Source organism: Cajanus cajan, chromosome 7 (genome assembly GCF_000230855.2).
Source record: "Cajanus cajan strain Asha chromosome 7, NIPB_CcT2T_4, whole genome shotgun sequence".
NCBI lineage: Eukaryota > Viridiplantae > Streptophyta > Magnoliopsida > Fabales > Fabaceae > Cajanus > Cajanus cajan.
The window spans coordinates 2,867,075-2,939,163 of NC_138523.1; the positions used below are offsets into that span (position 1 = coordinate 2,867,075).

General features: G+C 32.9%; 3 protein-coding genes across 3 annotated transcripts; 1 reads left to right on the forward strand and 2 right to left on the reverse strand.

Annotated features, from left to right (window-relative positions):
• Positions 1-20,526: 20,526 nt before the first annotated feature.
• Positions 20,527-21,930, reverse strand: LOC145949605 (uncharacterized). Its single transcript, XM_083060065.1, has one exon. It carries the CDS (start codon positions 21,928-21,930, stop codon positions 20,527-20,529), a length of 1,404 nt encoding a protein of 467 aa, XP_082916191.1.
• Positions 21,931-38,408: 16,478 nt separating this feature from the next.
• Positions 38,409-43,874, forward strand: LOC109810847 (uncharacterized). Its single transcript, XM_083061108.1, has 2 exons — positions 38,409-40,792; positions 41,429-43,874. The coding sequence occupies exons 1-2, from the start codon at positions 38,865-38,867 to the stop codon at positions 42,120-42,122; spliced, it is 2,622 nt and encodes an 873-aa protein (XP_082917234.1). The 5' UTR covers positions 38,409-38,864; the 3' UTR covers positions 42,123-43,874.
• Positions 43,875-52,859: 8,985 nt separating this feature from the next.
• Positions 52,860-56,357, reverse strand: LOC109810840 (uncharacterized). The gene has a single exon (XM_020374416.3). It carries the CDS (start codon positions 56,082-56,084, stop codon positions 53,073-53,075), a length of 3,012 nt encoding a protein of 1,003 aa, XP_020230005.1. The 5' UTR covers positions 56,085-56,357; the 3' UTR covers positions 52,860-53,072.
• Between the last annotated feature and the right edge of the window lie 15,732 nt (positions 56,358-72,089).

Here is a 72,089-nt window from a genome sequence, read left to right on the forward strand (position 1 = left end):
TGACACTAGCTAGCTTGGAGTGAGTCCTAAAGAAGAAGAGGTCTTAGTGGCCACTCTTAGATGAATGGGGATTGCTCACCTTTTTTTGTTTGTAAAGAAGGTGAAAGAAGAGCTAGTGGAGGAAGCTCCAATTCTAGCTCCTATCTTAGCATGAATTGCCAGATGCACCAATAAGAGTGCTCTACTTCAACAGCAGCCTAAGCCCAAACCAAAACCCACTATATCTTAAGCTCTTTGCATTCATATCTCTTTGTTCGAGTTAGATGAAGAGCCTCTGATTTGGAGAAGCACAAGAGCTCAAGCCAAAATCCCAACACCACCAAAGCCATAACCTCAACCACCACCATAATCTCTACCAACACCACCACTTCAACCCACTCCAATTTCTATTACACCTCCAGTCACTACAAGAAAAATGCTGATTTTCGACGGAAATTTCCGACGGAAATAGGTAAATCTCCGACGGATTTTGCTTTTTCCGACGGATTGAAATCCGTCGGAAAAAGTGGCGTCGGAAAAAATAATCCGTCAGAAATAATTTTTCTGACGGAATTTTCTGACAGAAAATTCCGTCGGAAATTTTCGACGGAAAAATCCGTCGGAAATTGCTGTCAAATTTTCCGACAAAAAAATCCGTCGAAAATTATAATTTTTTTTAATTTTAATAAATTTATTAATGTAACAACTCTCATATTTGGCCTCAAGGGTTCTATTTCACAATATTTCACTGTTTAGCGTGTTTTATTCTTACTTGTGCAATTTCTGGGAGACTTCCTAGAAGGTCACCCATCCCAGTACTACTCCAGGTCAAGCACGCTTAACTGTAAAGTTCTGATGAGTAAGCTACCGAAATGTCTATGTAAGTTGTCAGTATAACTTGTACAAATTAATTCATTTAAGTCATCCTCAAATATACAATCTTATATTTGTACTATAATAATAATATATAATAATTTTATATTACAAATAATAATAATAATAATAATAATATATTTAATTATTCTTTTATTTATATGTACTTACTTTTATAATTAACATCTACTTATTTTTATTTAAAATTATAATTTAAATTATTTAATTTTATAATTTATAATGATAATATAATTTATAAAATTATAAATATTTATTTATTACATACTAATAAATTAAAATTTAATATTTTAAATAAATTATTAATTAATTTAATATATTTATTTACCTTAAATCAAACATATAAAATTTAAAAAATGTATTTATCCTTATTTTTTTTTTCTAATTATCAACTATTAATAAAATACTAACTTAAAATCTTATCTAATTATATATAATATTTTCATATCAAATTTAAAACCAGATATTAGTTATACAAAAATATTAAGATCATATAGTAAATTGTCAATAAGATTTTAGTTAAATAATTTAAAATAATTAATATTTCAATTATATTGTTAATTAGCAAATAATTTATTCCAAAACTAATTAATTTTTTATATTAATTATTAGTAAAATTTAATAACTTTTAATTTAACAATTAATTGGATCGATGAAATTCAACACACCATGAGTTATTGAGCGGAATAACTTTACCAAGAGTTATTTTGTAAGTTATCTTAAATCAAACATATAAAATTCAAATAATGTATTTATCCATGTTTTATTTTTTAATTATCAACCATTAATAAAATACTAACTTAAAATCTTATCTAATTATATCATAATATTTTCATATCAAATTTAAAACCAGTTCTTACATTTTCGACAAATATAAATTTGTCTGAAATATTCTATCAATAATATAACTTTTCTTACAAAAATTTTCTCATCAAAAATATAAATTTTTCGACAGATTTAATTTTGTTTTATAAAAAATCATCTTCGATTAATATAACATTTTGTATATATGATTTAAGAGTAAAAGATTTTCAATTTAACGGTTGAATTTACAAAATTCACATTTAATATAAAGTTATTGAGCGGTGTAACACTTAGTAAAATTTATACCATTGTAATTATAGCTCCCCTCATGTTTATATATATATATATATATATATGTGTGTGTGTGTGTGTGTGTGTGTGTGTGTGTGTCTATATATATATATATGATTTAAGAGTAAAAAATTTTCAATTTAACGGTTGAATTTAAAAAATTCACATTTAATATAAAGTTATTGAGCGGTGTAACACTTAGTAAAATTTATACCATTGTAATTATAACCCCCTCATATATATATATATATATATATATATATATATATATATATATATATATATATATATATTAAATGCGACTTTTACAATGTATTACACCGCTCAATAACTTTATATTAAATGTGAATTTGGTAAATCCAACTGTTAGATTGAAAGTTCATATCTCTTATAGATTATATATACAAAACTTTATATTAATCCAAGATGATTTGATACTTCATTTTTATAAAACGAAATTGATGTAATATATTCATTTCAAAATACACTAAAATATGAACACTTGGATTATCTTCCAGTTGTTGTTCAATTTTAACAAAATTTGATATACACGTATAAAGTGATATGAACTTTCAATTTAACGGTTGGATTTACAAAATTCACATTTAATATAAAGTTATAGAGCAGCATAATACTTAGTAAAAGTTACACTGGTATAATTATAACCCCTTATATTATATATATATATATATATATATATATATATATATATATATATATATATATATATATATATATACACACACATACATATATATACAGCGACAGCTGCACGTTTGGAATTGTGAGGCACTTGCCCTCACTACTATTTGACATATACATAATTTTTTATCTAAAAAAATAATATATTTTAAAAAATAAAAATTATATTCTAATAAAATAAATATATAGATTCAGAAAAAATGTTTATTTATTTGATATCTGTCAAATTTTTGAAGGAAATTAATTCTCATGTGATAAAAAAAATTTCTTAATAATAAATTAATTTTTAAAAAAAGTTTAATTATAATATATATATGTATATATATATATATATGTCTTAATATTCACATATATAATGTAATATATTATAACAAATAATTTTTTGATAAAATAAAATTTGTAGCATGCATGTTTTTCTTTTGTGTTTTTTATTTATTGTATACGTTGATTGAAAAAATCAAAATAGTAAAATTGTATACATTGATTAAAAAAATCAAAATAAGAAAAATCATAAGATTTATATTCCATTTAGAATTGTTATTATAAGATATATTTTAAAATAAATTATCATCTAAAAATATATATTAGATATTAAAAACATTTATATCATAAATAAATTAAACTTTATTTTTATAAATTTAACATATAGATTTTTATATTTTTAATAGTGTTAAATTATTATAAAATAAGTCTATATGATTGTAGTTCTACCCAAATATTTAAAAATTATCTATGATAGATAAATAAGTCCACTTAAAATATATATTTTTAAAGAAAGTTAGGTTCAAACCAAGTAAATTATAATAAAATATAGTATAACCTAATTTATTTTCATCTTTAATACTAATCGTAGATATAAAAAACTTGTAATAAATAATTATAATATATATTTATACCTTTAAAAGATATATAAAATTTTTAATACTACAAATATATATAAGAAATTAAAAATAAGAAATTAAAAATATAAATTAAAAATAAGATTTCTGCCGAAAAATTTCCGACGGATTTATTTTTCCGTCGGTTTTCTGTCGGAAAGTTTCTGTCGGAAATTTCTGTCGGAAATTTCTGACGGATTTATATTTCCGTCAGAAATTTCCGACGGAAAATTTCTGACAGAAAATTCAGACGGAAAATTTCTGACAGAAAATTTTGTCAGAAATTTCCGACAGAAATATAAATCTGTCAGAAATTTCCGACGGATCCATATCCGTCGGAAATTTTCCGTCAGAAATTTACATTTTTCTTGTAGTGAGTGTTTGTCCTTATACAAAAGTAGACTCGGCAAAAAAGAAAGAAGATATTGGTGAAGGAACCAAAAATAGCTTAGCTAAATGATGATGAAGAACGAGTTGTTAATAAGAGAGCAAATGCTCTCTTTACTGAAGAGGCAAAAAGAAAAGACGAAGAAGACACTACCATTATTGCTCTATAGCATCAACAATTGGAAGCTACTATTAGTCTATCTATGTCATAGACTCAGCAAACGTAAGAGCTTCAACAGGTACCAGAGATTGTAACTGTGTCTGGCCCACAAATCCAAACTATTGAAGATCAAGTGATGCAAGAGGCATCCTTAACCACAAACGCAAAGGAATTGCATGTTGTTCCTCAAGGGGAGGCTTAGTTTGACCAAGCTTTACCAACCCCTATAATTGAGGCAATGCAAATTGAAGCCTCATCTGTTGCCATGTCTAAAAATCCATCTAATTATGTTTCTTCAGATGATGAGGAAGGGATAAAGAAAATGGATGTTGAAGCCCTTGTGGTTTGTATTTCACCGGCCTATGAAGTTGATGTTGAGGCCATGAAAATTGATGAGCCCACCTTGGCTCCTTCTGATGGTTCTATATAAGATGCTCTATCTGCTACACTTATTGATGTTGCTCCTACTACAAAGACTGCTACTGTTGAACAAGCTATTTCATTTGTTGTCCAATCTGAAAAACTTGAACAGACAACCTTTGCTCCCACTCTGATTGCCACTCCCTTGTAGTGTGCTCCCACCTTTCCAACACTTATGGAGCCTACTCGTCCAAAGACCAACCAAGAGTTTTCTAATAAAGTAGTGATTAATGCAACTCCAATTAGTGTTGACTGCTCCCTAGTAGAACCAAATGATAGGGAACCAGAAGCTTATGCTTCATCTGTCCCTCTATCTAAATAGGTGGAAACTGAAAGCACATACTCTAAAGATAGAAGGGAGATGTAATGTTTGCAAAAGGAGATGTCGTCTGAAGAAGAAGTTGATTGGCAACCTACCATCCTTGATTCTCTACATCACTCACCATACATGAACTTTGATCAATATTAGAGTATGCGTCTTGTAGAGAATCCTGACATTGAAATCAATCCTCTCTTCGTCAAGGAAGAAGTTCACAGAGAGATTAGTTTGACCAACCCACCTAAGTTGGACACTCAAACGATGAGGATAGTTTGGCAGCTTTAAGTAGAAATGGAAGATGTCTTTACTTCATCAAGAGCTACTTTGGAACTTAGTTTGGAAGTGATGGCATCCTAACTAGCATTGATGGATTGGTTGATCAATGTGAGGATACCTTGACTCCTTGGATCAAGTTCTTCAAAGGTGGCGTCTTGTTTAGAGAAGGAATATGGTGGAATGGATAAAAATGGAGAGTGTGGGTGAAGTGTTTGATGAAAGGTTTGAGAGGGGTACTCTAGGGTTGGCTCACTTCATGATGATGAAGGCCACTTCTAGGGTTGTTTCTCTCAAGGTGAAGATGGGAGGGAGGTGGCCGAATTAGCCAAGGGTGACTAAGGAAGGATATAAAGGCACAAAAGGCTCTCTTTATATTCAATATCCAAAGTATTTACATGATGCATAGCCTAGGGTATTTATAGGAAGGGAGGCATCTAGGGTTGCATTTGGAGTAGGCAAATGCATTCCAAATGAAATGCAAATGAACCCTAGACGCAACTTGGTGGCCAAGGATGGAATCTTTGGGTTTAGATTGGCTATATCTAGGTGCATGATAAGACCATGCAACCTTTGCCCTCCACTTGGGCCTAAGCCTTTCTAACACCAAAAATAGACCCAAAAAGCACAAAAAATGCGTCACCCCTAATTAACACCCTAGCCCAAAATTAAAAACCCTAATAATCTAGAGCACCCCATAATACAAGGGTAAAATGGGAAATACAAAAGAAAATAAATTCTAAGTCCTAAACACCCCAAAATACAAGGGTAAAATTGGAAATACAAGTAAAATAAATTCTATGACTAAAATACCCCAAAGTACAAGGGTAAAATAGGAATAAAAATAAATGCTATGCTAATAAGAACTTAGGGGCTAAGGTCCAAAAGTGGCCTCACTAACCCATTCCTCTTGCCTCCTTTAGTATATCACCTCTTGGTCTTCTCGGCCTTAGTGTTATTCCATCATCCCCTCCCTCTTGAAAAGGATTTGACCTCAAATCAAGAGGTTCTTCATGGTGGACGTCATGACCAACAAAAACATAAAAGTAAGCATGAGAGGTAATAGTATATGATATAGATGGAAAGTGCATCCTAAGAGGAGTGCCACTAAAAATGCTAAAAAGATTTTCTAAACTAAAAAGACTAGACTCCCTAATGCTAAGGATAGGATCCTCCCCATGATGAAGTCTAGGTGTATAACTAAAACCTAAAAAGTTAAAAAGACTAAAACTATAGCACACTAAAGCACTAGTCCTAAAAACTAAAATATCTTGTTGGAAGTGCCCAATGTAATGACCTAGGTATGTATTGGAAAATAAAGAAAACTTAACTAAAAAATTACCTAAACAACTTTGTATTGCATAATTTGTTAGATACATATGAGAAAAAGGTGTTAAGGGGAGTTTAGAAAACTCATATAATCTAAGTTTGTCTTGTAGGGAAGTGTCCAAGTTAAGTTCAAATAAGTTTGAACTTCCCTCAAAATCAAAAATAGAAAATAGGACACCATGAGATGTATCCAACAAATCATACCTATCTAAAGTTGGGTGCTTTATGAAGGGAACTAAAGTAGAAAGAGTCTTAAAGAAAGAAGGCTTATCTTCCTTGGGCACCACCAAGGAAGTAGCACAAGAAGTGGTACTAGGTGAAGTCCACTTCTTCTTCACTAAATCTTGAAGTTGAGATTCTTTTTCTTTAAAAAGGATTTGCTTTTGAATCTCCACTTCATGACTAGTGGCAATGTGAGAGAAAGAATTAAGGTCTTGATGAATAAAGAGAGTTTCTTTTAAATCATTTTCAATGGGAAAGTGACTCTCTTTAAGCATAAGCCCTTTGGAGGAAACATTATCCTCCTTACTCTTCTCCAATAGTGTTGGTTGTGTCTCATTTTCTAACCACTCTTGAACTTTCTCTATACTTTTCTTTATTTTTTCTTTCCTTTTAAGTTCTTCCTCTCTTTTTGTATTTTCTTCCTCATGCATACTCCTAGGAATTCTAGCTTCTTTCTCCTTTGGAGATCTAGATGGAACAATCCTAGGGTGGGATCCACGAGTTTCTACCAACTTTGCAAGTAAATTTCTTATTTCCTTATTATTCTTTTCAAAATCTTTTTCTTTTCTTCTCAACTCTTCCTCTCTTTTTAAATTTTCCTCTTCTTTTTTTCTTAGGTACTTCTTTAGTTGCCTAAGTTCATCCCTAACACTAGACTTAGAACTACAAGAATTATGACCATGGACACGAGAATGATCACTCATCTTTGATCAAGGAAGAGGTTTTCACAAATGTTTGTTTTCAAAAAGGTTTGAAAAAGGTTTTCACAAAGAGTGAGTGATAAAAGGTTTTCACAAAAAGTTTTCAAAGTGCAAGATAGGTAGGAAAAGGCTTAAGTGTACAAAATGAACTTTCAAAGGGAGGTGGACTACAAAGAATCACTTAATAACCAAGCCTTTTTCAAGTAAAAATCACAAAGCCCTTTCCACTTTTCTTACAAAAACAAGTTGGCAAAATCAATAAGGTGAGTGTGTGCACGTTACCCCTAGTAGGCAAAAGCCTTCTAAACGAAATTGGAGCAAAGATAAAAAAACCCTAACAATTATACTACCAAAAACTATAAAGCATGCAAAAGAAAAGCACTTAAAACATATTCTAGTCGAGGTCCTAGGTGAAGGTTTTCAAATCACCTTCAACTACACGAACTAAAACCAAGTTGAAGAGGTTTAAAAATGGCCAATTACAAACCAAAAATGAATGAAACCAAGGCCAAAAACACAAGAGGCCGAAATTTAACAAGAAAGAAATAAGTAGAAAAAAAAAGGAAGTCTCCAAGTCTTCAATTCTCCACCCCTTCACAATGAACACCCAAGGTTAGCCTTTTAATGGTGTTTGCACTCTTTAATTTGGTGTGATCCTCTAAAGCTCCTTGAACTCAAATCGGACAGCCCCTCCACTCAATCCACCAAGAAAGTGTGTGGTGTATAGAAGCTTTCCTCACCTAGGTCAAGAAGAAACCAAAACCCAAGAGTACAAGAGGCCAAGAAAGAAAAACTAAAAAGGCACAATTAAAAAGGCTAAACTCAAGTGGATTTGTTGAGACAAACTTAAGAGTAGAAAGAAAGACTCAAAAACTAAAATTAAGGCACATGAACAAAAGGCAAGCACACAAAAGAGTAATTCCTAGAATGGCACTAGAATAGAATTTATCAAATAGGCTTAAAAGAAAGTAATGCACTTAATGTGTTTGATTAAATGTCTCATAAAGTCAATAAGCATTGTCCAAAAGTCCAAGAATAACTCCAAGTGCCAAGGTATGAAAATTTGGTCCAAAACTCCACAAGTCTAGCAAAGGTTCCCTTTTTCTTTTGTCTTTGATTCTTTTGATTTTGTTCCTTTTTATACTTGGCTAAGGTGCGGTTTTATTGTCCCAAAAGTCCAGCCACTCTTTTTTTTTTCTTTTTTTTTTGAATGTTTATACCTTTCCTTTGCTTGGGTTTTACACTTGTGTTTGTTGGTTTGGTTAGCAAATATTTGGAGTATCCTTTTTAGTGACTTATGATGGCTTAATGAGACAAGTTTTGAGTGTTTTCTTAAGGTTTAATGTGCAATGTCCAGCAGCAAAAATATGCACATAAAAGTTATTTTCATACTCAAAACATCAAACAAAACATAGGCATATCAAGTGCACCAAGGATTACACAAAGTGGCCAAAAATTTTAAAGCAAGTATGTGCAAAGAAATTAATCACACATGATATTTTAGGAATGTAGAACATGCTAGAACTAATTAGCATGCATGATTGACTCTCTAAAGCACATCAAGGACGCACGGCCATTTCATCAAACAAGTGGCATGCATGTCATTTTTTGTTCATTTCAAAGGCTAAGCATAAAAGAACTTGGAATTTCTTTCAAGGTAGTTCAAAGAGACAAGCTTATGACAAAACCGGATGGATTAAAAAAGTAAAAAACATTAATATAGCATGCAGCCCAAAATTTCCAGCAACTCAAAAATTTAAAGAAAAAGGCAAGAACCTAAATAAGAAAGCCTAAAATGCCAAGATGATTCACAAGGAAGATATGGTATGAATCAACACAAGAAAGGAGATTTATGGATCATCAAAATATGGCAATTATGATGATTCATTTAAGCACACTTACAAGACATTCAAGGAAGACATGACATGACCGAAAATATTTAGAGACAAAGAAAGTGTTACCCTTGAAGAACCAAGGCTTTGATACCACTTGATGGCATCCTAACTAGCATTGATGGATTGGTTGATCAATGTGAGGACACCTTGACTCCTTGGATCAAGTTCTTCAAAGGTGGCGTCTTGTTTAGAGAAGGAATATGGTGGAATGGATAAAAATGGAGAGTGTGGGTGAAGTGTTTGATGAAAGGTTTGAGAGGGGTACTCTAGGGTTGGCTCACTTCATGATGATGAAGGCCACTTCTAGGGTTGTTTCTCTCAAGGTGAAGATGGGAGGGAGGTGGCCGAATTAGCCAAGGGTGACTAAGGAAGGATATAAAGGCACAAAAGGCTCTCTTTATATTCAATATCCAAAGTATTTACATGATGCATAGCCTAGGGTATTTATAGGAGGGGAGGCATCTAGGGTTGCATTTGGAGTAGGCAAATGCATTCCAAATGAAATGCAAATGAACCCTAGATGCAACTTGGTGGCCAAGGATGGAATCTTTGGGTTTAGATTGGCTATATCTAGGTGCATGATAAGACCATGCAACCTTTGCCCTCCACTTGGGCCTAAGCCTTTCTAACACCAAAAATAGACCCAAAAAGCACAAAAAATGCGTCACCCCTAATTAACACCCTAGCCCAAAATTAAAAACCCTAATAATCTAGAGCACCCCATAATACAAGGGTAAAATGGGAAATACAAAAGAAAATAAATTCTAAGTCCTAAACATCCCAAAATACAAGGGTAAAATTGGAAATACAAGTAAAATAAATTCTATGACTAAAATACCCCAAAGTACAAGGGTAAAATAGGAATAAAAATAAATGCTATGCTAATAAGAACTTAGGGGCTAAGGTCCAAAAGTGGCCTCACTAACCCATTCCTCTTGCCTCCTTTAGTATATCACCTCTTGGTCTTCTCGGCCTTAGTGTTATTCCATCAGGAAGGGTCATCCATGAACCTTCCTACTATGATTGGAGAGATTTACAAATGTAACAACCCAATTTTTACTAGGCCAAGAGCCCAATTGAGGTCATTTAGTAGCTCGGAACGGGCCGTTCCAAAATTGGAACGGGCCGTTCCAAATTACTAAATAAACCTACATTTGGTAGCCCGGAACGGGCCATTCCAAAATTGGAACGGGCCGTTCCAAACTATTAAATTTGGCTATGATTCTTAGTTGGGAACGGGCCGTTCCCAACAGGAACGGGCCGTTCCGAATTTCAAAAATGGTCTTTAAACCTTATTGAGAACGTGCCGTTCTGGTTTCAGAACGGGCCGTTCCAAATTATAACCGTTGAGAGTTTTTAATACAAACCCAGAACGGACCGTTCTGGTTTGAGAACGGGCCGTTCCGAATTTGGAACGGGCCATTCCGGAGACACCTGATGCCTATATATAGAGCACTCTAGCACTCCCAAAAGGCACACTTTTCACTTTTCTCCTCTTTTCTTCTTTGCTCTCTTCTTCTCCTTCTACACTCTCTGAAGATCGAGGGACACTCAGAGGAGGAGACCAAGGAGATCTCTATTTTAGTTTCAACTATTGTTCATTCAGGTATGGGAGAAAAGGGGATTATTTATATGTAGAGTTACATGAGAGAATTGGGTAGAAGAAAAGCCCTTAGGATTATGAGAAATTTTATAATTATTTCTGTTTGGAAAATTATTGGTCTCATGTGATTCTGTATATATTTAGGACTATGAATATATGATTTATTTGTAAAAATGATGCTCTGGGAGAGAGAACGAAATTATAGAAAAGTGCCTGTAAGTTAGGTTTTGGAAAAATTAGATTATTTCTATTTGAGGAATTAATGATACCTTTAAATTCTGTATCTGTTGAGGATTAGAAATATATATTTAATTTGTAAGAATGACGATTTGGGAGAGAGAACAAAATTGTAGAAAAGTGCCTGTGAGCTAGGTTTTAGAATAATTGGGGGTTTTACCGTTTATGTTAAAATTATATTAAATTGATAATTCTATTGATTATTATATCAATTTGTGAATGTTATTGTTATATTACTTGATAAGAATTGATGATCTAGATGTGAATTGCTTGAGGGATGTGTAAACCCTTATTTTGTTGGACTTATCTGTTGTGTATGAGATATGAAATTGTGTATGTAATATGGAATTGAGCTATGAGATGAGATGTTGTATGTATATGATTATGATTGTGATTGTGGTTCCTCACACTAATGACTAGGGATGAGACGAACCTTGAGTAGTGATGTTTCAAGGACGAGCGTGCCCCTGACATAGTGTGGGATGAGTGAGGCAATTAACACGCATCACTTATGTCAAATATGGCAGCCCTGACATAGGGTTAATTGCAAGACTTGTGTGGATTGTGATGTGACTGTGGTTCCTCACACTAATGAGCAGGGATGAGATGAACCTTGGGTAAGTGATACTACGAGGACGAGCGTGCCCCTGGCATGGTGTGAGATGAGTAAGGCAATTAACCCGTATCACTTGTGTTCGATGTGACGTGGCCTTGGCATAGTGTTAATTGTAAGATTTGTGTGGATTGTGATGGATTGGTGTAATTGTGAATTGAGATGTGAAGATGAATGATTGATAGAATGATGATATATCTATAGAAATGCTTGTAAATAACATTCCAAGTTATGATGAGATGATGTTGTGTGGATTTCCTTGTGTGCTTTATATATAAATGTTTTCTTTTCTCACCGTACAATTTGTGGATGTTTTAGGTGAAGAAGATCCGGCTTTGAGTGGCATCTAGAATGTCAACTGTTGAGTTGAGGGTGTGCTCTGATATTGTGACATCGGGGCAGAGAATTCTAGGATAATTTTTTATATGTATTTAGAGTTATAACTTCTCTTTTGAAAGCAATTTGTAAACTCTCAAGTTTTACTTTCTAAATTTCATTTTTAATTATTTTGGTTATTTATGAAGGTTTTATGTGAACCCTTTTACGAACGTTGAATATTTTATTCTTTAGTTTATTTACAAGATTTATTTATATATGTGTTGGGGGTAGTAAGGGTGTTACATTTAGTGGTATCAGAGCAGGTCGATCTAATCGGCCGTGAGTTATGAGTCTACTATGCTTATTTGGTAGATGAATGATAGAATGAATTGATTGTAGAATTTATTGATATGTTAGTATGATGATTGATTTTGTTTGTTGTTATTTAATTGTGTGTACTCTAACAATGTTTTGCATTATGATGATGATAATGATGGTGATGTTTCCCTTGTATTGTTAGTGTTGTGCTTACACTTATATTATTTTCTCATAGTCTGGCTGAAAGACATGATATAGCTTAGTTGATGCTATTCATGATTGCTTATTTGTTTTGATACTTCTTACTTATGTAAGAAGTAGTGGTTGAGTGGTATCGCTCGTGTTGTGAGTATATGTGCCAGTAATAGTGGACGAAGCCTTGTGCTAACCAACTAGAACTATTAGAACCTTGGATGTGGGTAAGACATAAATTTGTTGAGTTTATTAAGAGTTTACGATTGGTGAAATTTCTGAAAACTATAGTTGTAGTGATTGAATCCAAGAGGTTATGTGTTGAGCATTAGAGCTTTGAGCATTCTTGATGAAAGGTCAAAGTGTTGGTGATTTCCTTAAGTTTTGATACTTGCATATTAACCTAGTTAGGGTTAGGTTGCATGAGGATTTTATTTCAGTTATAAGTCTTTTGTGCTGAATGTGTGAGTTGATTTGGTTTAGAATTGTAGTGAAAATCTTGGATATGAGTTTAAGGTGGAAAGAAGTGATTTTGGAATAGTTGAGGTATTTTGTGGGATGTTAGTACACTATTGCTGTATGGTGTAGGGAATATTTTCGTTGCAGTTTTTTTGTGCCAATATCAGTACCGTATTGACAGATTTAGATTTTATGGTCTTCACAAAAGTTGTAGCCTTGGACGTTATCTTTCCAATGGAACTGAAATCAGGTAAAACGAAGGTCTAGAACTCCAGTTATAGCTACTTTAGTGATCAAAGGTCTAGCTGTAACCGCCGAATATATCTGCTGAGGTTTTTGAAATTTTTTAGCTAAGAAGATGATATTTTTGGAATCTTATGTCTTCATAAGAGTTTTAGCTTATTTTCTTAGCTTTCTTTTGAGATAGGTTTGAGATCATTTGGATGAGTATAACTCTCTGTGTGTCAATTTCTTTGACAATTGTTGAAGGTAGGTATATGTTGTCATGATGTTTTTGAGTTGTTAGGCATAGCAAGGATAAAAATAGATTTGGATATGATGTTTTGAGGTTTTGTCATTGAGAGGTTGTTTAAGATGATATGATGCTATGTGATAAAGTTGGTTCATGTACGTGCTATATAGAGTAAATGGTGATTGATTCGTACATGCTTATGAATGGTATATATGAAGGTTTAAAGTAGGTATTCTAATATGATTTGATATGCATGTATGTTGATATGAGGATAGATGACCTAATGGATCATTTAGTGAGTGTTTATGTGTTTAGTAAGATTGACCTTAGGGTGTGATATCATCATATTGGAGATGAGGATGAAGATGTATCCAAGACAACTCTACGCTAATTTATCTAAGTATGATTTTTGATTGTGTGAAGTGAGTTTTCTAGGTCCTGTAATTTCTGGCGGAGGTATAACATAGATCTATCTAAGATAGAAGTTGTGCTTAAGTGAGAGATACTATTAGTGAGGTTAGGAGTTTCTTGGGTTAGCTCATTACTACTAGAGATTTATTGAGTAAATTTCTAAGATAACATTACTTTTGACTAGGTCGTCTAGGAAGAGTGTTGTCCTTGTGGGGGATAGTAAGTACGAGAGTAGTTTTAAAATTCTTAATGAAAGATTGACTAGTGTTAATACTACTAGATTTTAGTAAGCCTTTTGTGGTATATAGTTATGCTTCTAAGATAGGTTTGGAAAGAGTGTTGATGCAAGAAGGAACAATAGTAGCTTATGCTTCTAGGAAATTGAGAATTCATGAGAGGAATTACCTTACTCATAACCTTGACTTAGCGATTTTAACATTTATACTAAGATTTGGAGACACTACCTATATGATTCTAAGCTTGAGGTATTTAGTGATCATAAGAACCTTAAATATCTTTTGACCAAAGGAGTTAAATATGAGATAAAAGAGATAGTTTGAATTTCTTAAGGAATAAAATTTTGATCTTATTTATTATTTGGCCAAAGCCATTGTGGTGATCGATGTTTTGTGTAGGAAACCTTCATATTTATCTTCCCTAATGATTAGAGAGATGAATCTTTTTGGATCAAATTAGAGACTTAAGTTTGGCTTATAAGGTTACCCTTAGTAGTGTGAGACTAAGTATGACTTGAGTAACAAATGGATTGTTGAAGGAAATTGGAGAAGCATAATTAGTTGATTAATTTTGGTGACAAGATATGAGGCTATAGGATAAGGTGATGGATAATAGTTTGACTTGGGTGTAGATGGAGTGGTGAAATTAGAGATCTGATATGTATACCTAGTGAACTTACGCTTAGGTGCTTGATCTTTAGAGATGATCATAGAAGTAAAACCAATATTGTGGTAGATGCCTTGATTATCATGACCTCTGATATATCATTTTTGATGATTTAAGGGTTGAATTTGATTGAAGAATTTAAAGACTTATGGTTGATGTGAGATTATCCTTAGGAGCATTGAATTGATTATGTTGAAAGTGACTAGTGAATTAATGGATGAGATTAGAGAAGCCTAGGAGTCAGATCCTTTCTTAGGGAACCAAGTGGAGAAGATTGGTAGAAGTATAGATAATCATTTCTGAGTAGAAATCGACGTTGTTTTGAGGTGCAAGAACAAACTTGGGTGCTTAGTAACATTGAATTAAGAAAGATGATTTTAGAGGAAGGACATAAGAGTACTTTTAACATTCATTTAGGAGCTACTACGATGTATCGAGACCTTAGGAGGATGTATCAGAGTGGTGTAGCGGAAGCATGGTGGCCTAATATAAAGAGAGGAGTAGAGGAATTTGTATACTCGTGTTTAGTATGCTAGAAGTCTTTAGGAATATTTGTAGCACTTAGACGTCCCATTTTGGAAGTGAGATGGTGAGTGGATAGACCTTAGTTGTAGGTTTGTCTGAGACGCTTAAGAGATTGATTCTCTTTGGGTTATAATGGATAGACTCGCCAAGTTTACTTGTCTTACCCTTGTTGATAATAGACATTCCTTGGTGAAATTGATAGAGTTGTACATTTATAAGGTAGTGAGGTTTGCATAGGAATTAGAAAGCAAGATGCGAGGAGTCTACCATTGCAAAAATTTCGGGGACAAAATTTCATAAAGGAAGGGAGAATTGTAACAACCCAATTTTCACTAGGCCAAGAGCCCAATTAAGGTCATTTAGTAGCCCGGAACGGGCCGTTCCAAAATTGAAACGGGGCGTTCCAAATTACTAAATAGACCTACATTTGGTAGCCCGGAACGGGCCATTCCAAATATGGAACGGGCCGTTCCAAACTATTAAATTTAGCTATGATTCTTAGTTGGGAACGGGCCGTTCCGGATTTCAAAAATGGTCTTTAAACCTTATTGAGAACGGGCCGTTCTGGTTTGAGAATAGGTCGTTTTGGATGTGAATTTTACTCATGATTTAAGGGTCCAGAACGGGCCGTTCCGGATTTGGAACAGGCCGTTCCGGATTTAGAACGGGCCGTTCCGAAGACACCTGATGCCTATATATAGAGCACTCTGGCACTCCCAAAAGGCATACTTTTCACTTTTCTCCTCTTTTCTTCTTTGCTCTCTTCTTCTCCTTCTACACTCTCTGAAGACCGAGGGACACTCAGAGGAAGAGACCAAGGAGATCTCTATTTTAGTTTCAACTATTGTTCATCCAGGTACGGGAGAAAAGGGGATTATTTATATAGAGTTACATGAGAGAATTGGGTAGAGGAAGAACCCTTAGGATTATGAGAAATTTTATAATTATTTCTGTTTGGAAAATTATTGGTCTCATGTGATTCTGTATATATTTAGGACTATGAATATATGATTTATTTGTAAAAATGATGCTCTGGGATAGAGAACGAAATTATAGAAAAGTGCCTGTAAGTTAGGTTTTGGAAAAATTAGATTATTTCTATTTGAGGAATTAATGATACCTTTAGATTCTGTATCTGTTGAGGATTAGAAATATATATTTAATTTGTAAGAATGACGATTTGGGAGAGAGAAAGAAATTGTAGAAAAGTGCCTGTGAGCTAAGTTTTAGAATAATTGGGGGTTTTACCATTTATGTTAAAGTTATATTAAATTGATGATTCTATTGATTATTATATCAATTTGTGAATGTTATTGTTATATTACTTGATAAGAATTGATGATCTAGATGTGAATTGCTTGAGGGGTGTGTAAACCCTTATTTTGTTGGACTTATCTGTTGTGTATGAGATATGAAATTCTGTATGTGATATGAATTTGAGCTATGAGATGAGATGTTGTATGGATATGATTATGATTGTGATTGTGGTTCCTCACACTAATGACTAGGGATGAGACGAACCTTGAGTAGTAATGTTTCAAGGACGAGCGTGCCCCTAGCATAGTGTGGGATGAGTGAGGCAATTAACACGCATCACTTATGTCAAATATGGCAGCCCTGACATAGGGTTAAATAATCTAAATAAGGTAATTTAGATCATTTGTGATAAGAAAAAAATAAATATGTGAATTAATTTTATCCAGCTACCCAAGACATAGCTCCTATTGTTGATGAAGTAAGTTCTTGAAAGATTCAATGCTTTTGCTTGAACAGTCCAATGCTAGAATGTTATGTTTGGATCATCAAGTGTTAGTGCTGAATCAACCGAATGTTAATGTTGAATGCTTGTGCTTGATCAACCGAATGCCAATGTTTGATGGAGTGGTCGAATGCTTGTGCTAGATTGACCGAATGCTTATGCTGAAGTAGTTGAATGCTTGTGCTTGATCAACCGAATGCCAATGCTGAAGTGGTTGAGTGCTTGTGCTTGATCAACCGAATGTCAATGTTTGATGGAGTGGTCGAATGCTTGTGCTGGATCGACCGAATGCTTATGCTGAAGTGGTTGAATGCTTGTGCTTGATCAACTAAATATTAATGCTAAATGGTTGTGATGGAGTGGTTAAATGCTTGTGCTGTATCGACCGAATGCTGGTGCCAATTCAATCAAATGCTAGTACTGGATTGATTGAATGTTGATGAACTGAATGCTAATGCTGCAGAGTTGAATGCTTGTGCTGTATCGACCAAATGCTGGTGCTAATTTAATCAAATGTTGTTGCTGGATTAATTAAATATTGATGAACTGAATGCTGATGCTGGAGGGTCGAGTGCTTGTGCTGTATCGACCGAATGCTAGTGCCAATTCAATCAAATGTTATTGCTGCATTGATCGAATGTTTGTGCCAGACAGATACTGGGCTTAGACAAAAGAAAAATGTAACTTGTGCCAGCCAGATACTGGGTTTAGACAAAAAAAATGTAACTTGTGCCAGGCTGGGCTTAAAAGAAAAATGTAACTTGTGCCAAGAAAATACTAGGCTTAAAAGAAAAATATAACTGGTGCCAGGAAGATACTGGGCTTAAAAAGAAAGATATAACTAGTGCCAGGCAAATAATGGGCTTTAAAAGAAAGATATAACTGGTGCCAGGCAGATACTGGGCTTATACAAAAGAAAATGTAACTTGTGCTAGGTAAGTACTAGGCTTATACAAAAGAAAATGTAACTTGTGCCAGGTAGATACTGGGCTTATACAAAAGAAAATGTAACTTGTGCCAGGTAAGTACAGGGCTTATACAAAAGAAATTGTAACTTGTGCCAGGTAAGTACTGGGCTTATACAAAAGAAATTGTAACTTGTGTTAGGTAAGTACTGGGCTTATACAAAAGAAATTGTAACTTGTGCCAGGTAAGTACTGGAATTAAATAGAAAGTCAAATGTGAAGTAAGTGCTTAGCCTAAAAACTCTACGTCATAAGTTCTAGGAAGCAAGAGATGCAAATGAAATGTGATGTGATGCAAAATGTTATGAGACATAACTTTCAAGACTTAAACTTTTGTTTATTTCCCTTTTTGTTTTTGCTTTTGCTTTATTTTTCAGAAATTCCTCATCGTGACACACAGCCAAGGATCATGGATGAGTGAGGCCATTGGATACTTTTGTCTTGAATGATGGTTGGCTCTTTCTTGTGGGTTACCCTTAAGCTGTTATAAGCACTTATGAGTTCAAACAGCGTTATCTTGTTGGTTCCGCTTTGTAACATTTATCAAGAAATTATCAAGCATACTGTGGCTTTTAAAACTCATAAAAATAATTTGTAATGCCTTAAATTTTCCTTTTTTAGATGTAACATGCATTTCCTTTCAGTATATTATCATAAAATGCAAAAAGAATTAGCAACAAAGAGGTAGGATAATCTTATTTAAGAGAGTAAGAATGTGTTTACAAAAGAAGTCATTGTATGACAAGAATGCCAAATATGTACAATGGTAGCAATAAGAGGTAACTATTATGTGAGTGACACTTTCCAGATGAACAATGCTAGTACTGCAGTTCAATAATCTTGATTGCTCGCCAATAAACTTTAGAGGATAATTCAATGCATTTTGCCCCAATTTTCAGCTCTACCATGGCTTGCCCCAATTGATACCTCAAAAATTGGCATGATACTTATCTGCTAGATTGCTTTTCCGGGTTTTCAACCTAGCATGTCGCTCTGAATTTGCTTAGATCGCCTTTTCAGGTTTTCAATCTAACCAGCTCTTTTTTTGTGTTTTTTTTACCTAATTTTTGCCGAGATTGCTCTTTTGAGTTTTCAACCTAGTGGGTTGCTCTAACTTTTGCCTAGATCGCCCTTTCGAGTTTTCAATCTAGCGAGCCTCCCTTCTTTTTGTTCTTGACCCTAATTTTTGCCTAGATTGCTCTTTCAAGTTTTCAATCTAGCGGGTCGTTCTAACTTTTGCCTAAATTACCCTTTCAGATTTTCAATCTAGCGAGCATTTTTTTTATATATACCTCTTTTTTTTCTTTCTTTTTTTTTTTTTATATTTTTTTTCCTAGATTAATTGCTCTCTCGAGCTTTCAACCAAGCAAGTCGCTCTAACTTTTACCTAGATCGCCCTTTTAGATTTTCAATCTAGCGAGGTTTTTTTTTTTTTTTTTTTTTGTATAATTGGCCATGAAAAATTGCATTCAACCTTTCTCCTCAATGAGATTTAGTTGATCCAAACGGGTTTGGACCCATTCTGCTTCTTCTAATTTGGCTTCCGTCAATACACTTAAAGATGGAATTTCAACCTCGATTGGAAGGACTGCTTCCATTCCATAAACTAAGGAAATTGGGGTTGCCCCAATTGATGATCCTCTTGATATTCTTGTTTGCTGCTTCAACTGCCCCGTTCATCTTTGGGCGGTATGGGGAAGAGTTATGGTGCTGAATTTTGAAGTCAACACATAATTCTGTCATCATCTTGTTGTTCAAGTTGGTTCTATTATTAGTGATGATTCTGCTTGACATATCATAACGAAAAATAAATTCCCTTTTGATGAACTTTCAACCACATTTCTAGTCACATGGGCATATGAAACGGCTTCAACCCATTTGGTAAAATAGTCAATAACAACCAAAATGAAGCGATGTCCATTTGACGCTTTTAGCTCAATGGGACCAAACATTCATTCCCCACATCGAAAATGGCCAAGGTGATGACAAAATATTAAGAAAAGTTGGCAAAGCATTGATGTTATCAGCATACATCTAGTATTTAAAGCAATCATTTTCCATTTCCTCACAAGTCTAATTAACTACACAATCAAAATTATTTGGTGCAACACTAGCATTGTCACTTTCAAGCACATTTTTCCGCATTCTTTAAAGTTAGGAAAAGATTAGTAAAAAGATTAAGGAGAAAGGAAGAGGCAAGAGGAAGAAAAAATAAATGCATTTATAGTTAATATTTAAAAGGAAATACATGAGCCCTTATTCAATGAAATAAATCTTAAAGCCTTGGGCAGAGCAATAAGATTGACATTACAAGAAAATTACTTTAAATCTGAATTAAAAAAGAAACACAGGAAGCTCGACAATCTCCCAATTATTAAGCTCCATGTTCGGTGGACAAACGTGAACCAGACTAACATGTTCATTCTCGCAAGAGTCTTGCTCAACAACAGCTATTGAGTTTGGAAACTCAAACTCATCACACCAAAAGCTTTCTCATAGATCACTGAGAGGGACCCCATCTACTCTCCTCAACAGAATTAACTGTCGCCCCTCCATGACCTGGTAGAGGGTTGTTCCCAATGTTAGGATTATCCTCTTTAAAGTTTAACCACCCAGCCTTAGTCAAACTTTGTACCTTAATTTTTTGTGCTCTGCAATTTTCAAGGGAGTGACCGATAGATCTCACATGATAATCACATTTGGCATTAACGTCGTATCCCCTAGGATATGGTGGTTCTATGGGCTTCATCAGGCAAGGTACTACTAGTGAATTTTGTAGTAGGAGAGGGAACAACTCAGTATAGGACATAGAGATAGGGTCAAACTCAATTGGTTTCCGATCTTGGGTATTTTGTGACCTCACATGGCTAGAATTTTGGTTCCATGGCTGGGTAGATTGAGGTGGTCGTGCAGTAGGTATTGCGGGTGAAGCTTGCAGAGCTTGATGGATAGGTTGGTGAGGATATGGTGAGATGGCAGTGATATTTGGGTAGGCCATGTGAGGGGTATAGAAATAAGGAGGTTGGTTGTTAGGTAACCTAAGGGAGTTGAATGTCACTGCATTTGTATCTCCTTCATTTTTCTTTCCTGCACCATTTGAAAATTTTCTTGAACTAGCTATTTCACTAGAGTCAACCGCAATCTTCCCACTCCTCATGCCATTCTCAATCCTTTCCTCGATAATGACTATATCAGAGAAATTTGATGAAATATTCCCAATCATCTTATCATAGAGCGGTGCTCGTAAAGTATCAATGAACAAGGCTACCGCTTCTCTATCAGACAAAAGAGGTTCCACTTGTGTTGCCACTTCTCTCCACCTCTGAGCATATTCCTTAAACGTTTCACCATTTTTTTTAGACATGTTGTGTAGTTCAAACCTATCTAGAACCATGTCAAGAATATATTTATATTGTTTAAGGAAAGCATCAGCTAAATCTTTCCAGGAGCGAATATAGGCCCGTTCAAGATGCATATACCAATTCAAAGCTGCCTCAGTTAACGAATCCTGAAAACAATGAATAAGAAACTTATCATTGCGAGCATATGCTGCCATCTTTCTGCAATACATGGTTATGTGATTCTTTGGATAGCTTGTTCCTTTATATTTATCAAATTTAGGCACTTTGAATTTTGGGGGAAACTCTATATCTGGAACCAAACAAAGATCGATAGCTTCACCGACATCATAACTACCTCCTTCCACAACCTTTAGCCTCTCTTCTAGCATTTGTAACTTCTCACTAGAATGAACATGCTCAATTCCAGAGGTTAGTTGATATCCCCCAGAAGTTTGGTGAGGATTCCCTTGGTTGATAAAATTAGAATTTTGGGGTTGGTAGGGAACTTGATGTTTATAAGAGGTGACATTTATGGGTGAAACCTCAGGTTGGGTAGGCTGCATTTGTGTAGGCGGCTGATTCACCAGTAGTTGGTGCTTATCCGGAGGATCGATGATTGTTGGAGGTGTGTAGTTGGGCGGAAGACCATATGGTGGCCATTGGACCTCTAGAAGATCAACTTGTTGATCGGATTTGTTAAGATGTAGAGTTAATTATTGTGCTGGGGTTGGGATAAAGCCAGGTGGATACGCAGGAGAAGTTGACGATTCTCCTCTAGCTACTGGAGGGGTCCCTTCAACATTTTTCACTTTTATAGACTGCAACATCTCTAGAATTTGGGCTATTTGTTCCTTCAATTGATTGATATCATTTCTCAGTTCTTCGTTGCGTTCCTCCATCTCATCCATGATCCTGGCCTGAGAACATGTTCTATAACGATGTCGAGGAAACACTTTATTTTTTTTTGCTTGATTACTTTTTGAATACAAAGTGAATTTTATGAGTATAAAATAAAAGGAAGAAGAAACAAATTTTGGAAAAAATTGATTTTGTATTCAAATTGAAGAGTGACTCCCCACATCTCAACGCTAGAGGCAAAAAACCCTTAGGTCATACAATGGTTGACACTTATTTCAAGGGAGCATTCACTCCTCAATGGATAAGGTCATCTTACTAGCAATGCAAGAGTACGAACCACATTTTCAAACAAGGATCAATCATCTCAAGATCAAAATGTGATTAACAATCACTCAAGGGAGAATTCTCTCCTCAATAAATGATGTTTGAAACAAGTTATAAGTCAAATGTGTTATTATTTTGGCAGATCTTACCTACCCTTTGAAGATCATTTTTTTAGCACATTTATCTTGATACTCTTGCTTAACCCTGATGCATTGCTAATATGATTTTGAATCTCCTTCATATTGAATATTATCAATTATTTTAAGGTTTAAAAGAAAAAAAAACAAACGAGATGAAGACTTAATTAAATGAAAAGAAGAAAGAAAAAAAAATGAGACAAAGACTTAATTAAAATGTGACTTACTATGCCCCTAATATGCATGTATGAATGATTTTTTTTATCATTTATCCTTTATTTAAAAAAAAGATATTTTAGGCAAGAAAAGCAACCTAAAAAAATGATATTGGATATAAATGTATGATTCATGAATGTATTAACACATTTTTTTTGTTAGTATGAATATATATAAGAAGAGGGATAGAGAGTAGTACAATGTGACCTATTACAGTAAACCTAAAGTAGGAAATTTCTAAGGTTAACACCCTACTTTGGAAGGTCATTAAGTCCACCTATTAGTGCATGGTTTTGTGGGTGGATCTAAAAACTCCTCAAGATTTATTGGTCCCTAGGTTGTCCTTATCATATAAATAAGGACCTAGCACATGAATCAATCAAGTAGGGAACATACCCTCTCAATATGATTAACTCATTCTACTAGTAACAACCTGAGCAGTAACTCAACAACGGTCAAGTGAGCATCAAGCCCCTCAATAACAGTCATCAAGCCACCTTCTCTTCTTAAGCTCGCACAGGCTCAGGTATAGAGCCCAAAGTGTGTGAGGTACAAATGTTAGTGGATGTGTGAGGTAATAAACAGACATGCAAATAAAATAAATAAAACTCCAATTTCAGCTTAAATCCAAACAAAACATGCGTAGCAAAAAAACAACAAAATAAATAAATAAAATAATAAATAAATAAATAAATAAAACAAAAATAAAAGGGAAAAATTAATATTTATAAAATCATAATTTTGCGCAATTAATTTAATAAGGCCTGACTCTCAAATTTCCCCAGTGGAGTCGCCATCTGTCGTAACCGGGATCACGACGGGATGACGCTAACATTGATTTCAATGGAGCCGCCATCGATATTTTATTTTAAGGGAAAACATTGGAAAACCCTTTAAAAGATAATCTTTAAAAGTAAAGTTGGGTTCGGGAGTCGATTACGTGTAGGGAAGGTATTAGCACCCTACAACGCCGGTAAAAACAGTACCTTTAATTAATTGCGCAAAATTATATAAATTTATAAATATTTAATTTACTCCTTAGAAATGTATGTGAGATGCTTATATTTTTTTTGTATTTTTATTAGAAAATTATAGGGATTTAGGTTAGCAAATGGCTAATTAATAAACCCTTCTAATAACATGAAAGATAGACACTACAAGAAAAATGTAAATTTTCGACGGAAAATTTCCGACGGATATGGATCCATCAGAAATTTTTGACGGAATTTTCCGACGGATATTTCAGTCAAAATTTTTTGACGGATTTATATTTTCGTCAAAAAATTTTGACGGAATTTTCCATCGAAAATTTCTGACAGAAATATAAATCCGCCAGAAATTTCTGACAAAATTTTCCTGACAGAAAATTCCGTCAAAAAATTCTAACAAAAAAATAAATCCGTGGGAAATTTCTGACAGAAAATTTCTGACGAAATATTTTGTCAGAAATTTCTTATTTTTAATTATTATTTTTAATTCTTATTTTTAATTTCTTATTTTAATTTCTTATTTTTAATTTTTTATATATATTTGTAGTATTAAAAATTTTATATATAACTTTTAAAGGTATAAATATATATTATAATTATTTATTACAAGTTTTTTATATCTACGATTAGTATTAAAGATGAAAATAAATTAGGTCACACTATATTTTATTATAATTTAGTTGGTTTGAACCCAACTTTTTTTAAAAATATATATCTTAAGTATGACTTATTTATATATCATAGACATTTTTTAAATGTTTGGGTAGAACTACAATCATAAAGACTTATTTTATAATAATTTAACACTATTAAAAATATAAAAATAAATATGTTAAATTTTATAAAAATAAAGTTTAATTTATTTATGATAGAAATTTGTTTTTAATATCTAATATATATTTTTAGATGATAATTTATTTTAAAATATATCTTATAATAACAATTCTAAATGGAACATAAATCTTCTGATTTTTCTTATTTTGATTTTTTTTATTCAATGTATACAATTTTACTATTTTGATTTTTTCAATCAACGTATACAGTAAATAAAAAACATAAAAGATAAACATGCATTCTACAAATTTTATTTTATCAAAAAACATTATTTATTTTAATATATTACATTATATATGTGAATATTAAGACATATATATATATATACATATATATATTATAATTAAACTTTTTTAAAAAATTAATTCATTATTAGGAAATTTATTTTATCACATGAGAATTAATCTCCTTCAAAAATTTGACAGATATCAAATAAATAAACATTTTTTCTGAATATATATATTTATTTTATTAGAATATAATTTTTATTTTTTAAAATATTATTTTTTTAGATAAAAAATTATGTATATGTCAAATAGTAGTGTGGGCAAGTGCCCCACTATTCCAAACATGCATTCGTCCCTGTATATATATGTGTGTGTGTGTGTGTATATATATATATATAATATAGGGGGTTATAATTATATCGGTGTAATTTTACTAAGTATTATGCCGCTCAATAACTTTATATTAAATGTGAATTTTGTAAATCCGACCGTTAAATTGAAAGTAGTTCATATCACTTTATACATGTATATCAAATTTTGTTAAAATTGAACAACAACTGAAAGGTAATCAAAGTGTTCATATTTTAGTGTATTTTGAAATGAATATATTATATCAATTTTGTTTTATAAAAATGAAGTATCAAATCATCTTGGATTAATATAGTTTTATATATATAATCTATAAGAAATATGAACTTTCAATCTAACAGTTGGATTTACCTCCAGGTTTTGGGAGAGTCTATAGAAAGTGTTGGGAACCCAGCTTAGACTTAGTTTAACTTATCACTCGCAAACTAATGGCCAGACTAAGAGGACTATCCAATCCTTAAAGGATTTTCTTAGAGCTTGTGTGTTGGACCAAAAGGGTACTTAGGATAGTTTGTTTTTTTTTCCTTTGATAGAGTTTACTTATAATAATAGTTATCACTCTAGTATGAGCATGGAACCTTACAAAGCCTTGTACGGTAGAAGGTGTAGGGCTCCTCTATGTTGGTGTGAGTCGGGGGATAGTATTACCTTAGGACCCGAGGTAGTACATCAGACTATAGATAAGGTTAGGATGATTCAAGAGAGGATGAGGACAACCTAGAATAGACAGAAGAGTTATATTGATAGGAGGAGGAAGGACTTAGAATTTCAAGAGGGAGAGCATGTGTTCTTGAAAGTCACTTTATGGACTGGGATTGATAAGGCATTGAAGTCTACAAAGCTTATGCTTCGATTCATTGGTCATTTCCAAATCCTTAAAAGAGTTGGTAGCGTTGCCTACCAAGTTGCCTTACCAAATAATTAATCTCTCAAATCTTCATAGAGTATTCCATGTTTCTCAACTCTGGAAATACGTTTATGACCTTTTGCATGTGATTGAGTCAGATCATCTTGACGTTAAGGAGAACCTAACAGTGGAAGCTACTTTGATGATAGTTGAGGATCGAATGGTGAAAAAACTCAGAGGTAAGGAAATTCCTTTGGTTAAGGTGATTTGGGAAGAGCGACACCTGAGAGTGCTACTTGGGAGCTGGAGGAGAAGATGAAGGAGTCATATTCGAATCTCTCCATTCAAGTAATTCAAAAATGAATTTCTTAAAAGGTGGGGGGATTGTAACATTTTATTTTTTTAAATAATAATATTATGATTAATATTATTATATTATAGTCAGATATATTAATAATTTTTACGCATGGGGAATTATTTTATTTTATTATTTACTTATTTTAATGGGAATAGAGAAATGGGTCGGGTTGACCCGGTCTAGTCAATTAATTTTAAGAAAAGGATCAGATAAAGTGAACCCCATCTACCTCATTTTGTGTTCTAAAGGGTTAGGAGATAAAAGGGAAAGAAAGAAGGAGCTTTGAGGAGAAATGTTTATAATTGTCTCAAGCTGCACCAAGATTGTCATGATCATCACAATAAGGTACGGGGAGGGAAATGAGTTCATTCATATGTGGGACTACAAGAGAGAATGGGTAATGGAAAAAATCCCTAAATTCCTAAATTTGTCCATTTTTTTTTCTAGCACTGAAATTGATGATTTAATTAAGTTTTATATTGATTTATAAATGTGGTTGTTATATTTTTTGGTAAATTTGATGATATATATGATAATTGAATTCATTGAGATGTGCTCTATAAGTTAGGGTTCTTGTAGATTGATGAACACCCTTAATTATATGAATTAATGAATAATTAATTAAGAGATTTTACTTATGAATGTACCTTAGTATTTTTGTAATATCTTTCTGTGTGATTAACCAAATCAATTTCCGTTTGTTGAGTTAGAAAGAGACACTTGGGGATATAATTTAGACTTTAGAATTGTGTAAAAATGTTAAGAATTAATTGAGCTATGTAAGTTATAAGCTCAGCCTCTATTTTAGTGCGTGAAATATTAAGTTTTTTGTTGTCATCCATACAAGGTGATTGTAACGACACTTTTAGGCTTCATGTTCTTCACAAAAGTTATATCCTTGGATATTATCTTTCCAATAACATTGGAATCACTCAAAAAGGATATGTTTAACTCAAGTTATGTTCAAAATAGTGAGTAGAGGTCAAGCTGTCAAGATTTATGGTGCCCGGCACGGGTATTCTATTTCAGTTTGCGTTTTTTACGTTTTGGGACCCTTTTTTTTCATGTTTGTGATAATTTATGATTTCTTAGTGATTCTTTATAATACTTATGATATGATCGAATGAGTTTAATGTGGGATTGTTACATATGGTATTATATTGATGAATTTTGATGATGGTTGTGCATTGTATGATGTCCACTAATGATTGTTGTATAAATGGTGTGTATTTGGCTGAGTATAATTGTTGTATGAATGGTTTGTATTTGGATGAGCTATATACAATTTATGCGACTCTTTTGTTAATTGTGCATTAGTATGGATGAAAATGAGGAATGGATGATGTGACATGGCATGCACATGGGTGGATTTTGCATACGCATTTACCCTAGCCTATGTTGTGATTAACAGGGGATGCATTATGATGGAGGACAATCTGAGGAGAGTACACACATGAAGACCATTGGGCCTTTAACTAGGTCCTAGATGAGACTTCTACAGAGGAGGTGTTTCTTAGACCTATGTTATTCATGAGCATTGAGTATGATTCCCCTTATTAGTCTCTTAGTTTCCATTGTAAATACCTTATATAGTATTTGTACATAGCTGATAATTGTATATGTGTACTTTTGCCTTTGTATTTGTGAGACACTTTTTTCTTTCTTTGTAGGTCATACCTTTAAGATTCTAGGGTATGTTACATGGAGACTTTTGCTTTATTTGACCTTGTATTAAGGGTCATTTATTTTCATATTTTTATTAGTAGAAGTGGAGTGGCAAATAGTAAGTGTGTAGGTGAAGCTAGTAATTGGACCTTTGGTGGGCCTAGGCAAAATTTTATATATTAGGCTTGTTTTCCTCCATTTTTTTTCTAAGGAATTGATTTAGCTAGGTCTCACTGCCATTTGGTGAACCTAACTAAACCAATTCCAAGATTTTAGGATTGGATTAGATGAAGGAAATTAATAAGCCAAGGCCGCCTAGCTTACTCTTTGGGCGAATTATTCTAAAGCTTCTCCAACACACTTACTTCTGTTTAGCCTAGGAGACAAGATGACACATGGCATCTCTTGTTTGGCTCTTCTAGATCTGAGTGTCTCCTCTTTGTCTCCGCTAGAAGACAAGGTGACACTTGGCAAGCTAAGATTGGACAATCTAGATCTAATGTCTCTACCTTGTCTCCTCCTTGTCTAGCTTGCTCTACAAGCTACTCCACCTCTATATATAGGATTTCCCCTTTGTAAAATTCACTTTTGATGATAGATGAGATCATAGCTGAGATTTCTCTCTGAATTCTCTCTTCCAAAATGTCTTAAATCTCTTTGATTTTGATCTAATTCTCTTATCCTCTTCATATAAGAGAGTGGTGAGGATTGAAGTGACTCATCTTCTTCTAAGGAGTGGCGCATCTTGAAGAGTGTTCTTCACCTTCCAAGGTGAAGCTAGAGGCTTCTAACTCCATTACGAGTCTCAAAGAAGCTTGAGAAGTGTCAAGAAGCCAAAGGTCTAGAGAGAAGGTTGAAGGAGAAGCCAAAGCCAACCAATTTTCTCTAAAAGGTTTCCGTCACATGATTTATACCCTGGCTTGTGTGGTGATTAACAGGGAATACATTATTTATACCATGGTATGTGTGGTGATTAACAAGGGATGCATTATTTATACACTGGCTTGTGTGGTGATTAACAGTGTGACACTAGTCATAAGTGATGTGAATAGTGTGGCCATGCGTGGTGATGCCTGAAGAGATTGATGAGGATCACCCATTGTGCGACGCTCTAAGTCAATGCTTCTTAAGAGGTTGCATTGCATTGCATTGAGGTGAACATGAGCACAACATGAGTTGTATAATGATGTGACTAGAGTGATAATAACTGTTGAATATATGTCGTGATGACATGGTTGTGGTTGAATTGTATGTTAAGTATAATATATGCTTGGATTGAAGTTCTCTTTTTGTAATTTACATATGAATACTTATTTTTCTTACCTATATGCTTTGTGATTTTATTTAGGTAATGATGACCTTGATGAGGGTGGTATTCAAGGTGCCGAGAGTTAAAGTTATGAGTTGCTTTGATAAGTGTGACATCAGGGCAATGGGATTAGATTACGAGTTTATAACTCACTTTTGAATTGCATTACTTGTTTAGATGAAATTGTAAACTTTTATATTTTATAATTTTGTTTTGAATTGATTGGATGTTAGAGATGGTGGATATGTGAACTTATTTTACCTAAGAATTTATTGAAATTATTTCTTTATGAATTGTATTACATGTTGAGGTAGAATGAGTGTCACAACTTGCATTGATAACTTGTTCTCTCTTAATAATATACAAATGATGTTATCTTATATAATGAGTTGTATGTATTACATAATTAAATAAATTAGAAAGGTTAATGTTCACTTACAAACTAAAGGGAGGTATGTGCCATTTAAAAAGACTATAGAGAAAATTGGTGTAGTTTTCCTTTAATCTAATCATGGATTCTTTTTCCTCAAATATTTTTTATTATCAAAATAGACACTTTTAAAATCATTTTTATCAAATAATATAAAACAATTTTTTCTATAATTTATCATCAATTTTACTAAAATCAATTGTTTTAAAATGAGTTTTTTTTTAATCAAAATTAATTGATCAAACAAATTGAATCTAATAAGAACCAAGTTCAGGTCATTAGCTACCTCTAACATCGATTGATATCATCGTTGCTTGGCTTTAATTAGCTAATCATTGATTATTGCATGCTTCATGGAAAACACCAAATGTTAAAAGTATTTGAAAGAAATAAAAGTATAATAAAGATGTTTTATTAATGTAAAAAGGTGTTTATATCATGAAGTATGAGAGATAAGCCTAGTACTTCAGAACCTACTTTAATAATTTTCTGTACAATAGACGTGTGGGAAAGAGATATTGCAGCGTTGATTTAGATTTTATTAAGAATGAATGAGAATTAATTTTGTTAGAATAATTCATAGTGTAGTCCTAATTTTCTAAACTTATATCTTTACATTCTATCTCAAGCCCTTCTCCGAACTTTATGATAAACGAATTCCAGCTTTATGACTGATGCTTAAAGTGTATTCTGCCTGGATATATATAAAAAATTGCTCAACTCGCTATCCTACCAACCTTTTATAAATCAAATTGCGAAAGCAAGCCTATCAAAGCTTGTCCAACATTTCTCGCTGTCCTACCAACCTTTTATAAATCAAATTGCGAAAGCAAGCCTATCAAAGCTTCTCCAACATTTTTGACGAGTTTGAATTGAAACTAGGCATGGCAACGGGGCGGGTCGGGTACAAGTTTCATGATACCCGTCCCCATCCTTATGGTTTAAACCCATCTCCATCTCCATTTCCATACTCGTCGAATATGTAATTTTGTCCTATCCCCATCCTCGTCAAGTATTGGGTATATTTGTACCCGTACCCGTAGTTGTAATCGTCAAAAATTAATTTTTTTTTGTAAAAAAACACATAATATTTTTAGCTTATCTTTCCATTATATTGTAATTGCAATTGGATTGTTTGTCTATCTCATATTTTAATCAAGAGACTTCTTAATAATTAAACAACTACAAATGTTTCACATCGTAATAAACAATAACACATAATTAAATATTAAAATTATTTAAAACAATCAAATCGGAGATGAGTATTAAACCAGGGATATATACTCGTACTCGTCCTTATCCCCAGTTTAATATTTCAGGTTTTACCCATATCCATACCCAGTCAAACCGAATATTCCCAGTCAACATCGGGATAAGTTCGGATGTTACTCACGAGTACGAATTTATTTGTCATCCCTAATTGAAACATGTATCACTACATCAGTATGGGAGAGCTGGCTTACTTTCACAATTAGCCAACACCAAGAAGTATTTCATAAAAATCCTCCCTTTAATCTATTTTTCTTGTTATACAACATTGTTAATCAATAAAACAAACCATGTAAACATCTTAGGTGAGATTGTGTAATTTTAAATTCAAATGAAAGTGGTTTATTAATAAAAGGGGACTAAATGTTCGAATTATTATTTTACATTATGCTAATTTCATCATAAAGGTACCGATTTAGGGCGTTGTAGGTAGGGATGGCAAATATACCCGTACCCGCGGGTAATACCCGAACCCGTCCCGACTTTGATGGGGAATACCCGGTTTGACCGGGTACGGGTACGGGTACGGGTAAAACCCGATATATTAAATCGGGTACGGGTACGGGTACGGGTATGTACTTACCCGCCCCGTACCCGTACCCGTCCCCGTTTCCATTTTTAATTTAATACTCACTTTTAATTTAATTATATTAAAAAAAATTTAATATTTTTTATGTGTGATTATTTATTATAATATGAGATAGAAAAATAACTTAATTATAATTATAATATAATAAAAAAAATAATTTAAAAATATTATCTTTTTTACAAAAAATAAAAAATAAAAAAATTGACGGGTACGAGTACGGGTACGGGTACGGGTACGGGTACGGGTATACCCGATACCCGACGGGGACGGGGATGGGGATGAAAACCACATACCCGGCGGGTACGGGGACGGGGACGGGGATGAATTTGACTCGCGGGGATGGGGACGGGTATCATAAAACACGTACCCGTCCCGCCCCGTTGCCATCCCTAGTTGTAGGGGGTGCCTAACACCTTCCTTACACGTAATCGACCCCCGAGTCCAATTTTGATTATAAAGGTCAAGTTGGCATTTTTCAAAAACTCTTTTCTTTTTCTGATGTTTTGAGTTAAACATCGATGGCGACTCTCATAAACTATTTTTCAAAATGATTTATTAAGGATTATTCTAGTAACTGTGCATTCCTTAATTGATGAGATTTTTAAATGGAGGTTCAATCTATCTATGGGAAAGATCAAAATTTTTCGGGTTCTAACACTTGTGATATTTTTCAAAAAGAATTTCAAGAAAATGCTTCTTTATATGTTATCAATTGTTGTTCATATTCAGTTCATAATATATATAATTTGGTAATAATAAAAGAAAGAAGATAATTTCTAAAATCAATTTGGATTACAAGTATTTGATTTGTTGCATGCTATATTTGATATTTTGTATCTTATTACTGATTTGTAATCTAAATTTGATTAATTGAAACTGAGATAAGAAAGAAGAGAATAAGAAAAATTGTTAAAGACCATAGAAAGCCATTTAAGTGAATAATCTATTCAACCCCCTTTCTAAATTCATGTTCTACCGAGACCAACAAACACATTGGGGATCAAGGTTGACCTAGATAAGTGTTCGACCATCATCATCATGTGAAGAACAAGAAATGTGAAAAAGGTCCAAAGCTTGTCCAACATTTTTGATGAGTTTGAATTGAAACTAGGCATGGCAATGGGGCGGGTCGGGTAAAAGTTTCATGATACTCGTCCCCATCCTTATGGTTCAAACCCATCCTCATCTTCGTTCTCATACTCGTCGGGTATGTAATTTTGTCTCATCCCTATCCTCGTCAAGTATTGGGTATATTTGTACCTGTACCCATAGTTGTAATCGTCAAAAATTAATTATTTTTTTTTTGCAAAAATTAATTATTTTTTTTTTGCAAAAAAAATACATAATATTTTTAGCTTATCTTTCCATTATATTGTAATTGCAATTGGATTGTTTGTTTATCTCATATTTTAATCAAGAGACTTTTTAATAATTAAACAACTACAAATATTTCACATCGTAATAAACAATAACACATAATTAAATATTAAAATTATTTAAAACAATCAAATAGGAGACAAGTATTAAACCAGGGATATATACTCGTACTCGTCCCTATCACCAGTTTAATATTTCTGGTTTTACCCGTATCCATACCCAGTCAAACCGGATATTCCCAGTCAACATCGGGATAAGTTCAGATGTTACTCACGAGTACGAATTTATTTGTCATCCCTAATTGAAACATGTATCACTACATCAGGATGGGAGAGCTAGCTTACTTTCACAATTAGCCAACACCAAGAAGCTTGAATCCAACCGATTAGTGATTCAAGAGACTCTTTTGCAGCCAAGCACCACCAAGTCACGACTAATTAATATTTTTTTTGCACAAGGAATGGGAAAATTGGATGGGTCCTATCATTACATATTTGCAAGAAGCTTGATTCCTTAATACCAAGAAGCAGTAAGAAAAGTCACCAGGGATTTCCCCCACTTCACATTGATTGCAAGTCAATTATGAAAATATATTTAATTTTATATTTTTTTTAAAAATTACAATTGTAAAATTTTAGTCTATTTTAAAATCTTGAAAAATTGAGGATTGTGGTACACGAAAAAGAATGTTTGAAAAAAAAAAAAAACAAAAAAAAGAGCTAAAGGGGTAGCAAGGAAAGTGTGTGAAGAAGGGTGAGTGCTAAGAAGAAAAGCATGAAAGTTGATTATAAAGGAGTTAGTACACTCAACAAATTAGTGAAAAAAAATGTTAAAAGTATTTGAAAGAAATAAAAGTATAATAAAGATGTTTTATTAATGTAAAAAGGTGTATATATCATGAAGTATGAGAGATAAGCCCAGTACTTTAGAACCTACTTTAATAATTTTCTGTACATTAGACGTGTAGGAAAGAGATATTGCAGCGTTGATTTAGATTTTATTATGAATGAATGAGAATTAATTTTGTTAGAATAATTCATAGTGTAGTCCTAATTTTCTAGTCGTCATTAGAGTTTTCGTCTTTCTGCTCTAAGTTTCCCCCAAGCCCCGTAAAAGGACAATGGTGATGCTTGCAAGCCTTAACTGCCGATATTAGTGTCTTACAAACTACTAAGCCGTTTTAATTTTAATTCAAACAAAAATTACAAAAACGACTTAGATCTTTACATTCTATCTAAAGCCCTTCTCCGAACTTAATTTATGATAAACGAATTCCAGCTTTATGACTGATGCTTAAAGTGTATTCTGCCTGGATATATATAAAAAGTTGCTCAACTCGCTATCCTGCCAACCTTTTATAAATCAAATTGCGAAAGCAAGCCTATCAAAGCTTTATTTGGCAAGTAAAATTTGATTAAAAAAAAATAGCAAACAAATAAAATTACCTTTTTAATATCCTCTAAAGCGTGCTCTAGAGAAATTTGATTTGTACTATAGAGAAAAAAAAAAGGAGAGGGTTGTGAATTTACAAAGAATCCTTATTTCCCTTCCATCGCTTCTTAGAAGAAACATGGACCATTAATTAACTTACTTTCATCATAAATCTGTCACTTACAAACACACCCTTACAATAAAGACACATCACAATATTGGCCTAACCCATCTAAGAACATAAAATTATTCTCATAAACACGTAAAGTTGAGATAGATATGCAAAGAAGTGAAGTCAAGGGGTGCCCTTGTTTGGAGAAGGTGACACTGCTGAGGATCTTTTCAAAATAGAACCATTCACTCTTGGTGGTGGCCTGTAAGGTGGAAGTCGACCTAGTAATGGGATAGGGATGTCAGGATCTGAGACTCTCTCGACTTTTTGTAATGAAGAGCGGAACATGGAAAGTAAAAGAAACAAAACTAGCAAGCCTATCTTCATATTCATAGCCTTGTAATGAAGCAAAACACAAATCATACATGCTTTTCTATTTATAACAGTGGGGTCTTCTTCAAGCAATTAATGCAGTAAACCCTTTTCAAAATAATATGGCTTAAACACTTTTGGTCCATGTGAATATCGTTCTCTGTTTTAGTCGTTTTTGTATTTTTTTTTTCATTTTTAGATGTTTAATATTTATTTTAGCGTTCTCTTATAGTTTTAATCATCACTAGCTTTAATTAATTTAGTGCTAAAATAATTAATAAAATATAATATATTAGTTAAGATAGTTAAGGTAACAAATAATATTTTAAATAATGAGAATTAAATTATTTGTGGACATAATTTAATTATGTAAATGTATTTATTTTATAAATAAGATAATTACATATAATTTTATTTTATAATTTATTTTTAATTTTTAAAATATTATGAATGATAAATTTCATTATTTTAATATTTTTCTTATTTTTAAATTTTTAAATTTACTTTTAACATTATATTTTAAAAATTATAATTTACTAAAACACTTATAATTTATTTTTAATTCATTACTTTTTATCTTTGGAAACAAAACTACTATCTGTTAGGTCAAAAAAACAATCTTAAATTCCTTTGGTCTTAAGTTTTACGATTAACAAATATTAAAATTTTTGATGAATTATATCATGTTTTTGAAATGATTAAGACGAATCTTCCAGTAAGACACAATTCACTAAGAAGACGATAGATTTATTAAGACGATTTTGTTAATGAATAAGACGAACCCTTTGTTATAAAAAAAGATATATATTAAATATTTGTCATTTATGATCTCTAAAACCATATAAAAGGAAGTTTGAAGTTTAGAAAGAAAAGAGATCAATCATTGTAAAACTACATTTTTTCTTTGTATAAAAAGTCTTCGTACGTAATTTGTTGTGTCACGTCTTGAAAGGAAGAGGAAACAACTTTGTGAACCTTAGTAACTTTAAGTTATTGAGTTTAAGTCTAGAGAGACTTGACTGATTAAGAATACTTGTTTCTTAAGCTTGAAGAGGTTTTCTTGTAAAAGAATATCTGGTGTTGAAGCTTGGAGAGGCTCTGGGTGAAAAAAATACTTGGGTAGATTGCTTGAAAGCACAATTCAAAGAATACTTAGGGTTGAGTCAGAAGTGGCTTGGTAAAGAATACTTGTATCTTTGATAAGATACTAAAACTTGATTTAGTTGGATCAAGAACTAGACATATATAATCTCAATGGTTGAGACAAACTCGTATAAATCTCTAAGTTTATTCTTTGCCTCGTCTGCCCTCTCATATCTGTTACGTTATTACTTCATTTCACTATAAAAAATGGGAGTTTTTAAGTAACACTATTTGGCCCCCCTTCTAGTGTTTCTCTTTTCTCCACAATTTGGTATCAGAGCTTAGAAGCCTTTGATAGGGTTGAGCACCTAATAGTGCCAAAGGAAAAGATCTAAAGATGGAAAGTAGTAAAGGACAATACCTACCAAAAGGATATTATCTTACAAGGCCCCCCAACCTTCGATGGAGAAGACTGCCCATATTGGAAGGATAGAATGGAGATGATCATTAAATTCAACCAATACCAACGCTAGAAGATCATTACAGAAGGAGATGTTGTTGTAACAAAACTAGAGAACTAGCTTATACATGATGACTACAACATATTGCAGCTCAACACCAAAGTCAGATACATCTTGACTGTCATTATTTATAACTTAATACAACATCTTCTGTAGTTATAAATAAAATAGCAAAAGAAATGTGAGAATCAATTAGGGTAACTCATGAGGGCACTAAGGATGTTAGACCCAAACGAATTGTCACTCTTCAAAGATAGTACGAGTTGTTCTCTATGAAGGAAAATGAAACCATTAATGATATGTTTGAAAGATTCCAAACAATTCTTAATGGGCTAAAATCCCTAAGAACCGAGTTTTCCAAAGCTTAGAATAATCTTAAGATTTTGGATAGTCTTCCTAAGATTTGGGAACCTAAAGCTACAACTATATCAAAAGCATGTGATCTAAAGAGTCTTACCCTTGATGAGCTTTTAGGAGCTCTAAGAGTTCATGAGGTTCACCTGAATAATATAGACCACTTTAAAGCGAATGATTTAGTTTCTCTAAGAAGTAGTGAACCCAGCAAAACAAGAGAAAAGGGTAAAGCTCTAAAGGATGAATCTGAGTCCAGTAGCTAACATGAAAGTTTTGAAAACTCAATAGATGATGAGATATCTTTCATGTCTAAAAAGTTTAAGAACATGCTTAAGAAAAAAGGAAGACTAAGGAGCTTCCATAAAATGAATGACAAGTACAAGAAACATGTTACGGAAGATAGCAAGGAATTCATCTAGTATGGGTGCATGAAACTTAGATATATGAAGGGTGAATGTCCTACACTCAGGAAGCGATGGACTAGTAAGAAGAAGGCCAGAAAAAGTTGGATGGCCACATGGGAGAATTTGAATAGTAGTAGTAGCAACAATTCAAACAATGAGAAAGCCAACATCTGCCTTTTGGTAGACGCAGACATAGACGATACAAAGATAAAAGTAAAATTGACTCTAACTTTTGTTCTTCTGATGATTCTCATAAGAAAGAGATGTCCTATGAAAATCTTCTAGAAAACTCTCATATAATTTCCCCTGAGTATAAAAAAATTAAAGAAAAATGTAGAGCCTTGTGATAAGAAAATGAAAAACTCAAGAAAGACATATCAGATGCTACTAGAGAGATTTAGACTCTAAAAAAAAAAGATCATTAGCAATGTTCCCCATGAGATTACAACACTACAAGATGAAGAACGGATCGTTCCTATTTCAAAAATAACACTCTATGTGTTTATGCAGAATGGCTTGTTCTGCTTCTGGAACGGGCCGTTCCACTTTCAACATTCGTCCAAAATGGGCCACAAACTCGAAAAAAAATAAAATTAAAACAACTCAGAATTCGGTTTCTCGGAAACCGAATTCTGATAACAAAAAAAATATTGAAGCTTAGAATTCGGTTCTCTGGGAACCAAATTCTGAGCATGAACAGTGATTAGTTCTACTTCAGTAAATAGAGTTGCATAGATATTACTTTTGTAATTTAAAAAAAAATATATTATTTACGTAAAAATTTTTGCAAAAAAAAAATAATTAGGATTCTAAATTACAGATAATTGAAATATAAAAATCCTAGACCCCTTTATAAGCTTTTAAATTTTAAAGAACCAATTAAAATTTAAAAAACAAAAAATTCAAGATTTATTGATATGCTAATAAAACTCGTGATGCCTGATTGCCTATATATATTGCCTATATTTGATTGTTCTTATCAACTCTGTTCTCGTCTTTATATTTCGACAGTCTTCTGCAGACATGCTTGGCTTGACTTTTGCTGTAGTTTTCCTTTTTACTACATTTGCAGTATTATCTTCTTGTGGCCATTCATCGCTTGGCTGCAATGAAGAAGAGAGGCAAGCTCTTCTTAGTGTCAAAGGAAGCTTCAAAGACCCATCATCAAGACTTTCCTCTTGGGAAGGGGGTGATTGTTGCCAATGGAAAAGTGTAGGTTGCAGCAATATTACAGGACATGTTGTCATGCTTGACCTCAGGAATCCTTGCATACCACTAAGGGGCCAAGGATATTTTCAACAAAAATGTTCCTTACACAAGTATGTTCTTGAAGCTTAACATGTCCATTCTTCTATATTGCAACTTAAATATCTCACTTATTTAGATTTGAGTGGAAACAATTTTCATAATACTTCAATACCAATGTTCATCCAAACTATGGAGCATCTGCAAGTCCTTTCTCTCTCCGACTCTCATTTTTCTGGGAGGATCCCTTACCATCTTGGGAACCTCACTAAATTGCTCCTTCTAGATTTCAGCTTCAATTCTCTTTTGTATGTTGATGACTACAATTGGATTTCTCAACTCTCATCACTCCAATACCTTTACATGAGTGATGTGCATCTTGGTAAGGCACAAAATTTGTTGCAGGCACTCAACACGCTTCCTTCTTTGTTAGAAATTGAATTGATGAATTGCACACTAAACAAGTTACACACTCATCAACATGTTAAAGCCACAAACCTTTCAAGATTGGAAGTCCTCAATCTAGCAGAAAATGGACTTCAGGCTCCTTTTCTTGATGCTTTTCAAAATATGACTTCCCTTGCAGAGATTGATCTCTCGTACAACAACCTGAGTTCCATTCCATTCTGGTTGAGAAACTGTATTAACCTTCTCAATCTTTATGTTAATAGTAATGCTCTTTATGCCTCACTTCCATCTGCTTTACAGAATCTGACTTCCTTGATTTCCCTCGACCTATCTGAAAACAACTTTGATTATGTTCCATCGTGGTTAGGTGAGTTAAAGAGTCTTCAATACTTCGATCTTTCAGGAAATAATGTAAATCATATTGAGGGATCTCTAACATCTATTCTGGGAAACTGTTGCCATCTTCAAACATTAGATATGTCAAAAAATAATATTCAAGGTGATGCATTCGGAGGCAGTATACGGTCCGGATGCATTAGGTATGATTTAATGCAACTGGATTTGAGTAACAATGAATTTAATGATAGTTTGCCAGCATGGTTGGGGCAACTTGAAAATCTAAAAGATTTGCTTATATATGACAGTAATTTGGTTGGGACCCTTCCTTGTGATATGATAACAAAACTAGTCAATCTGGAGAAGTTGGTGCTTTTCAATAATAACTTGACTGGTTCTCTTCGTTACTGTATTGGGAAACTTGTCAATTTAAACACTTTAGTTCTTTCTTCTAATCATTTTCATGGTGTCATTCCTAGGAGTCTAGAACAGCTTGTAAGTCTAAAATATCTAGATCTTACAAGAAACTCTTTGAACGGTACAATTCCTCAGAATATTGGTCACCTTAAAAATTTGATCACCCTCTATCTTTCTGACAATATTTTACATGGAAATATTCCCCGTAGTTTTGGTCAACTTTCGAACCTGCAGAATTTAGACATGTCTCTAAATCATTTGGAGAGTTTGGTGTCTGACATAACATGGCCCAAGCAAATTGTCTACTTGAATCTCACCAACAACCATATCACTGGGTCACTTCCCCAAGATATTGCTGATAGGTTGCCCAATGTTACTCACTTGCTTCTTGGAAACAACCTGATAAGTGGTTCCATTCCAAAGTCATTGTGCAAAATAGACTCCTTGTACAATCTTGACCTTTCAGGCAACTTATTATCAGGTGAAATTCCTAATTGTTGGAGTGCTACTCAACAAAATCTCAGTGAGATAAATTTGGCATCCAACAAATTATCCGGTGTTATTCCAAGCTCTCTTGGTAACCTATCCACGTTGGCTTGGTTGCATTTGAACAACAACAGCCTTCATGGGGGGTTTCCATCATCTTTGAGAAATTTGAAACATCTTCTAATTTTGGATGTAGGAGAGAACCATCTGTTTTGGACTATACCTTTATGGATGGGGAACATTTTCTCCTCATTGCAGATTCTAAGGCTACGGCAAAACAAGTTGCATGGAACAATTCCTTCACAACTGTGCCAACTTTCTGCACTGAAAATCTTGGACCTTTCAGACAACAACTTGATGGGCTCAATCCCTCAATGCATTGGAAATTTCACAGGAATGATTTCAGGAAAGAAATCTTCTTCCACCCAACCAAGTGAAGGGCCTAGATATGTTGAATGGTATGAACCTATTGCTTCACGTATCCGTATCCGATACGTATCCGACACGATACTCTTGGATACTTCACCGATACGTGTCAATGAAATATCCTAGCCTTTAAAAATATTATGAAAATTTTATTCAATTCCGATACTCTCAGATATTTCACCGATACTTATTAGTGATACGTATCGATAAAGTATTCAAATTTTTGAAAAATTATGAAATATCAATTACTGCTAAATAAGATATATAAACATGTTTAATATAGAAATATAGAAATATTGGTCCTTGATGAACTGTAAATGAAAATTGTCTTCTATATAGATAATTTTAAGAGAAATGAAATTGGTAATATTATTTCTATTTGTAAATAATAAAAAGTAATTTATGATAAAATAATTTATAATTTATTTATTTTTAGTAATGTACAATAAGTATGTTTTTAATTTAGATTTGCAAAATAACAATTATATATTTAATGTTTATGAATTTTGATCATAATTACAAGTACATAAATATTATATTATATGAACATTGATATATATGATGACACGTATCTTACAAGTATCGTATCCTATATATTTTAAAATAATTGTATCGCCGTATCGGATACGTGTCGAATCCGATACGCGTATCGTATCGGTGCATCATAGGTATGAACAAGAGGTCAGACAGGTGATAAAAGGAGTAGAACTTGACTATACCAGAAATCTAAAACTTGTAGTCAACATGGACTTGTCAAATAACAATTTGAGTGGATCTATTCCTGAAGGAATAACATTGCTTTCTGCATTGCATAACCTAAATCTATCATACAATCATCTGTCAGGACGTATCCCTGAAAGGATAGGGGACATGAAATCACTAGAATCTCTTGACATCTCTCATGATCAACTTTCAGGAAGGATTCCAGACAACATGTCAAGTTTAACTTCCTTAAGCCACTTAAATCTATCCTACAACAACCTTTCAGGACCAATTCCCGAAGGAAGACAATTGTCAACTCTTGATAATCCTTTTATTTATGCTGGCAACCCATTTCTCTGTGGACCTCCACGTCCAAATAAGTGTTTTACTGATGATGAAGATGATGATGATGATGAAGATGAAGATGAAGATGAAGATGGCAAAAAGGGTAAATTAGAGAAATTGTGGTTTTACTTTGTGGTGGCATTTGGCTATGCTGTTGGATTTTGGACTGTGGTTGGAAGCTTATTGATAAAGAGAAGTTGGAGGCTTGCTTACTTCCAATACATTGATGAGTTAACGAAGAGGATAAATGTATCATGGGCAATACATTTAACTAGTTTTAAGGAACGATTTACAGGAAACTCTGCTGCTGAGTGACACATTATTGCAAGTTTTTTATGCCTACTGTATCTATTTTATGCCCTTGAAGGATTTCCTGTTTATGTTGCTTCATAAATAATTCCTTCACCTTTGTGAAAGGGTAGCATTGCTAGTTGTAGAATTTCGGTTGTCATGCAAATAGGGTGTGCTGTTTTATTTTAGTTTGATTAATAAATGCCAAAATGTTGCGAGCTTTAGATTTTCCTATCCATTATTATGGTAATTGGTACCTACACTACAAGCTATCGTGCTTTTTCTACAAATTTGTATCAGCTTTTTCCTATGCAATGAAAATCCCATGATAGTATTATATAGTTCACAAAGCCAAAAGGGTAAACTTTTAGTATTGATATTATTTTTATACTACATACCCTTTTGTCAGTCTATATGGAGGGGAAGGGTGGCTTCTTGAGCACTTAATGGTTTTGCCATGCTTCTTGATATTTGGCTGATTTCTCCCACGTTGGAGTGCACTGTAGCCAAATAGCCTTGTTAGTTGTTACCTTTGAATCAAGTATCAGAGGATGGGTAAACCACATATCCAATCAGTTAAAGCCGCGTGAAAAACAAAATAGAAAACACTTTATTTTTTATTCACGTGCCAAAATCTCATTGATAGGACATAATTTAAAACATAACTAGATATTAGCCTCAGCGATCCTTGATGAATAAATAAATACGATATATTGAAAAACATCATATTTCATTTTAACTTCTTATATTTTTCTTTGTAAAAAAAGTGAAGTAGATTGGGTTTATAATTGTATAATACCTTCTTGTATTTATGTAAAATTTTATAGAATAATCAATTTAATATGATAAGGTTACATAAGATTTACATACATATTGAATTGGCGGTTATATGTATGTTACTTTTAGAATATAATGATGACTTTAATTATTATCTAAAATTTAAAAGAAAAAGTTAAATGACACTTAATTTACAAGATATACTTACTTGGTATTTAATTTATGCTTTATACAATTATTTGAGATATAAGTAACATCGAAAATATACCGGATGAAATTTATGTTTATTGGAAATGATATTACAATACATGATAGAGAAAACATAATAATAATGTACGATTAAAACTCAAACATTTGTCGTGTCTTAAATTATAAAGTTTCATGTGTCAAAAAAAATTCATAATATTAAATTACATGATTTAAAATATTAATTGAAATAGAAGTTTACCGATAGATTGTATATTTTTTTTATACTAAATATAGATTATATATTAATCTTTTAACTTTGAGAATATAATAAAATTATAAATTTAAAATCTAAATTATTTTTTTTCATTTTTTATCCAAACATATTAAATCAATAAAATATTTACTAAATACTTATTTCTTTAGACAATTGTCATAATAAAATTTTAAACACTATTGATAATTAGTATTAATAGTTATAAAATATATTTAATTGTTATAATTGATAATTAGTAATAAGTAATTATAAATTATATTTAATTAATCATTAATATATAATTTGTAATAAAAAATTATTTCAATCGATATTAATATGATAATATTCTTCCAACAGCTGTTTATCGTCTATATGTCTAACATTTATTCATCTGGATTAAATACTTCATTATTGTATATCCATTGGTGATAAAAAAAAAAAATCTTTTTATATAGCCATTCCTGTAATTGGAATATTTCTAAACAAAACAAAATTGATGGTTTAAAGTAGGGGAAAAAATCATCAATAAAAATAAGAAAGAAATTCATAATAAATATATTAATCAAATTTAACCTATTTTTTTTTTTTATAAAAAAAAACATATAACTTTGATGCTAGATACTTATATCAAAAGAATTGAATAAGCAACCTATATATAGAAACATATCATTACTATATTACTAATTAATACACATAACTTAGAAGAAAAAATTATTTTATTCATACTTTTCATGAGGTGTATTAAGAAACTTAACCTAGAGGAGACATATATATATATATATATATATATATATATATATATATATATATATATATATATATATATATATATATATATATGTGTGTGTGTGTATGTGTGTATGTATGTATGTATACACACATATATATAAGGTTGGACTCACTTGTTTGAAGAATAAGTATACTTAAATTTACTTCACTTGATAACTCATGTTTTACACTAAATTTTATAAAATTTCTTAATTCATAGATCATATGTGCAAAGTTTTAAAAAATTTGAAAAGTATTTGATACCTCGTTTTATTAATTCAAATATAGATAAATAATTATAAAAAATATTTTATATGTTGATTTGACTTAATGAAACAAAATATAAAATAATTTTTAAAAAATTTTAAATTGGCAAGATTGCTCATCTCCAGTTTTGACCTAATGATTTAGACACTAAATGGGTTGGATTCTGAATACAATCCAATATTGGTAGTCAAATTGTTTGACTAGATCAACATTAGTTGGGTTGATTTGTGTAACTTTCCAAATATTACATATATTAATCTTAGCTAATTATTTAGGTTACTAATATTTATATTAATAAGCAGAAAAAAATACTAAAATAAATAAATAAATTTATCTAAATAAAATTCTATTATATAAAAGCCATTAAATATTATAAACTATTTTTTTAATACAAATTTCATAATATAATAAAATAAGCTCTCATCTTATTCTTTGGATTTATTCATCTGAACCTCTAATTGCACTTTTGATTTTTCTACATCATGAGATCTCTAGTATCTGGGTTTAAAATTATTTATGGAATTAGACATTTAATTCCATCCACATCTCACACAAACAAATCATACAAACATATAAGAAGTTCATACAATTATCAATACATATAACAATTTGATTAGATTTTTCATTAATAATAGTTCAAATAATACAATATGCTTATGAGATGCAAATATTGGCTCAAAATATACTTTTCAAAATCATTTTGACTCAATAATCAATGGAGATTTTCCCTTTTGAGTGTTTAGTCAAGCTAGAGCTTAACATCACAATGTTTAGTGATTCGACAATGTCCCACTAAATGCGAACAAGTAAATAGTAATCAAAGTGTCAGTTCACTCGGTAGGCTATCATGACACATAATCAAATAAAGATTGGTATCTATGGGGTTGCCTATGCCTAAACACTCCCTAAACCAAATGTTTATCCCTCCAGACTAGACGTCTTAGCTTACCCATTTTACACAAACTCATTTACTATCTTTTGACATTAGTAGCATAAAACAAATACCTCAATGAGTCTCTCACAACCATATCAAGCTCTCTTTTACGTTATTTTTTTTTCTTTATCCATATCGTACTGCCATCTATCCTTGACAATATCTACTATCACAATCAATCTCTTGCCATGAATGTCTCGAATAGTAAATATAAAGAAAATAATTCACATAAATACCATTATTTCAAAATTTCAAAACTCGTTAACTAGTGCAAAAACAGGCTTTTACATCACCTAATTTACGTCGGAAATAGGAAAACCCAACGTTATAAAAATGCGGTGGCAGTATCGTAAATATAGAGAGACTAATTTACGTCGGACATATGGGAGATAAAAGTCATTTCCCAAATATATATTTTTTAAATTCTTTTCTTTTCCTCCCAAAAATCTTTTGACTGAAAATTCACATTATGCAATATGCAACATGCATCACTATTAATCTACCACTTCAAAAATCATTCTCAATCAAACTTTTCAAATACAATTCAAACAATTTCAATAGAAAAATCCAATCATAAACAATCAACCACTTCAAGATTCAGCCTTAAAACATTAAATTTATCAATAAGTACAATCAAAAACCATATTAACTAACCTAAGGTTCCGTGCATCAAAACTCATAAATAATGATCAATACTTACTCTACAACTATATAGACATGAACAAAATTAAACATTTAACCTATACCTATTTCTCCAAGTTTGCTAGTTTTGTCCTAATTTTCTTTATTTCTTCTTTTTCTACTTCTTTTTCTTCCTCCTATATATCTTCTTTCTTTCTTCCTCTCTTCTTGATATTATAGTTTTTTACTCCTTGTTTTCCTCCTTGGTTGTGGAGAATAAGGAGTTTTTTTTGGTGTTTTTTTTGTTTGGTTTATGTCTTGTTGTTAATGGTTGTTGGTGAGCTTTTTGGTGTGATTTTTCCTACTTATACTAGTCTCCACCTCCATTCTCAAAACATAGATTTATAGATATTTCTTGATATTTCCTAGGATATTTTAATCACATGGTGATTAGGTGTCCATGTTGTAGATATTTATAGGACTTTCTAAAATTTCTTTGAATTATTTAAGTATCTTAATGGTTAAGCTTCCAATTTATTTAATCATATGGTGAAGAGGTGTTTGCTTTCTAGAATTTTGTAGAGTTATTATTTATTTATTTTAATGGTTAAGCTTTCAATTCATTTTAATTACAAGGTGATTAGGTGTCCCTTTTCTTAGAATTTTTTTAAAACATCCTAGAATTTTGTAGAATTATTTAAATATCTTAATGGTTAAGCATCTAATCTTTTCTATATTTCTATTTTGTAGAATTTTATAGATATTTCTAGAATTATTTAAGTATCTTAATAGTTAAGCTTCCAACCCATTTAATCATTTGGTGATTAAGTATCTACTTTGGAGAGTTTTGCAGAACTTCCTAGAATATTGTAGAATTATTAAGTATCTCACAAATTAATTATAATTTTGAGAAACTAATATCATCATTAGAATCTTCATCATTAAAAACATAAAATTTGGTCTCTTGATGATCTCTTATTTATACTAATTAATATTAATTAAATTAATTAGAATTTTCTTATTTGTCATAATTTGGTCGGTTGAGACTTGTATTTTAGTTTAACCTAACTGGACATTTTTATTAACTATTCTAAGCATGCTATATTGATGATAAAATTATTTAGATCCTATTGAACAAATTTCCATAGTTTTCTAGCTTAAGATTTTAGCAGAATAATTTTCTCAAGTTAAATTCTTAGAGAATTTCTATAAATTTTAATTTAGAGATTTTCTTTCTTAATTATGTTTATTCTTAATCTATACTCAATAAATTATCATTTAAGTTCTAAATTACTTAAATAGTGCCTTCACAGCCTCACCCTATCATAGTTAGGATTATGATTGGTATTTTGATAGTGGAGCAAGCAATCATGTGACACACCAAGCTAACAAAATCCAAGACCTCAGTGAAAACAATGGTAAGAATTCTTTGTTAGTTGGTAATGGTGAAAAATAAAAAAATATTGGCCTTAGGATCAAAAAAATTAAGCAACCTCAACCTGCATGATGTGTTGTATGTACCAAAAATCACCAAATTTTTTTTGAGTATATCTAAGTTAACTGAGGACAATAATATATTTGTTGAATTTGATGCAAATTGTTGCTTTACGAAGGACAAACTAATAAAGAAGGCACTTATAAAGGGGGTCTCTACTTAAAGGAAATAACTTTCCTTTCAGTATAGCGATGCCTAAGAATCTGCTTAGATACAAAGTTAGAAATGTTTTTAAGAAATTAGAAAAAAAATCTATATTTTCCTAAAAAAAATTCAAAAAGGTTTTTTAAGCTTCTGTTCAACTAGACTATAAATTTATCATACAAGCATCTGTTTGGACATATCCCTAAAAGGATAGGGGACATGAAATACCTGGAATCTTTGACATATCTCATGATCAACTTCTAGACACAATATTCCACTATTAGAAAAGTGTCATTTTCCTGCGAATTTTTCTATAAAAAAATATTTTCAGAAATTTTTTACGAATTTATTTGTGAAAAATAATTTACAGATATTTCTTACAAATTTTTTTACGAAAAATAGTTTCCAAGAAATTTTTTGCAAATTTTGATATAATTTTAATGATCATAGAAATTTTTTTTATGGTAAAAATTTGCAGAAAATATTGTAAGAATTTTATTTTGTTTCTTGTAGGTTTTCTTGCAAAAATAAATTCGTAAGTAATGTTTACTAAATGGTAGAAAAATTTTGCAGGTAACTTTTCCTGTCAATTTTAATCCGCAGGAAAAATAAAAAATATTTAAATTTATAAGTTTAATATTTTAGAAAAACTTCAAGTCCCATATCGATTGAAAATAAAACAATTAAAGTGTATATAAGTTGGGGCAACACTTACATTACAAGTTGATTTGTATGGTTGAGTGTTAGGCTTATAATCTACAATCTTATAATTTAAAAGATTAGGTATCACATGTTAGAGGCAAGGAAACAAATGTTTCGGATGAATTCATTGTGAGCATTTGAAAGTTGAAGAATTATTGATAGAATTTATAGTAATTTTTTTTCGTAAAAAACATTCTTACAAAATTTCTTGCGAAAAAATTTGCAGGAAACTTTCTTGTGAATTTTTCTATAAATTTTTTTTGCAAGAAACTTTCCTGCAAATTTTTTTCGCAAGAAATTTCGCAGGAAAATTTCTTGCAAATTTTAAAATTCGCAAAAATATATTATCCACAAATGTATTACCTACGAATAAAATTTTGCAGAAAAATTAGTAAGAACAACGTTTTCTGTAAATTTTTTATAAAAATCCGCAAGAAAAGTTGCATGTAATAAAAAAAAATTCTAGTAGTATTCGGACAATATATATCAAGTTTAACTTGGCTAAGACACCTAATTTGTCCTACAATCTTTCAGGACCAATTTGCAGAGGAAATCAATTGTCAAGCCTTTATGATCCTTTTATTTATATCGACAACTCATTTCTTTGTGGAACTCTTCTGCCAAATGGATGTTCTACTGATAATTCCAAACATGGTGAAGATGAAGACGACAAAGACGATAAAGTAGAGAACTTTTGGTTTTACTTTGTCATAGCACTTGACTATGTTATTGGATTTTTGGTCGTGATTGGATGCTTACTGATGAGCAGGAATTGTAGACATCTACAGTAAATGTAACATTTGCAATACATTTAACGAGGTATAAGAAAAATAGGTAAAAGGTTATTGAGTGGCACAATGTCTTTATGCCCTTTAACATTTAGTTTTTGGCCCTTGGAGGATTTCAAGTTTAGTTTGCTTGATTACAAGTTGCTTCCCCTCTTGTTAAAAACTAACAATGCTAATTGTAAGATTTTCATTGTCATGACAATAGTGTGCTCGGTATTGCGCTTTTTCAGCTAATGATTTGTAAAATATCATCTTTGGCTTTCGTATTCATCAATAATCTGAGACTTCAATATTTGTAGGAAGTTGATTTGAGGAAAAAATATGATAGCACAAACACCACTTGGCATACCCAATTGTAAGGGATAGTTATGGTAATTGGCACCCTTGGGTGTTTGGTACCCGGGAAATAAGTTATGATCATTTATTGATAAATGTTTTTATAATAATCATTTAAAATGCAAGTGATTCCCTTTGGAACACTTTCCAAGCGTACAAATTTTGGTTCTTCATGCACTTTATTCACTATGATTCTACTATTTAAACAAATTTTAAGTCTCTTCTAAAAAGCAACAAGGGAGTGATGGTGAAGGAAATTAAGACACATCTAGAATTGAGAAAGGTGAAACACAATCTGACTTAAAGTCTTCACTATCCCCAACAAGAAATGTTACATATAGTGACATACAAAAAGTGTCACTATAGGTACAATATATGTAAATATATTTCTATTTAAAATATAGTTACACACAATTTAATTGTTGATTTTGAATGAAATTTAAAAATATATTTATAGTCTATACTTACAATTTTTAATAATATACCAACATATATTGTAGTTATTGTGTGGATGAAAGTAATTTTTAGTGACATATATAATGTCACTATAGGGTGTGTATCACTGTATGATAATTTTGTTGTAGTGATCGGAGGAATATTCTCTTCATTGCTTCCATTATTGTGCTTTTAAGAATTTAAATAAAATAGATATGATACACACAACGAAGAGTATCATTTATTTCCTCAAAAGCATAGAAATTGATGAAAAAAATAATATCCTATTGCAAATCTGGATGGGACACTACAACACAAGGATTAGCTAGCAAAGAAGGAAAGCTAGTTGTCTTTTTTGTTATCAAGTATTTACCTCTTGTAAAGTTAATATTTGGTGTGTATCCCCTATAATTATTGTTGAGCAACAATGGCAATGAATGACTTTATGTAGACATGACAGTCTAATTTATTTTGTGGGTATCCGTTCGAATCCGTCCTGATTTAGATGGGGAAAACCCGTGTTTATTAGGTTCGGGTTCGGGTTTGGGTTTGGGTTTCTCGATTGATAAAATTGGGGGTGAAAAATTTACAAATTCAAGGAATTTTAAATTTTTGGTATTTGAATTACTTTAATTTCAATTTCTATCATTATTAAAATATTTTGTTTGGATAAGTTAATTCAAAGTTCTCAAATTTTAAATTGTTAGGTTGTATATGATAATTTTGATTCCACTATGACAAATTTGATTATTTAAAAAATATATTTATATGTTGATATTTTTAAATTAAATTTTATAAAAATAAATATTAGCTAATTTTTAAATATGTAATAATTTTAAAAATTAATGTTAGATAATATTTAATAATTTTAAATATATTTTTGAATATTTAATTAATAATTAAAAACATGAAGAGATAACATATAAGATAAAATATATAAGTGAAATAAGAAGAAAAAAATGAGAAATTTCAAATTCTTACTCTTTTGGAAGAATTTGAAATTCTACTATTTCAAAAAAATTTCACAAATGCTTGAATTTTAAATTCTTTATAAATTCTTCATCCAAACAAGGTATTTCACCTTAAAGAATTTGAAATTCTTCAAATAAATGAATTACTCCATTTAAATTTCTCATGCAAACACACTATTAAAGACTTGTTCAAACAACTAACAGAAAAGTCTAAACCAACTACTTATACGTGTTCAACATTATTTGAACAAAAGAATAGAAAAAGTTAGAAAGGTGGATGAAACAAACATTATGATTGGAGGCACTATGGGTACCCATCTTTTGCAACTACATATATTTATTATACTTTTAAAGGTTTACCACAAAATCATTTGTCAATAAACATGTTAAATACACATAAGAGAGTTTTGCGGCATGAAGTGATTCTATTTATTTTAAATAGGATTGTCTCAACATCTTCTTTGTTATGTTTAAAATGTGCTTAAAGGTAAGTGTATTTTATTGTAATTGTAACAATGGATAAAGTTTAGATATTGAATTAGATTCAAATAATTATCAACTTATTCTTGGTTTCTAGCAGTTTGAAGAAAGAAAAATTGATTTGTAGAAATTAATGACTTAAAAATTAAGAATAAATATGAGTTAATCACCTATACACTGCTAGTGTAAAAAAATTTTTACACCGACAATCAATTATATTTTTTAATTGTTCCATGTCACTGTAAACACATTTACTTTTAATAGTGACATGACACAATTAAAAGATATAATTGGTTGTCGGTGTAAAAAAACTTTACACTGGCATTGTATTATGTATAAGTGATTAACTCAATAAATATTAGAGAAATTGTCATTAAAATTTAGAGATAAAAGTCCTAGAGTTATGACTTATTATTCTCGATTCCTCCAAGATAAAATTCATAAATTACAAAATAATATTGTCAATTTTACTTTTGAAATTGTTGGCAACCCTATGGTTATAAGAAGCCAACAATCTTTATTTAAAAAAAAATCTAAATTGATTATAAGAGTTTTATTCTAAAAAAAAGTATATGCCTGCAAAAGAGAATTAATAAATTAATTCAATTGAAAATTAAGAAAATAGTTTGATCACGTACATTTTCATAGTTAAATTATTTTAAGATTTTGTTAATTAAAAGAATTTGATCGTGTACTTCTAATTAAATTAGATAAAAAATAAAATACTAAAATAATACAACAATAAAAGCAAACAATTCATGGATTCGTAATTGAGGTGCACAAGGAACAATTACTTCAAAACCATAAAATGGAGGAACTAACCACACATATCATTAAAACCCATTAAACATAAGAAAAGAATTAACTTAAATTAGAAGAATCCGACCATGAGAGTTTGACATTTATCATCCTATAGAACCTCAATAACAAATACAAATGAGAAAAAATATAGAAAAAAACTAAAGCTAAAAACTAGATCAAAACAATGTGATCTAGACATCCTTATTCATAATTAGAAAATCAGGACAAAGTTTTAAGCACAACCATACATCTCAAAAAGCACAGTCATGCTTAATAACATGGACATGTTTTATAAAGGCAGGAAGCACGAGCGTGCTTATAGGTAATTAAGCACGAACATGCTTTATAGCCCAACTGTGCTTCATTGGTGTTGAAAGCAAGTTGTGCTATCCAGTAGCATCCTGAAGGGAAAATGATCGTGCATATTAGTAAGCACGGTTGTGCTTCATAACATGATTGTGCGTTTGGGAGTGCTTCTCTTGAAGCACCATTGTGCATAAGTTAAGCATGGCCATGCATATCTTCAACATTCATATTTAGTCTATTTGTATTAATTTCATTCTTTTTATATTTTTATTGGTTGTTGTAGGCTTAATAAAAAAAGTGAAATATTGTCAAAACCTTAACATTAAATTAAGGCAAAACAATAATAAATATCTAGTTATTATGCAATATTTTGATGGTTGAAGAGTCTATTAAAATAAATAAATAAAATTAGGGTGCCAACGTATATATTAGGTATGATAAGTGGTGTATGACTTTCTTCAAATCATAAAGCAAGACTAGGATTACTGATAATGGATAGCAAAAATCTAAAGCACACAACATTTTTGCATTTATTAATAAAACTAAAACAAAACATCACACACTATTTGCACGACAACTGAAATTCTACAAGTAGCATTACTACTATTTTACAAAGGCGAAGGAATTATTTATGAAACAAAATAAACATGAAATCCTTCAAGGGCATAAAACAGAAACAAAAGGCATAAAAGACTTGCAATAATGTGTCACTCAGCAACAGAGTTTCCTGTAAATCTTTCCTTAAAACTTGCTAAATGTATTGCCCATGATACATTTATCCTCTGCATTGACTTATCGATGTATTGAAAGTAAGCATGCCTCCAACTTCTCTTCATCAATAAGCTTCCAATCACAGTCCAAAATCCAACAGCATAGCCAAGTGCCACAACAAAGTAAAACCACAATTTCTCTACTTTATCCTTTTTGGCATCTTCATCTTCATCTTGATTCCCATGTTGGGAATCATCACGAAAACACTTATTTGGAAGTGGAGGTCCACAGAGAAATGGGTTGCCAGCATAAATAAAAGGATCATCGAGGGTTGACAATTGTGTTCCTTCGGGAATTGATCCTGAAAGGTTGTTGTAGGACAAATTTAAGTGGCTTAACGAAGTTAAACTTGATATGCTCTCTGGAACCCTTCCTGAAAGTTGATCATGAGAGATGTCAAGAGATTCTAGTGATTTCATGTTCCCTATCCTTTCAGGGATGTGTCCTGACAGATGATTGTATGATAGATTTAGGCCATGGAATGCAGAAAGCAATGTTATTCCTTCAGGAATAGATCCACTCAAACTGTTATTTGACAAATCCATGTTGACTACCAGTTTTAGAATTCTGGTATAGTCAAGTTCTGTTCCTTTTATCACCTGCCTGACCTCTTGTTCATACCATTCAAGATTTCTAGGCCCTTCACCAGATTGCGTGGCAAAAGATTTCTGTCCTGAAATCATTCCTGTGAGATTTCCAATGCAGTGAGGGATTGGACCCATCAGGTTGTTGCCTGAAAGGTCCAAGATTTGCAGTGCAGAAAGCTGACACAGTTGTGAAGGAATTGGTCCGTTTAACCCGTTTTGCGGTAGCCTTAGAATCTGCAATGAGAAAATGTTCCCTATCCATGAAGGTATAGTCCCAGAGATATGGTTCTCTCCTACATCCAAAATTAGAAGATGTTTTAAATTTCTCAGAGATGATGGAAACCCCCCGTGAAGGCTGTTGTTGTTCAAGTGCAACCATGCTAACGTGGGTAGGTTACCAAAAGAGATTGGAATAGCACCAGATAATTTGTTAGATGCCAAATTTATCTCAGTGAGGTTTGCTTGAATAGCACTCCAACAATTAGGAATTTCACCAGATAACATGTTGCCTGAAAGGTCAAGATTGTACAAGGAGTCTATTTTGCACAATGACTTTGGAATGGAACCACTTATAAGGTTGTTTCCAAGAAGAAAATGAGTAAGATTGGGCAACTTATCCGCAATATCTTGGGGAAGTGACCCAAAGATATGGTTATTTGTGAGGTTCAAGTAGAGAAGTTGCTTGGGCCATCTTATGTCAGATACCAAACTCTCCAAATGATTCAGAGATATGTCTAAGTTTTGCAGGTTCAGAAGTTGACCAAAACTATGGGGAATATTTCCATGTAAAATATTTTCAGAAAGATAGAGTGTGATCAAATTTTTAAGTAGACCAATATTCTGAGGAAGAGTACCGTTGAAAGAGTTTCCTGAAAGATCCAAATAGTTTAGGCTTACAAGTTGCTCTAGACTCCTAGGAATGGCACCATGAAAATGATTAGAAGAAAGACTCAAAGTGCTTAAATTGAGAAGTTGCCCAATGCAGTCAGGTAGAGACCCGGTGAAGTTATTATTGGAAAGCACCAAACTCTTCAAATTGACAAGTTTTGTTATTATATCACAAGGAAAGGTCCCGACCAAATTACTGTCATATATAAGCAAGTCACTTAGATTTTCAAATTTCCCCAACCATGCTGGCAAACTATCATTAAATTCATTGTTACTCAAATCCAGTTGCATTAAATCATACCTCAGGCATCCAGACTGCATATGGTCTCCAAGTTCAGCTCCACGAACCTTGTTTCTTGACATATCTAATGTTTGAAGAAGACAACAATTTCCCAGAATAGATGCTAGAGATCCCTCAATATGATTTACATCATTCCCGGAAAGATTGAAATATTGAAGACCCTTTAACTCACCTAACCAGAGTGGAACAGAATCAAAATTGTTTTCTGAAAGGTCGAGCCATGTCAAGGAAGTCAGATTCTGTAAAGCAGATGGAAGTGAACCAGAAAGATCATTACTTCGAATAGATAGAACGAGAAGGTTAATACAGGTTGCCAGCCAGAATGGAGCGGAATTCAGGTTGTTTTCAGAAAGGTTAATCACCGCAATGGAAGTCATGTTTTGAAAAGCATCCAAAAATGGAGTTTGAAGTTCATTTTCTGCTAGATTGAGGACTTTCACTCTGGAAAGGTTTGTGACTCTAACAAGTTGATGAGTGTGTAACTTGTTTAGTGTGCAATTTATCAATTCTATTTCTAACAAAGAAGGAAGCATGTTGAGTCTCTGCAACAAATTTTGTGCCTTACCAAGATTCACATCACTCATGTAAAGGGATTGCAGTGATGAAAGTTGAGAAATCCAATTGAAGTCATCAGCATACAAATGAGGATTGTAGCTGAAATCAAGAAGGGTCAATTTAGTGAGGTTCCCAAGATAGTAAGGGATCCTCCCTGAAAAATCAGAGTCAGAGAGAGAAAGAACTTGCAGGTGCTCCATAGATTGGATGAACATTGGTATTGAGCTCTTACGAAAATCGTTTCCACTCAAGTCTAAATAAGTGAGGTATTTAAGCTGCACTATAGAAGGATGAATATGTGGAGCTTCAAGAGCATTTTTGTAGAAGGAACAGTCTGGTTGAAAATATCCTTGGTCCCTTTTTGGGAAGCAAGGATTTCTGAGGTCAAGGGTTACAACACGTCCAGTAATATTGCTGCAACCTACACCTTTCCATTGGCAACAACCACTTCCTTCTTTCCAAGAGGAAAGCCTTAATGATGGATCTTTGAAGCTTGCTTTGATCCTTAGAAGTGCTTGCCTCTCTTCTCCATTGCAGCCAAGGGTTGAATGGTCAAGAGAAGATAACGCTGCATATGAAGTCAAAAGGAAAACAATAGCAAAAGCCAAGCCAGGCATTGTCAGTAGACTAGTATCTAAATCTCACAAATTTGGTTTTCTCTAATGACTTCTGATTATTTTTATTTTATCAGTTATTGGACTATAGAGATGAGAGTTCACAAGAAACAATGAAGTAGGCGATATATATAAGCATCACTAGTTATTTATTTATTTATTTATTTATCTATAGAAATTACAACAAACAATGAAGATAACTAAGAATCCATATTTTCCAACCCTATTTCTAAGCTGACCAAGTAATTCTACTGACATCAGTAGTTTAATTAAATATTGATGTGAATAAACGAAACTGATGCAAAAATTGATTCGTTGATGACTTAAATTAATTGCTGTTTGAAGTTTAATTGGTGCTGTTCATCATTAGAAAAATCGACGAAGGCAAATATAAAAGTTTAATTTGGCTTCCCTTGTAGAATTCCGAGATATTTATACAAATTCCGATACTTTTGATCTGGTATGAAATCAGACTAATTTTGGGGATGAGATTCAATTCTTAAAATTTAGAATTAAAGAAGATTAAAATTAATAAGTTAGCCTAGTAATGGAGTTAGAATATTACATGTAGAATTCTAAGAGTTATTTTTGATATTAACATTATAATTTCAATAAATATAAAATAAAAATTAGTATTGTATCAGTTTTCTGCCAACAAAACAAGTCGACCAACCACCCCCGACTAGTAACCGACCAAGTTCTTAAGGCTCCTCAAAAAAAGGCTTAGTTAGTTACCAACCCCTTCCTCTAGGCAACAAACAAGGTGATGGAAAACTTGGAGTAGAATCGGAATGTTGATTCCTTTTCAAGTTTTTCCCTAGACCTTTGGCTCCTTAATTCTCCTTAAGCTTTCCAAAGCCTCTAATGGAAGAGAAGGTTTGGTGAAGAACACTCTTCAAAAGGCATCACTCCTTGGAAGAGAGATAAACCACTTCAATCCTCACTACACTCTTGTATGAAGATAATAAGAGGATTGGATGAATATCAAAGATGTTAATGACTTTTAGAAGAGAGAAATTAGCTGAACAATTTTGGAATTCACTCTATATTTCATCTGGAATTCACTCTATATTTCATCAAAAGTGATTACAAAGGTAAGAAAAAGGTTTATATAGCGTGGGGGAAACTTATGGTGCAAGCTAGGCTAACTATGGTTCAAGAGAACCATGATTAGCTTAGCTTGACCGGTCTAGTTAGCTTAGGAGGCTTGTGGAGCAAGCTTCTAACTTAGAAGCTTGGGAAGCAAGCTAAGTTAGAAGCTTGTAGCACAAGCTTCCTAAGTGTGTAAGAGAAACCAAGCAATTCGGCCAAAGAACCAAGCTAGGCAGAGCCTACTTGTTTTTCCATATTTAATTCAATCCAAAAACTTGGAGTTTGTTTAGTTAAGTTCACCATATGATGGTGAGACCTAACTAAATTAATTCCTTAAAAAAGATGAAGCAAAACAAGCCCAATATGTAAAATTTGGCCAATGCCCAATTCTGACCCAATTACTAGTTGCACCTACACACCTTGCTATTTGTCACCCCACTTCTACTATTGAAAATACAAAAATGAATGACCCTTAATACAAGGTCAAATAGAGCAAAAGTCTCCAAGTAACATATCCTAAATTCCTAAAGGATAACCTAAAATAAAAGAAAGAAAGTGCCTCACAAATACAAAGGCAAAATATACTTATACAAGCAACTACTATGTACAAGTATCATACAATATATATACAATGGAGGCTAAGAAACTAATAAGAGGAATCATACTCAATGCTCATGAAGAGCAAAGGTCTAAGAAGCACCTCCTCTGTAGAAGCCTCCTCCAGCCTCCTAACCGTGGACCTAGTTAAAGGCCCAATGGTCTTCAAGTGTGAGCCTTCTTGGATCAACCTTCACCCTTTTTGGTTTTACCTCTTCTAAAAGGATCCTTGGGGATTAGATTTCCATCCTACCCTCCCCCTTTGAAAGGATTTTTTCTCAAATCTAGTGGTCCTTCCACAAGGATAGCATCACCTACAAAAATAAGAAACAAAGCATTAGGAATGATATATTCATATAATACATGTGAAAAGTGCACCCTATGAGGAATTCCTTCTAAAATCCTAACAAGGGTCCTTAGACTAGGAAGGATGGGTTCTCTAAAAATAAGAATAGAATCCTCACTATAGTGTAGTCTAAGTGTAAAACTAAATCCTAAAAATATGAAAGTACTAAAACAATAAGAAACTAATGAAGTACTCGTACATACTAAGGTATCTTGCTTGAAGTACCCTATGTAGTAACCTAGAAGCCTACAAGAAAAAAAAGTGAATATAATAAGGAAACTACCTATACAACTCTTGATCCTATTATTTGTTAGATACATCATGGAAGAGGGTGTAAAGAGTTTAGAAGAATCATATAATCTAATTTGGTCTTGAAGGAAAGTAGTTAAGTTAAGTTCAAAGAAGTTTTAACTTCCCATAAGATCAAAAATAGAAAATAAGATACCATGAGATGTATCTAATAAACAATATAAACCAAAGGATGGTTTTTTTATTACAAATACTAAAGTATAAGAAGTCCTAAAAATAGACAAAGGTTGTCTACTTTGGGCACCACCAAAGTAGTAACATAAGAAGTAGAACTAGGTGAAGTACACTTCTTCACTGGACTAAAAACTTGAGATCCTTTATTTTCAAAAATATTTAGGTTGTGGATCTTAAGCTCTAAGTCTGTGGCAATAATAGAAAAAGAGCTAAAATCTTTGTGAAGAAGAAAAGTTTTTACAATCATTTTGAATTAAAAAAGTGACTTTCCTTTTTCACAAGATTTTTGGAGGAGACACTATCATCTTTACTCTTTTCCAAGAGTTGTGTCTTTTTAGTATTGAGAAGGTAAGGAGGTTGTTCAACTAAAAGACATTTTAATAGAATTAATGTTTTATTAAAAATTCACTTCTAGGAACAACTTTCTTGGAGGAGACACTACCCTTTAACTTTAGAACCTTCTCTTTCTCCTTTTTTTTTTTAATTTCATAAATACTTGATCCTCCAACACTTGTGAAGGTGAAAGATGAGTCAAGGTATGTTTCTTGCCTAGGTGGACTAGGCGAATTTTGTTTGTAACACCATCATGAATGGCCTTCCTATCATGTTGTCAAGGTATTCCAAGTAAAATGTGGCTTGCATCCATTAGAATTATATCACATAAAATTTCATCTTTATACTTTCCAATGGAGAAATGTAAATTTACTTAGTCTTTAACTTCTATAGGACCATCCCCATTAAGGCATTGAAGTTTATAAGATTTAGGATGAGCTATAGTAGTTAAGTTAGGATTATCAACCAACCTTTGACTTACAAAATTATTGCAAGATCCACTATCAACAATGAGAGAACATGTTTTCTTAAAAATTTTGCATCTTGAATAAAAAGGTTCTCTCTTTGTAATTGATCTTGTTCCTTTGGTTGGTTGGTAAGTAACCTTTGAGCAATTAATAGGTCACCTTCACATAGTGCTTCCTCACTAGAATTAAGGCTTTCATCTTCTTCACTTGAGGAGGATGAAGAAAATGAAGTTTTTTCCTCACTTAGGATTTCATTGCCCCTAATGATCATGGTTTTCTTTGTGGGGCATTGGCAAGCTATATGTCCCCTCCCTAACCATTTAAAGCACTTAATGGAAATAGCCCTAGTTTCATTGGAATACTTTTCTTTTTGTTTTTCTTTTAGTGGTCTTTCTTTAGAATAGGAGGAGTGACCCTCCTTCTTGAAGTCCTTTCTAGGGTATGAGGTAGATTCCTTCCTAAAGGTAGGCTTTCTCTTAAGTTATTGTTCTACTCTCACACAAAGTTAACCTAATTCATTAAGGTCTCTATAGGGTAGTAGTTCAACCTTGTCCCTAATCTCTAGGTTTAGACCACTTTGAAACCTAGCAATGGTGGTTCTCTCCTCTTCCCTAATACCGACCCTCATCATAAGAAACTCCATTTGTTGCCTATATTCCTCCACACTAAGGTGTCTTTGTTAGAGTCTTTGGAGCTTGTCCATTAACTCCCTCTCAAAATAAGGAGGAATGTGTTTTCTCCTTAAGGCACTTTCAAGCTCATTCCATATTGAATCGAAGGCTCATGATGAGTTCTTCTTTCCCTTTCAAGGGAAGTCCACCAATACATGGCATACCCTTAAAAGCTTAGGATAGCCATTGGAACCCTTCTCTCTTCACTCACATTGTGGCAAGTGAAGAGTTGTTCAACCTTCATCTCTCAATCCAAGTAATCATCCACGTTATCCTTTCCAGGAAAGGGAGGAAGGTCAACTCTAGGTTCTCTTAGAAGGCTTGATTCATGCGTAGGCCTATGTTGCTTAGGGAGTCTTTGATAGTAGCCATCATCATGGTGAATACTATAAAACCCTTCCCTTGGAGATGAGTGAGTGTGTGAATGATGACTTCTGGGTCATGAGTGTTCTTCTTCATGTTTTCCTCTAGAAGGCTTAGAAGTCCGTTCACCATCATGCCTCTTGGGCCTAGAAGGCCCATGGTCCTCATGGACCTTGGGTTTACTAGATCCACCTCCCACCACAAGTCTGCTTAACAACTCTCTAATTGTTTAATTATTTTTTTCATTTTTTATTTCTTTTTTCCTAATATATTCCTTAAGATCCTTAAGTTCATCTTTAGTACTCCTATGACTTCTAGGAGTATGATGACCATGCACATTACTATCATGAGAATGATCACTCATTTTTGCAAAAGAAAGGTTTTCACAAATTTTCAAAAGAATTTTCAAATTGAGTGATAAAGGTTTTCACAAAAGGTTCTCTCTTTTTGGTGCAAGACTAAGTACTTGGAGGTCTAAGTATACAAGTTGCACTATGGAAGAATATATACATAAGGTTTTGATGATGCCAAAGCATTTTTGAAAACAAAAGGTCAAGTTAAAGCAAGTTGATCAAGAAGCAAAATCTCAAGTAATAACTAGATAAGTCTTGACTACTTAGCTTAATATGTAAAATGAACATTTAGAAATTGTAAATTTTACTTGGCCATTAAAATAAGGATTTCAAAAAAATCTAAATTTAGTCTTTTTGAATATAAGAAAAAGAAAGTAAAAAGAATTGTGTTCAAAAAGATTATACAAAAATAATTTTGACTAAAAAGTAAAAAACTACTAAAATCATAAAGTTTTCAAAAGCAAATTTGTTATATCTGTCTGGTAATCAATTACTAGTCTATGTAATCGATTACCAGAAGAAGAAAACTTCAAAAATTCAAATTTCAAATAATGAAACGTGTTTTGGTAATCGATTACTAGTTTGTAATAGATTACCAGAAGAGGAAATTTCAAAGTTTGAAATTTAAAAGATACAACGTTTCAATTTTTGAACTTAAAAACCATTGTAATCGATTACCAGAGTATATTTTCTAAAAAAATTTAAAGAGTTACAACTCATCATGAAAAGATATAACCAAAGAAATAATTGTTTATAAATACCTATAATTTTTCAGAAATAGATTACGAACTCAATTGTGAAAAAGTCATTTACAAAACCTTTTTGGCCAGAATTCATTTGCATTATTCTAAAGGGTTCATTAAGATCTTAAAGGTGTAATATCTACTCTTAAAAGGAGAGTTATTCTGTAATTCCAAATTGATTAGTTGATTTGTGAAGGAGAAAGGGTTGTTCTCCTTGGTGTTTTTGAATCTCAACACTAGGAAAGGGTATTCCAAGGTATTGGATGATTCAAGTCTTGTAAGTTCTACAAGAATAATGGAAATCTCAAGGAGACTTGAGGACTGGATGTAGGCAAGATTGGTCAAACCAGTATAAAATCAAGTTTTCAATTTTTCTTCCCTACCCTTTTATTTACTTGTTATTTAATTGTGGTTGAGTAATTTTTCTATCACTACATACATGTTGCTTGAGTAAATAAATTTTTAGAAGGCATTTATAAAAACTGAAAAACAAGAAAATTAAGATAACTTAATTCACCCCCCCCCCCCCTCTCTTAAGTTATATGAGGCTACTTGACTAACATACACTATCAAGGGAGGTGAGCTAGAAGGAGCCACTTAATAACCAAGCCTTTTCAAGTGGAAATTACTAAACCCCCTTATACTTGTATGACAAATCAATTTTTCATACAAAGTAATTCAAGTAATATTGTGTGTGTGTGTGCACGAAACCCCTAGTAGGCAAGGAAGCATTCTAAACGAACTTTGGAATTAAACAAGTTAAGAAAGCAAGTAAAGCATATACTAGTCGAGTTGTTTATACTCAACCTGACGACAATTAACCAAGCCATCACGAGTTTGTCTTCGAGTTGTTTATACTCACCCGGTTGGAAATTAACCAATCATTCACGAGTTTGTCTTTGAGTTGTTTATACTTTCCTAGTAAACAATTAACCGAGCAATCATGAGTTTTGTCTTCGAGTTTATACTTGCCCAGTCGGCAATTAACCGAGAAATCACGAGTTTGTCCTCAAGTTGTTTATACTCGCCTAGTTGGTCTTCGAGTTATTTATACTCGCCTAGTCGGCAATTAACCAATCAATGACAAGTTTGTCTTCAAGTTGTTTATAATCTCCCAGTGGGCAATTAACCGACCAATCATGAGTTTGTCTTCGAGTTGTTTATACTCGCCTAGTCGACAATTAACCGAGAAATCACGAGTTTTATCATCGAGATATTTATACTCGCCCAGTTGATAATTAACCGAGCAATAACGAATGTGTCTTCAAGTTTTTTATACTCGACAAGTCAAAAATTAACTAATCAATCACGAGTGTCTTCAAGTTGTTTATTCTCGCCCATTCAAAAATTAACCGATCAATCACAAGTTTGTCTTCGAGTTGTTTATAATCGCCCAATCAGAAATTAACTGGTCAATCACGAGCTTGTCTTCGAGTTGTTTACACTCGTCCAGTCGAAAATTAACCAATCAATCACGAGCTTGTCTTTGAGTTTTTTTATACTTGCCCAGTCGGTAATTCACCGAACAATCACGAGATTTGTCTTCGTGTTATTTATATTTGCTCAGTCGGCAATTAACTGAGCAATCACAAGTTTCTGTTTGAGTTGTTTATACTCACCCAGTTGGCAATTATAACCGAGCAATCACAATTTTGTCTTCGAGTTGTTTATACTCTCTCAGTCAGAAATTAACACATTAATCACAAGTTGGTCTTCGAGTTGTTTATACTCACCCAGTCGGCAATTAACCGAACAATCACGAGTTTGTCTTCGAGTTGTTTATACTTCCCTAGTTGACAATTAACCGAGCTATCACGAGTTTTGTTCTTCGAGTTATTTATATTCGTCATGTCGGCAATTAACAAAGCAATAACGAGTTTGTCTTCGAGTTGTTTATACTAGCCCAGTTGGCAATTAACCGAGAAATCATGAGTTTTGTCTTCAAGTTATCTATACTCGCCCAGACACTAATTAACCAATCAATAACAAGTTTGTCTTTGAGTTGTTTATACTCGCCCAGTCGACAATTAACCGAGCAATCACGAGTTTGTCTTCGAGTTATTTATACTTGCCCAATTAGCAATTAACCGAGCATTCATGAATTTGTCTTTGAGTTGTTTAAACTCGCCCTATCGGCAATTAACCTAGTAATCACAAGTTTTGTCTTTGAGTTATTTATACTCACCTATTCAAAAATTAATCGAGCAATCACGAGTTTGTCATCGAGTTGTTTATACTCACCCAGTAAAAAATTAACTAATCAATCACAAACGTGTCTTCTAGTTGTTTATACTCTCAAAGTTGGAAATTAACTAATTAATCACGAGTTTGTCTTCGAGTTGTTTATACTGACACAGTCAGAAATTAATCGATCAATCACAAGTTTGTCTTCAAGTTGTTTATACTCGACTTGTTGGCAATTAACCAAGCATTCACGAGTTTGTCTTCAAGATGTTTATTCTTGCTTAGTTGAATATTAAACAATCAATCACAAGTTTGTCTTCGATTGTTTATACTCTCCCAGTTGGCAATTAATTAACCGATCAATCACGAGTTTGTCTTCAAGTTGTTTATACATCGCCTAGCCAACAATTAACTCAGCAATCACGAGTTTTGTCTTCGAGTTTTTTATACTCGCCTAGTCGGCAATTAAACATGCAATCACGAGTTTGTCTTCGAGTTTTTTATACTCGCCCAGTTGGCAATTAGCCAAGCAATCACGAGTTTGTCTTCGAGTTGTTCATACTCATTGAGTCAAAAATTAACACATTAATCACAAGTTTGTCTTTAAGTTTTTTATACTCGCTTAGTCGGCAATTAACCGATCAATCATGAGTTTGTCTTCAAGGTGTTTATACTTCACTAGTTGACAATTAATCGAGCAATCACGAGTTTTGTCTTCGAGTTATTTATACTCGCCCAGTCAGAAATTAACCGAGAAATCACGAGTTTGTCTTTGAGTTGTTTATACTCGCACAGTTTCCAATTAACTGAGCAATCACGAGTTTTGTCTTCGAGTTATTTATACTCCCCAAGTCGGTAATTAACCTATCAATGACAAGTTTCTCTTTGAGTTGTTTAAACTCGCCTAGTCGACAATTAACCGATCAATCACGAGTTTGTCTTCGAGTTGTTTATACTCGGCATGTCGGCAATTCACAAAGCATTCACGAGTTTGACTTCGAGTTGTTTATACTCGCTCAGTCATAAATTAACCAATCAATCACAAGTTTTTCTTTAAGTTATTTATACTCACCGAGTCGGCAATGAATCGATCAATCACGAGTTTGTCTTCGAGTTGTTTATAGTTGTCTAGTCGACAATTAATCGAGAAATCACAAGTTTTGGTCTTCGAGTTATTTATACTCGCCTAGTCGACAATTAACTAAGCAATCACGAGTTTGTCTTCGAGTTGTTTATACTCGTCCAGTTGGAAATTAACGAAGCAATCATGAGTTTGTCTTCGAGTTGTTTGTACTCGCCTAGTCGGAAATTAACCAATCAATCACAAGTTTGTCTTTAATTTTTTTATATTCCCCTAGTCGACAATTAACCAATCAATCACAAGTTTGTCATCGAGTAGTTTATACTTGCCTAGTCGATAATTAACCGAGCAATCACGAGTTTTGTCTTAGAGTTATTTATTCTCGCATAGTCGGCAAATAACCAAGCAATCACGAGTTTTTCTTTGAGTTGTTTTACTCGCCTAGTTGGCAAGTAACCGAACAATCACGAGTTTTGTCTTTGAGTTATTTATACTCGCCCAGTCGTCAACTAACCAATGAATCTCCAGTTTCTCTTCAAGTTGTTTATACTCTCCTATTAGCAATCAACCGTTCAATCAAGAGTTTGTCTTCGAGTTGTTTATAGTTGCCTAGTCCACAATTAATCGAGCAATCACGAGTTTTGTCTTTGAGTTATTTATACTCGCCAGTCGACAATTATCGAGAAATCCCAAGTTTGTCTTCGAGTTGTTTATACTTGCCTAGTCATTAATTAACTGAGCAATCACGAGTTTGTCTTCGAGTTGTTTATACTCGCCCAAACGGCAATTAACCAATCAATAACAAATTTGTCTTTAATTTGTTTATACTCGCCTAGTCGGAAATTAACCGAGCAATCATGAGTTTTTATTTAAGTTGTTTATACTTTCCTAGTCGACAATTAGCCGAGAAATCACGATTTTTGTCTTCGAGTTATTTATACTCGTCCAGTCGACAATTAATCGAGCAATAACGAATGTGTCTTCGAGTTGTTTATACTCGCCATGTCAAAAATTAACTGATCAATGACGAGTTTGTCTTCGAGTTGTTTTTAATTGCCCAATCGGAAATTAACCGATCAATCTTGAGTTTGACTTCGAGTTATTTATACTTGGCCGTTCAAAAATTAACCTATCAGTCACGAGTTTGTATTCAAGTTTTTTATACTCGCTAGTCGGAAATTAATCGAGCAATTATGAGTTTTGTTTTCGAGTTATTTATACTCGCCAAGTCGGAAATTAACCAAGAAATCACGAGTTTGTCTTTGAGTTGTTGATACTCGCCTAGTTAGTAATTAACTGAGCAATCACGAGTTTCTCTTTTAGTTGTTTATACTTGCCTAGTTGGCAATTAACCAAGAAATCACGAGTTTGTCTTCGAGTTTTTTATACTTGCTTAGTCGGTAATTAACCGAACGAGTTTGTCTTTGAGTTATTTTACTCCCCCAGTCGGCAATTAACTTAGCAATCACGAGTTTTGTCTTCGAGTTGTTTATACTCACCCATTCTGCAATTAACCGAGCAATCACAAGTTTGTCTTCTAGTTGTTTATACTCGCCAAGTCAAAAATTAACTAATCAATCATGAGTGTCTCTTCGAGTTGTTTATACCCGCCCAGTCAGAAATTAACTGATCAATCATGAGTTTGTCTTCAAGTTCTTTATACTCTCCTAGTTAGACATTAACCAATCAATCACGAGTTTGTCTTCGAGTTGTTTATACTCAGCTTGTCGAAAATTAACCAAGCAATCACGAGTTTGTCTTCAAGTTGTTTATACTCGCCCAATCAGAAATTAACCAATCAATCACAAGTTGGTCTTTGAGTTGTTTATACTCGCCCAGTCGGCAATCAACAGATCAATCATGAGTTTGTCTTCGAGTTGTTTATACTCACCAAGCCGACAATTAACCGAGCAATCACGAGTTTTGACTTTGAGTTATTTATACTCACCTAGTCGACAATTAACCGAGCAATCACAAGTTTGTCTTCGAGTTGCTTATACTCGCCTAGTTGGCAATTAACCAAGCAATCATGAGTTTGTCTTCGAGTTGTTTATACGCAACCAATCGGAAATTAACCAATCAATCAAAAGTTTATCTTCAAGTTGTTTATACTCGCCTAGTCGGCAATTAATCGATCAATCACGAGTTTGTCTTCGAGTTGTTTGTACTTGACTAGTCGACAATTTATCAAGCAATCACGAGTTTTGTTTTTGAGTTGTTTATACTTGCCTAGTCAACAATTAACCGAGCAATCACGAGTTTGTCTTTGAGTTATTTATACTTGCCTAGTTAGAAATTAACCAAGCAATCATGAGTCTGTCTTCGAGTTGTTTATACTCGCCTAGTCAGAAATTAACCAATCAATCAAAAGTTTATCTTCAAGATTTTTATACTCACTCAGTCAGAAATTAACCTATCAATCACGAGTTTGTCTTCGATTTGTTTATACTTGCCTTGTCAACAATTAACCGAGCAATCATGAGTTTGTCTTCGAGTTATTTATACTCGCCTAGTTGGAAATTAACAGAGCAATCACGAGTTTTTCTTTGAGTTGTAAATAGTCGCTCAGCTGGCAATTAATCGAGCAATCACGAGTTTTGTCTTTGAGTTATTTATACTCGTTCAGTCGACAATTAACCAACCAATAACAAGGTTTGTCTTTGAGTTGTTTACACTCGCCTAGTCGACAATTAACCGATCAATCATGAGTTTGTCCTCAAGTTGTTTATACTCGCCTAGTTGATAATTAACCGAGCAATCACGAGTTTTGTCTTCGATTTATTTATACTCGCCAAGTCAGCAACAAACCGAGCAATAACGAATGTGTCTTCGAGTTGTCTATACTCGCCATGTTGAAAATTAACAGATCAATCACAATTGTGCATTCAAGTTGTTTATACTCGCCCAGTCAAAAATTAATCGATCAATCATGAGTTTGTCTTTAAGTTTTTATACTTGCCCTGTCAACAATTAACCGAGCATTCACGAGTTTTGTCTTTGAGTTACTTATACTAGCTTAGTCGGTAAGTAACCTAGTAATCACAAGTTTGTCTTTCAATTGTTTATACTTGTCCAATCGGCAATTAACTGAGCAATTACGAGTTTGTCTTCGAGTTGTTTATACTCGCCCAGTCGGAAATTTACTGAGCAATCACGAGTTTGCCTTTGAGTTCTTTATACTGGCCTAGTCAGAAATTAACCGAGGAATCACTAGTTTGTCTTTGAGTTGTTTATACTCGCCCAGTCGACAAATAACCGAGCAATTACGAGTTGTTTATACTCGCCCAATCGGCAATCAACCTAGCAATCACGAGTTTTGTCTTCGAGTTCTTTATACTCATTTACTCATCAATTAACCGAGCAATCACAAGTTTGTCTTCGAGTTGTTTATACTCACCTAATCAGAAATTAACTTATCAATCACGAGTGTATCTTCGAGTTGTTTATACTCGCCTAGTCAGAAATTAACTTATCAATCACGAGTTTGTCTTTGAGTTGTTTATACTCACCCAGTCGAAAATTAACCAATCAATCACAAGATTGTCTTTGAGTTGTTTATACTCGCCTAGTCGACAATTAACCGAGCAATCATGAGTTTTGTCTTCGAGTTATTTATACTCGCCTAGTTGGCAATTAACTAAGCAATCACAAGTTTGTCTTCGAGTTTTTTACACTCACCCAGTTGGAAATTAACCAAGCAATCGCGAGTTTGTCTTTGAGTTTTTTATACTCGCCTAGTAAGAAATTAACCAATCAATCACAAGTTTGTTTTCGAGTTGTTTATACTCGCCCAGTCATCAATTAACCGATCAATCACGAGTTTGTCTTTGAGTTGTTTATACTTTCCTAGTCGACAACTAACCAAAAAATCACAAATTTTTTCTTCGAGTTATTTATATTCGTCGAGTCGGCAATTAACCGAGCAATCACAATTTTGTCTTTGAGTTGTTTATATTCGCCCAGTTGGCAATTAACCGAGCAATCACGAGTTTTGTCTTCGAGTTATTTATACTCACCCAGTAGGTAATTAACCAATAAATGACAACTTTGTCTTCAAGTTGTTTATACTCGCCTAGTCGGTAATTAACCGATCAATCACGAGTTTGTCTTCGAGTTTTTTATACTCGCCCAGTCGAAAATTAACTTATCAATCACGAGTTTGTCTTTGATGTATTTATACTTGCCCAGTCGAAAATTAACCGATCAATCACGAGTTTGTCTTCGAATTCTTTATACTCGGCCTGTCAGCAATTAACCAAGTAATCAGAAGTTTGCCTTCGGGTTGTTTATACTCGCCCAGTTAAAAATTAACCAATCAATCACAATATTGTCTTCGAGTTGTTTATACTCACCTAGTCGAAAATTAACCGAGCAATGAAAATTTTTGTCTTCAAGTTATTTATACTCGCCTAGTTGGTAATTAATCGAGCAATCATGAGTTTGTCTTCGATTTATTTATACTCGTCTAGTTGGCAATTAGCCAAGAAATCACGAGTTTGTCTTCGAGTTGTTTATACTCGCCCAGTCTTAAATTAACCAATAAATCACAAGTTTGTCTTTGAGTTGTTTATACTCGCCCAGTCAGCAATTAACTAATGAATCACAAGTTTTTTTTTTAGTTGTTTATACTTGCCTAGTCGACAACTAACCAAGCAATCACAAGTTTTGTCTTCGAGTTATTTATATTCACCCAGTCGGCAATTAAACGAGCAATCACGAGTTTGTCTTCAAGTTGTTTATACTCGCCCAGTTTCCAATTAACCCAGCAATCACGACTTTTGTCTTCTAGTTATTTATACTCGCCCACTCAACAATTAACCAATCAATGACAAGTTTGTCTTCAAGTTTTTTATACTCACCTAGTTGGCAATTAACCGATCAATCACAAGTTTGTCTTTGAGTTGTTTATACTCGCCTAGTCGAGAATTAACCAAGCAATCATGAGTTTTGTCTTCGAGTTATTTATATTGGCCTAGTCGGAAATTAACCGAGCAATCACGAGTTTGTCTTCGAGTTGTTTATACTTGCCCAATTGGAAATTAACTAAGCAATCGCGAGTTTGTCTTTGAGTTTTTTATACTCGCCTAGTAAGAAATTAACCAATCAATCACAAGTTTGTTTTCGAGTTGTTTATATTCGCCCAGTCATCAATTAACCGATCAATCACGAGTTTGTCTTTGAGTTGTTTATACTTTCCTAATCGACAACTAACCAAACAATCACAAGTTTTTTCTTCAAGTTATTTATATTCGTCGAGTCGGCAAATAATCGAGCAATCACAATTTTGTCTTCGAGTTGTTTATATTTTCCCAGTTTGCAATTAACCAAGCAATCACGAGTTTTGTCTTCAAGTTATTTATACTCACCCAGTAGTCAATTAACTAATCAATGACAAGTTTGTCTTCAAGTTGTTTATACTCGCCAAGTCGGCAATTAACCGATAAATCACGAGTTTGTCTTCGAGTTTTTTATACTCGCCCAGTCGAAAATTAACTTATCAATCACGAGTTTGTCTTTGAGTTATTTATACTTGCCCAGTCGAAAATTAACCGATTAATCACGAGTTTGTCTTCGAGTTCTTTATACTCGGCCTGTCGACAATTAACCAAGCAATCAGAAGTTTGTCTTCAAGTTGTTTATACTCGCCCAGTCAAAAATTAACCAATCAATCACAATATTGTCTTCGAGTTGTTTATACTCACCTAGTCGATAATTAACCGAGCAATGACAATTTTTGTCTTCAAGTTATTTATACTCGCCTAGTTGGCAATTAATCGAGCAATCATGAGTTTGTCTTCGAGTTATTTATACTCGCCCAGTTGGCTATTAACCAAGCTATCACGAGTTTGTCTTCGAGTTGTTTATACTCACCCAGTCTTAAATTAACCAATCAATCACGAGTTTGTCTTCGAGTTGTTTATACTCGCCCAGTCAGCAATTAACTAATGAATCACAAGTTTTTCTTTGAGTTGTTTATACTTGCCTTGTCGACAACTAACCAAGCAATCACAAGTTTTGTCTTCGAGTTGTTTATATTCACCCAGTCGGCAATTAATCGAGCAATCATGAGTTTGTCTTCGAGTTGTTTATACTCGCCCAATTGCCAATTAATCGAGCAATCACGAGTTTTGTCTTCTAGTTATTTATACTCGCCCAGTCAGCAATTAACCAATCAATGACAAGTTTGTCTTCAAGTATTTTATACTCACCTAGTTGGTAGTTAACCGATCAATCACAAGTTTGTCTTTGAGTTGTTTATACTCGCCTAGTCGAGAATTAACCAAGCAATCATGATTTTTGTCTTCGAGTTATTTATATTGGCCCAGTCGGCAATTAACCGAGCAATCACGAGTTTGTTTCCGAGTTGTTTATACTTGCCTAGTTGGAAATTAACCAAGCAATCGCGAGTTTTGTCTTCGAATTAGAATCAATTTGAAAATAATGATTTTTATTATTTAGTGGTGACTCATTAAAAACCTTCTCAACAAAAATCTCTTTCATATTTTTATAGGGATAAAAATACTAAGTTAGGAAAAAAAGTGCACCTAATACAAAACAATCAACTAACGTCGCCTTTTTCAACGTTCCCATGAATAGTTTGCAACGGACCCCCATGCTCCCTCCACAAATTAACATTTGAGCGCGAAAGTCCACTAAACGTTGGCTAGGGTCTTGTGTCCCATCAAACGGTTCCACCTAAAGTATCCTATGATCTCACAAGATGGCTTTAGATTCGATTGGCTCCAAAAATGGTCTAAAGTCCCTTAGGACTTCCATCATACTATCTTCTTCCGTTGTCCTAAGATTGACCATAATTGTTTCTTGCATCTCATCTGCTCGTTTCTTAATTTTTTTGTTCTCCCGCCTAATGGCCTTTTCCCTCTCCTTAGCTCGAGCATTTTCTTCTCTCAGACCGTTGATCAAGGTCATCATTTCTTCCATGGTGGGGTGTTGCGCATCGTGATTTGATGTGGTACCTCTTGCCATTTTTCGTAACTTCTGTTCTCTTTTGAGTTTTCGTACTTCTTGGGGCATAGGAAAAATTTTACCGTAGCCCCACAAAGGGCGCCAAAATGTTCCAGCCAAGAGGGAGTCTAGGGTTCTTCTCCTAGGTCAATCCTCCCGAACCAAAGCATTCAAGAGTAAAAGATATCTCTCATTAGGTTTAGGGTTCACAGTTTTATAACTACTCCTTGTGGACCCCGTAATCCCATCAATTTCGTGATTCTTCTTGGCCGTTTTTACGTTCCAAATATTTGATTATCATTAATGGGATTTTGTTCTTGATATGGTGC

Excerpts from the sequence above, each read along its gene's own strand:
- LOC109810840 (XM_020374416.3), bottom strand. The coding sequence starts at position 56,084 with ATGCCTGGCTTGGCTTTTGCTATTGTTTTCCTTTTGACTTCATATGCA.
- LOC109810847 (XM_083061108.1), top strand. The coding sequence starts at position 38,865 with ATGTTCATCCAAACTATGGAGCATCTGCAAGTCCTTTCTCTCTCCGAC. Across the intron at positions 40,793-41,428 it reads GGGCCTAGATATGTTGAATG|GTATGAACAAGAGGTCAGAC; the intron begins GTATGAACCTAT and ends GGTGCATCATAG.
- LOC145949605 (XM_083060065.1), bottom strand. The coding sequence starts at position 21,930 with ATGCAGCCTACCCAACCTGAGGTTTCACCCATAAATGTCACCTCTTAT.